General features: G+C 49.4%; 1 protein-coding gene and 1 non-coding gene across 3 annotated transcripts; both read left to right on the top strand.

Annotated features, from left to right (window-relative positions):
* Positions 1-4,776: 4,776 nt before the first annotated feature.
* Positions 4,777-54,764, top strand: LOC124514737 (vacuolar protein sorting-associated protein 13D-like). Of its 2 annotated transcripts, XM_047082974.1 has the most exons (5): positions 4,777-4,943; positions 8,172-8,367; positions 42,328-42,459; positions 52,589-52,829; positions 54,469-54,764. In XM_047082974.1, exons 1-5 carry the CDS (start codon positions 4,847-4,849, stop codon positions 54,598-54,600), a joined length of 798 nt encoding a protein of 265 aa, XP_046938930.1. In that variant the 5' UTR covers positions 4,777-4,846; the 3' UTR covers positions 54,601-54,764. The 2 variants fall into 2 exon arrangements, with proteins under 2 accessions (XP_046938930.1, XP_046938931.1); XM_047082975.1 differs by lacking the exon at positions 42,328-42,459.
* On the top strand, positions 53,034-53,174 carry LOC124516861 (small nucleolar RNA ACA59). The gene has a single exon (XR_006963247.1). It is a non-coding gene; the product is annotated as a small nucleolar RNA ACA59 (small nucleolar RNA).
* Positions 54,765-61,403: the final 6,639 nt, after the last annotated feature.

Raw genomic sequence — 61,403 nt, 5'->3', positions numbered from 1 at the left:
GCGCCTCTGAGATTTTCTTACCCCCCGGTTGAAGATAGGGCTTTCCAGAAATTAAGGACTTCCGACTGTGGCCAGAATTCACAAGCGTGGTGTATGCTAAAGCTTCCTTCGGTGAAAGAAAGGACAAAAATCCGTGTTGTTTTCGCAAGTGTAAAAGCAGGTTTTCTTTTTTTTTTTTCTTTTTTTTTTTTTAATTTTTTTTTCCAACGTTTATTTATTTTTGGGACAGAGAGAGACAGAGCATGAATGGGGGAGGGGCAGAGAGAGAGGGAGACACAGAATCGGAAACAGGCTCCAGGCTCTGAGCCATCAGCCCAGAGCCTGACGCGGGGCTCGAACTCCCGGACCGCAAGATCGTGACCTGGCTGAAGTCGGACGCCTAACCGACTGCGCCACCCAGGCGCCCCAAGAGCAGGTTTTCTGAAGGACGTTGTGTTCCTTGGAAACTTTCTAGTCTTCTGTGGACTTGAAATCGCTACAAAATGGGCTATATTGACCTACGTCTCCCCCAAAGCTCCTTCTGGTGTCCAGGTATCGTTTTTACCAAGGAGAGTTACAAATTGTCTACATATTTCCCTCTGAGTGCTAGTCCTTCCCCAGCGTGCGAGCCTGGCCCATGCTGTCTGTCCCGGGCTTTTCTGCCCCTGGGCACATAGCTTCCGCTTCTCCGGGGATGCACCTGCCAAGTCCTGCGTATACACACCATCTCGCTTAACCCTCAACAGCCCCACGGGACCTGATTATTTCCATTTTGCAGGTGAAGAAATGGAAGTTCAGATAACGCAGTACTGTTTTCATTGGATGCCTTGTATGTATCAGGTTCTGTGCTCAGTGCTTCACACATATTGTCTAATCCTTCCGGCATTCCCCGTGGGTGGATATTCTCATTCCCATTTTGAAGATGAGGACACAGGCTCCCAGAGGTGAAGTTACTTGTCCATGATCTCACGGCTGTTCAGTGCCACAGAATCCAAAGTCAGGTGTGAAGTTTTTTCCGAGGTCCTCGGAGGCAGGAGGCAGAAGCCATCTCTGATTGAGGACTCTCAAGTGCTAGCCTAGCGCACAGCATGTGTTCTGTACATGTTTGATTGCTTGGTGGGTCAGTGCATCGCTGCTTTGTGCTTGCTCATATCCTTACGGTTTTCAGCCTTTGCCCTGCTGCCTCTGAGATCAGTTTTCCCCTTATCTGAATCTCTGCTTCCGAGCTTCACCCCCCATTTTGACATCCATGAGCATGCCCAAGAGCATCTGCTCTGAAGACATTTCAAAGTGAGTTTGAGTCTCGTGGCATTTGGCTTTTCTTTTTAAAATACACAGACAGAACTGGGGGTGGGGCGGTAACGGATGTCCTGCCCAGTCACCGCCACACGGCACACCGTGGCTGTCATGGGCACCCTGGCTGTGTTTTGACGATCGTGTTCTAACTCAAGGACACGGGTGAAATAACACTTCCCAGCCTCAGAGAAGACCAGTGCCGGAGGGCACCGTACAGAGTGCTTACTGGAATCCCCGCCCTCTCCAGCCCGTGTTCCTACCCTGTCTTTGAGGGAGAAATAAGATACGGGGTATGATTTATTTTCCCACTGAGGTGGGGAATGAGAGAGGTGGAATTGAGTATGACTCAGTGCTCCCACAGTGAGAGAAGGCCACAAGCTTTTGGTGCCCTGGATTCATACTCAGAAGCCCGGTGGACTGGCCCGAGGCCCAGCCTCTTTGACCACGGCACCCGTCAACTCACTGGTTTCAGATTAGTTCTTATAAAGAGTCTCTCCCCGTAAAATCTGATTAACCTCTAATCAGTACGGGTTTGGCTAGATCATGGATTTCCACATCTTCCCATTTCCTGAGTTGTCAGTCACCGTTACAGGGATGAAGACTTTGGTAGTAGTTTCCTGCTAATAACATCTTTGTGTCCCTTACGTGGACCCACAAGTGACAAAAGACAAGTCCAGTTGGCTTGCGTGAATAATTTGTTTACCCACAGAGAAGTGGGAATTCAGACAGAAGTCCTAGGGTAAGTAAGTTGAGTAGGTGTGGGCACCTTTCCACAGCTACGAAGCACACAGAAGAATCCAGCATTTAGAGGAAAGAGTGATCTCTCAGGTCATCTTACCCCATCCCTGCTGTGGTCGATGTGGTATTTTTATACTGAGAACACCCGGGTCCAATCAGTGCTGGGGGAGTGAAGGGGCAGTAGCAGAATCACTTGGCAGTTAAGTTTTTGGCACGAGCTCACTCCCAAACCTCGAGTATTGAACTCGTGTTGTGGGTGGGGGCAGGGGTGGTGGTGGGCAGTTTGCCCAGAGGATTCTATCATATTTTCTTAGGGGGGGCGGAAAGTATTATAGGATTTTTCATTTCTTCCTAGTCAGCTGCCAGAAATCCGTAGTCAGGACCTTATCTGTTCCAAGGACAGACCTCTTTTCAAGGAAAACGAGAGTCTGAGGAAGTGGGAGAGACCCGGACAAAACCCCGGAAGGAGCGTGGGTGCCGCTGGGCACTCTTCAGGCAGAACACGCGCCTCTGGAAACATCGCGCTTCTGAGAAGGGCTCTTTCACTGGCCGCTGCCTCACCTCTTCTGTGGCATCAGGGAAAAGTGTTTTTGTCCAGACCCTGAGTGGAGAACACCAGCACACCGGCAGCCTACATGGTTCCAGAATGTAGCAGGGACTCCCTTTTTTTTTTACCCTTAAAACAAGGGTCACATTTTCCTCTTCTCCCTCGATTTGCAAGTGTTTCGGTTTGTGTTGCAGACCCTCATTGCTGTCCGTCTCACATATGGGGTTGTTACCTTCCCAGCGAGACTGTCATCCTTGAGAATAGGTCCAAGGCTGTATTTGTGTCCCCAGCAGTACATAAATCTGGGCCAGGCCCACAGTAAGTGCTTAATAAAGATGTCCTAACTTGGATCGTAGATCACACACTGTCAGAGCTGGAAAGGATTTTGGAAACCACCAAATCCAGCACTCTAATTTTAAAGATGGTACCACTCCAGAAACTCATTTTGGAGGCTGGTGTTTATCTGCTGGAAAGGGGGGGGGAGTGTTTTTGTTTATGTTAAAGCCTAGTGCAAATGACCATAATTCTAAACCTTTGAAAGGCTTTCTTCATGGTGCAGGATGTTCCCGCTGGGACTAGTAGCTGACTAATAATAACAGTAAGAATGCTGACTGGATGCCATACCCTGAGCCCCGGTCACTAATTCTTCCAGCCACATAGAGGCGTTGGTACCATCGTCACTCTGCAGATGCCACCGGGGAGGCTCGGCAGGAGGGCACCTTGCTCAGGCTCCTGTAGCTACGGGAGTGGTTGAGGCAGGACTCGAATCCGGTCTGGTCAGATGCCCAAACTCATGGCTCACAGTGGCTCTCAGATGGGATCCCTGACTAAAGCCCCATTTATTGATTCACAGTGCTGGCTTTGCAACATCCCGTGGCGTCTCCATCCTAAAGGCAGCTGGAAAATTAATTTTCATTAACTTTAGCTCTCCAGTTAGACACAGAGAGACAGGGGAGGCAAGGCCTGAAGCAAATAATGATAGGGGCTGCATCTCCAGAAAGGTCAGTAATCACTGCCCTGGATTGTAAAAGCGTTTAGGCTGAGTGAAAGGAATGTGTGTTCCCCTCTCTTGCTCCAGAAACCATTGCTTTACCTCGAGTTGCTGGTTCTTCCCCTAGTCTCTCTTCTGGGCCCAGAACTCCCCCTTTCCTGTCCCTTGTGTCACAAAGCCTCGGGCCTGGTGGCTTCCAGGACATACCTGTGTAAAAAATGTCCCTCACCAGACCAGTATGAAACAGGCCCCGAAGGCCGGGCTGCCCAGTGTACTCGGCCTTCAAGGCAGGCTGTTCGCCTTGAATCTTTGCGCTGAGCTCTATGTCTAAATAGCATTCCTGTGAGTTTTCTGAAAGGTTAGTCCTGGGTCACTGGCACTTAACCCACTTGTTTTGGTAGATCCTTCCCGAGAAGGTTAATTATATATTTGATATCCTTTCCTCTTTATGCCTGAATGATGAGGATAAGTACCCTGTGGTTTATTAACTGTCACTTTAAACCTTTTCAGATTGTCTTGTGACAAAACAGAGTTTTATGTCCTTTTTATCCAGCTTTGACGGATGAGACGGCTTCTCTGGTAAAAGAATGCCAGGATAAATAAGATCTTTCCCTGATTTGTGGGGGAGGATTTTGCACTGGAAGTCATGAGTTCAAGTCCGCCATTTCGTACGAAAGGTGACCTGGCCTGTTAGCCTTTCCATATACTTCATTTTCCCTTGTGGACAAATGGGGCTGGGCACCTCGGCACTCGGTACTTGCCGAAGAAGTGAAAGAGAAGACATCGCTTTAGGGCAGTTGATGTCTCTAAAAGGTTTGGCACCAAACCCTAAAGCAACAAGGTGCCGTGTTTCCTATTTTCCCACTGATTTCTCTGCGCAGAGAGCCTCTGTCCTTAACATTATAGAATCCCAATACTTCCCTCTCCCCTACGGGGTCATTTTGGTATACGTTTAATTTTTTTCAGTAAATTTGCAGTAGGACCGTGGGAGGTGGATGCCATTAGGGGTGGTTAGTAGACGTTCTGCGAACCTCGTGTCCACCCGTGTCCGCATCCTCCAATCTTGTGCGTCCAGTGCCTTGAGAACCAGTCTCCTGGGACACACAGTATATGTGACTCAGCAGTTAATCTCTCTCTCCACTGGTATTTACTGAATCCCAGCTAGGAGCAAGAGAAGGTATTTATGTAAAATCATTAAAATAGCAAAAACAGCGCTGAGGCTTTAAAACCCTTTTCCTTCCGTGTTTGATCCGTTCCAGTTTGCGGGGACGCTGTCGGACGGCTTAGGGAAGACGATGGACAATCGGCATCAGTCGGAGCGGGAGTACATCAGATACCACGCGGCCACGAGCGGGGAGCACCTCGTAGCCGGCATCCACGGCCTGGCTCACGGTAAGTCACGGCTGCCGGGAGAACGGCTCTCCTGCCACAGTTCCTCGGGGCCCTTTTCACCCATCTGATGGCAAGCGGACATCCAGGCCGGGGAGCTTGGTGTCCCTGAGAGCCTTCCAGGCTGTCCTATTGTACCCTCCTCGCAACTGAAATGTTACAGCCTGTGGCAAGCCTTCATTTATTTTCAACACGTTGCACACATTGCGATCCCTTCCTGTTCTTTGGCTTCTGTTCCCAAAATGTGATACGGTATCATCATTTGAACCCCTTTCTAGAATGCGGAATTGCCGCTTCGATACCCGCCTTCTGCTTACTGAGCATTCCTTCCGTGGCAAGTGAAATGTGAAACCGGCCGCCGGGTTTGTGGCCCAGATGTTTTTGAGTCTTGTGTAAATGCACACTCACCTGGATTGTAAATGCAGGCATCCAAGAGATGTAGGTGATGGCATGGATGTATTAAGCCTCTGAATTTGTATGAATTCTGCCCTTTACTGCTCTACCTCCGAGTCATTTGCCCTTTGTTGTGTTTTTTCTCCACAACTTCTGAGTGTGACATCCAAGGCCCTTGGAAATGTAAACCCAGCCAACTTGGCCAACCACTGCCCCCCAGCCATGCTGTGTTTCGGCCACCCGAAGCCCAGTGTTGTTCCCCAGACATGCCTTGCTCACTCAGTTCGTTCTGCTCCCTTCCCCTGCCTCACTTCCTTGTCAGGCAGAGTCCAACTCAACCTAGAAGTCTCCACTCAAGTGACGTTTGCTCCACTGTCCCCAGTCAGAATTAATGACGATCAGGGCACACGTGGCAGTCTAGGTCATGTCTCTAGCCAGCTGTGTGTGTGTCTTGCTTTCCTGATAGATGGGGAAGGTCAGGAGAGCAGAAAGACCATCGTGTATTCACCTTTATACTTCAGACCCTCACACGATACCTGGCATATAGTTCATGCTTATAGTCAGGATGGCTAGGAAACTGCGCTGTTGGTACCAGATTCTTAGAAATAATCTGAAGCTATCAGAAGTCATATCAAGACTGATCAAGTTCAGATTATCTGCATTTGGAAGAAGGAGGAACGTGGAGAAGAAAAAGAAAAAATAATTCTTTTCAGGCTTGGGACACAGTGTTTAGGACAGGGTTTTTGTTTATCGGTTTTCCTCACTTGTGAGGTTTGGCTCAAAATGCCTTTACTTTTCTTAAGCCTGCCCAACTGGAGAGGGAGCTGCCCCAAAGGAGACATTCAAGCCAGGAGTAAAATTTAGCTGAAATTAATGTGTTCACGGACTCAAAAAGTTGGTTGCTGGGCAGCCGTGTGGGGTGAAAGGTTTACTCATTCTTCCTAGTAAATATAATGATAGTGCATGGGAGTCGGAGGAACTGTGTTCTTAATGAATGTAAAATGCTTTACTGTGCATAATTGCCTTTACCTGTCTAGCATCCTTGGGATGTGGAGAGAAAATATAGCTGCCCTCACTTTTCATTTTTTTTTTTAATATATTTTTTTTTTCCAACGTTTATTTTTGGGACAGAGAGAGACAGAGCATGAACGGGGGAGGGACAGAGAGAGAGGGAGACACAGAATCGGAAACAGGCTCCAGGCTCCGAGCCATCAGCCCAGAGCCTGACGCGGGGCTCGAACTCACGGACTGCGAGATCGTGACCTGGCTGAAGTCGGACGCTTAACCGACTGCGCCACCCAGACGCCCCAATGCCCTCACTTTTCAGATGGACACGACAGTGTGCTGAAGAAAATGGATGATGGGTTCAAGGTTGGTTGTAAAATCCCCTCCAACCAAGGACCATTCATACAGTATGTGCAGCATCTCCAGGAACAGGTAGCCTCATCCAAGGAGTTTCCGTGAAGCTCTGGATTGTATGCGAGTGACATCCTTTTTCCTTCAGGATGAAACCATTGTTTTTTGTTTTCGTTTTGTTTTTTCATTAATTTATTTATTTGGAGAGAGCAGGGAAAGGGCAGAGAGAGAGGGAGAGAGAGAGAATCCCAAGCAGGCTCTGCGCTGTCAGTGCAGAACCCGATGTGGGGCTTGATCCCTTGAACCGCAAGATCAAGACCTGAGTCGAAATCAAGAGTCAGACACTTAACTGACCGAGCCACCCAAGTGCCCCCAGGATGAATTCTTAAATGATAACAAGAACCAGAATCCATTCAGTCTCCTTGTTTTAAAAACTGGGAGTCTTGCTCAGTTTTCTCTGCAGACCCTGCTTGTGCCAGGTTCAGTAATGTCTGTGTCTCTGTGAATGTGGTTCCAAAGGTTGGGAGAGGACCGTAGCCTCACTGGAGCAAGCGGACCCAGAATCCAAAAGAAACGCTATGGATTGTTAGTGCTGTTAGTGCGTTCTCACCCAGGGGATTTCCTTTACCGATTTGTCTCACTAGAGCTAAAGAGTCTAGAGAGCTTCCTCATGCCCCCACCGTCAAAGGGTAAACATCCTGTGAGTGTCCCTGGCACACATCCTGGAAGTGCTCCCTGGACAGGGCCCCCCTTCTTCCCTGTAGCCCCTGTGTCGTCTCCAGCCTCTGCCAACCTCTGGCCACTTTTGAGGCTCTTTAAGGTCATTGCTGTCAACTTTCAAAATGTTTGGAATGTCTCTTTGACCTAGGTTGGTCTTTGGAACAGACTCCATTGAGAGTCCTGGCTGGTTTTGGCAGCTTTGGGTTGGGCGGGGGGGGAAGGGGGGGTGCCTTTCATCAAGGCCTCATGATTTACTCATTACCTAAACCCAATTTCAGCAAAGCATGCAGTCCTTTTTACCCGTTTCAAACTTCTGGTGGTGTTGGCCAGTCACATAGTGTTCTTGGAAGACTGAGGAGCTGTATTTAGTTCTCTCTGCCTTATATTTCATGGGGTCCCAACTTTCCCCAAAGCCTGTTGGTTTAGTCCTACTGTCCGTGTCGTCTCCTGATGGCCCGTATGCTTCCCAAACTCTGAAACTGGAAAGTAGCCACTGTTAACCTCTGAGGTTTTCTGTGATTTTTTAAACTGGAACACACTTTACTTGAGACTAACGTGTGATATATACTCTCAGACTCTCAACTTGGTGGGCAAGCCTACTGGGTTTCCCAGCTAGAGTTGGCCTGCCTGTAGCCTATTAAGAAGTCGACCGAATGTCCCTAAGTTACCTTGCCGGGTGCATGGAATTGATGAGGTTCGGCTTTAAATGCTTTTGCTTTGTCCTTGGCCAGGTTACAACAGCCCTTGTTTCTTTTGCTCTAGGTATCATTGGTGGATTGACCAGTGTGATAACCTCAACAGTGGAAGGAGTGAAAACAGAAGGGGGTGTCAGCGGTTTCATATCTGGCCTTGGGAAAGGACTCGTGGGCACTGTAACTAAGCCAGTGGCAGGCGCCCTGGATTTTGCATCAGAAACAGCCCAGGCGGTGAGAGACACAGCCACTCTCAGTGGCCCCAGGTCAGTGGTCACGGAGGAAGTCGCTTTTGCAATTTCCATCCCAGATATGCTGCCTCTCCTGATCCATGCTGATGTGTTTAATCATATACTTTCCACCTTAATGATGTGATTTTTTTCAAACTTGAATCCGTGTATCTAAAATTTCTGACCTGCCTAATGTAAATATGTGAAAATAAGGTGCAAACAGCGGGCATGAATCGCTTCTCGGCCTTTTGGCTAAGATCAAGTGCAAAAATCGGGCATGAATTTTTTGAGAACTACGTCTGTATCTATCCACCTATATCTGCGTCTGTCATTTACGTGTATATAAAATATTGGTTTCTTCGTTAGAGGGGTCAGAAATGGAATTGCACCCTTACAGATCTCCCGTTCACCAAACGAACTAGATCCCCATATGCCCACTAAGAGAACTGTGGGGCTGCAGGCTGCATCTGGCTCCTGGGCTCCTGGCATGGTTTTAGGGTCCCTGTCGTGCAGTTCCCCATGTGGCTCTGCCCTTTCTCCGTTCTCCCTCCACTCGGACGTGCCAGCCAGCCCCCAGCCTCACAGAGGAATTCCGCGGGCAGGCTGGCAGCTTGGCTGTGGGATGCAATCTTGCCTTGATGCCAGCCAAGGTGGGAAACCGGGGGCAGCCCGTATGGCTCCACATCCCGCAGAAGCCAACTGCTTTAGCACAGCTCCTCGTGTCAGTCGCCTATTTGAGCCTTCCTTTTTCAGAGTGACTAATTGGGGATCTTATCAACAAAGGGTATAATGAATGTTACAGTTCCCAGCCAAGCTGGCCGCCACTTAAGCCCAGAAGGATTTTGCTGCTCCCCGGTTAATAGATATTCCCCAAGTGAATTAGCGTGCCCTTTTAGAACGCCTCGGGCCTGGGCCTTATCCGCACCCTGCCGCTCCCTCGAATAGGATTTGAAGTGAAATCGTCCCCAATTAAAGTGAGTCCATTTGTCTGTCACCAGAAAACCTTCCTGATGACACATTACTGCAGGGGAAATGCTGAAGATTGTGGACTGGGCCCATGTAATGCGTTCTGCCAGAATGTCTTCCATCTGGAAGCAGCTGCTTTTTACAAAAGGATCTGTAGCGTTTACTTTAGTTAAGTTACATTCTATTCTCAGATACAGAGCTAGAGCAATCCTGGAGTATATTTTGAAGCATTTATGAAGGTGGGGGGAGGGGCAGTAGGGAGGCTTCAAAAGTATTTCCAGTTTTTCTGCGTCTGCTGGAAACCCCAGAAGTCTACCCCCAGTATTTCATCAGGACAGTAAGACCTGATGACCACATGAGTAAAAGCAGGCAGCCCCTACGAATTCCAAAGGAACCATCCTTATTCATAAAATCCCCAGGTGGTCAAGGGATTGAGTGTTTGTTTCACAAGGGGTCTGAGGTACGTGTGTTTAATTTTTTAAATTTCGTTCTGTGCTGGGAACTTCAATGGTGTTGACCAGAAAGAAATGACTCGAATTTTCTACGGTGTGGAAGTCTTGGTAGACCACAGCAGGGTCTACTTCGTGTCACCGATGTATCCCGTCAGTCATTCGTTTCTAGTCAGTAAATACCAATGGAACATTTTCTAAGAACTCAGCGTTGGGAACGTGGCAGAGCGCAAGGCTGGCCCTGCCTTCAGAGGGCTTACAGTCCAGTGGGGAAGCAAACTTAAAACAAAAATCATACAGTCATCCTAGTAATCACAATTTGTGAAAATTCTGACAAATGGCACAGGAGATGTCCAGGGTGCTGTGAGACTGTGTCATTGGAGAAGGCGCAGGGGAGAAGGAGGTCGGCTAACCTGTGGTCCATGGGGTCAGGAAAGGCTCCTCTAGGGTAGTGCTGTTTAGAAGTCCAATGCGCTGTGCGTTGTGCCCCGGGACCGACCCCCTGGGAAGTGCTGGTCGGGATGAAGCCTGAAGTGGATGTGAGGGTTGGCCAGGTCAAGGGAAGAGAGAATCACATTCCAGGTAAAAGGGGTACAGGAAACTATATGACTTGCCTAAACACAAACAGTAGCCGGGCATTCTAATCGCAGTTTGGCCGCAAATTTCCCGGAACACCTGTCTTCGTAGCCCTTCGCTCCCAGAACAAAAGCTATGGTGGGAAGCGAGGAGCGCCTGGGGACATGGGAGCTTCAGTGAGGGGGAAAGAAGCTTCTGCATCTCCTCTCCGTTCTCAGAGGAGCCACGAGCAGGAGAACCACGGCCGAAGTCAGCAGAGGTGCGCAGGGCACGTGCTGGACCATCTAATGGGAGCCTCGGAGAGCTTTGGCCCTTTACCCTTTATTGCACTAAAAAGGCATTACAGCTTCTGCTGAGACACTTGGACCAGTTTCCCTCCATCCATTTGTCTAGGTCCCAGAGTAGGTTATTAATGAGGATCTGTGTGTTAGAGAGAAAAGAACACTTCGCCTGGAGAGCTGTAGGTCTGGGTCCCCACCCCCTGGTTAGCTTCGGGCCCTTGGTCAAGTCTCCTCACCTCCCTAAGCCTCAGTTTTTTCATCTATAAATTGGGGATAAATATACCTGTCTCTTTATTCTCTCTCTCAGAGGTCTGAAGCCCAACCAGAATTATTTTAATGTGGCTGCCATAAGGAGCTATAAACTGCTGGACGACCCTATGTTTGAAAGTCACATTAAAAGAACACAGATTCTTGCAGGTGGAGAAATGTTCCGGTGCCTTGAGGGTTTGTTCTGATGACACCGGGATCTCTCAGGAACATACTAATTCTACCACGGGATAAATCACCCCTGTTTCTTGGAAGTGAGTTATAACCATCTCCAACCATCCCAGTCGACTGAACAGGATCCAGGGGTGTTACTCAGGGTTTTTCCCCACTGTTTAGACAACAGGGACTAACAAATGATTTGAAGGGATTAGAAGTGAGATTCTGACCGAGGGCTGACCTGAGCCCAGGGACCGAGCCAGGAATAGAACCCAGGAGTCCAAGAGTTCTGCCTCTGAGTCTGCTCTTGGAACGAGCCTTTCTGCTTCCTTTGTACTATTGCGTCCAAGTGAGGGCTTAGATCTTAGCATCTATGTTTTCAATGACTCAAATTTTAAGCAGATGATAGCAAAGTAAGCCATAAGACTGCAAAAGAATACTCCTGCCAGTAATCCATCTGAAAAGTGGCCTTACAGGAAATATTGGCTCCTTTTCGTGTTTATTTGAACATGATTTTATTTATAGGGAACCTCCCCCCCCCCCACACCCCGCCTTGAGTTCTCTCAGATTAAAATACTTCCAAGTTCTTCTCCTTGGTGGAGTGTGCAGGCATTCCACAAGGACAGTCACCTAACTTTCCCCCCCAAGTTTCCATGCAATCTAATTGTTCTTGGGAAGGCAGGTGGGGGCGGGGGGAGAAGAGGGCGGAGGACCGCGCAGAGCCCTTGGCCTCCACATGAATGTTGTAGACCAATATCCCCTGCTGCATTTGTTAACTGGACAAGTATGTGTGGTTTGGAACCGAAATAAGAAGGCTTTTCCAAGGCAACGTTCTGCTGGCTCAGGTTGCGTCTTCTCGTCTACGTGTTGGGCCACATTTGTCTGTTCCCAAGTCAAGTTTATGAAAGTGGCACAGATGCAGCCACACTCGCCGTGCCACGGGAGCCATATAGAGAAGCCCAGCCCCCTTCACACATGGCCACGCATGCCCTCTTCCTGCATGTGTGGTGGTAACTGATGGGAGCCCTTGAAAAGATACTTGGGTACAAAGCCACAGAGACCCGGGAGCAGCCATTTCACAAGAGAAAGTACAAATAACGCTGAAAAGAGAGGAGTGTTGGACTCTGGGCTATGTATTTGCTTGGTTGTTTCTCTAAATACCCTCCGTTGTAGGCTTTGGGTTACAGGACATTTTAGGAATGTAGCAGATGAAGATTTATGAAGCCGGGTCCTGAGGTTTCCTCCAGAATATTTCTTCACCTTTTTAGTCAGGACCCCAAATGGGGAGAGAAGCGGGAGCTGGCAGAACTTGAAATATTTAAACGAATTTAGCAAAGCTCAGGAGTGTCAGAGCTTTATCTCCTTATTTAAGTTAGATAAGGAGGAACGGGAATTCGAAGGGTAATGATAGATTGACGTTTAAGAATATAGCCATGAGGACTCTGAAAATGCTCTGGAATCCCAGGACCCCTGTGTTGTGCACGTAGATGTAAATTCCAGTTGCTCTGAGAGCTTTTGAGTAACCTCTGGGTTGATTTCGCAGAAAAGATTGATGGTGGGCATATTTGACCTTTTCAGTAAAAACACTCTCAAGACACCACCCAAAATTTGTTCAAGACACTTTCTGCCAGCGGCCTCCCGGATATGAAATGGACGTAGATTTTCTTAAGGAAAAGTCCGTTTTTGTTACAGTGTTTGCTTCTTACCTACGACTCTCCCGGATCGAGGGGAAGACTGTCTTGGGTCAGCAGAGCCTGAGTGCAGTCAGGTTGGACAGGTTGGGAAAAAGTCCACAGAGGGAACTTGGCAAATGCTTTTACTACTTTTCCATCCCAGTTGGGAAATACTGCTTGTAATTCTCCTATCCACGCATAACACATCAAACGGAATTGGTTTGAATTGAGACTCGAGGCAACTTCCCAAGATTAAAATCTTCACGAAAATCAAAGTGGTTATTAGGATACACCAGGGCGGTCAGTTTTTCCCACCAGTGTCCACCTAAGGCAGAGGAGAGTGGACTTACGCCCCGTGTAGCTGGGGTCAGAAGCGAGCCCAGGACTGTTTGGAAAGCTTCTGTTTCATCTTAAAACTAAACGAATCATACATTTTATCGCAGGTTTGTTTTCATGACTTAATGTTTTTAGTTGCCACCTCGTAAAATCAGCCCGCCACAAAGGCGCACCAGGTCGTCCTGTAGCAACTGCCTCTCATGCTCATTGAAGAACTCCAAGAGAAGCCTTCCGGATGAGTCCTGGGGACCCTAGTAGCACTGACGCAAAGACAGGTGTATTAACACAGTGAAAAGCTAGAGCCTAGTACATACTTGACCCTGAGGCTCTGCTTCTGATCTTCAGCCGTATCTGTCTGTGAGCTTGATAGCTATCTGCTGCTTGGGGCAGCCAGGGAATCGGGTGATATGAAGTTTTATCGTGAGAAGGAATTTGATTTTAGTGAGACTGAAGAATGATTGCTGTGTCCACCCAGAGGGAAGGGGCCGTTCACACCTCTCCTCTGCTGCCCAAGGGCGGCACATGGGGCACAGGGCGTAGGGCAGCCAGTTGCTTATCTTCTGCTCACCCTTGGGTGTGTGTGAGGTGAGAGCCATCTATTCTCATTTCCCGATCTTGCCAAACCAGGCCTTTCCAGAGAATGCCCAAAGGTAGATGGACTGTTTTCTCACTCCTCCTGAGCAACCCCCACGGGAGAGACCGCTTTCAGAGCTACGTTAGGATGTAGGATACTCTCACTCGGGTCTAAAATTAAGCTGATGAAGTTACAGGATAAGATATTTTTCAGAAACACCCTAACAGTCTTTCATGCCTTATAAGTTAAAATTCCTCTCACAGGAACACAAACAGAGAGATCTTTTTTTTTTTCTTCTGAGACTAACATCTTCCCTCTTGCTGAACTGTAAATACCATACTCCCCTTTCACTCAAAGGCTCCAGATGATGCCATTCTCATTATAACATAACTTATGGAAGGCTCAGATCTGTTGCTGGGGAAAAAAAAAAAAAAAAAAAAACGGAAACCTGCACACACCTATCTGAGAAGAGACTTTTCATTTCTGAAATCCCATGACTCATTTTTATGCAAGATTATCTGTTAGGGGGGAAAAACACTTTTTTGGTCATGGTACATTATAACCGTTTCTAGAAAGGAGTGTCTATTTTTTGCCATTTTTGGCATGCAGACATGACTGACTTCCTGGAAACGGCACAATCCTGCTTCCAAAAGCAAAAATAAATTGGATTTAGGCATGTGCATCCTTAAAGTACAATCCTCATGTCTCAACCAGCAGGTCTTTGCTGAAAGAGAATAAAATGGAAAGTATAATTGCTTTCTGATTTTGGTTTCTTCCATTTAAAAATTAAAGAATCAATCTAACCATTGCACATGTGGAGTCCTTTCCTCGTTCGGGGACTTGATTTGTGCAACTCTGGAATGGCTGCATTTGAGATTTTGGGTTTGAACTTCAAGAGAAACGGAACAGTGTGTTTCTTCCTGAGAAAAATTTGTATTTTATGCATTAGAGAAGGATGAAAAGTCATATCCTGTTTATAGAATTCCTCTGTAAAGGTGCTAAGTGCACTTACTTTTAGGTTTTGATGACTACCCTGTGTCTTTAATGGTTTTCCCTTACAGAGTTGTCTCTCTTTGCCCAGCAGGAAATTGGAATCCTCCTTAAAGAGGGGATCCAGGTTTGAGTTCAGATCCCCTGCTCCCAGAAAGCTTGAGTGTGGGATAATTCTGAGGCACATAGGGGGCCAGCAGACCAGGAGGGGATTGAAGACTATAGTGTTGTGTTACAAGTAAAAGCTTGTAATCTTTGGGGGAAGAAAAGGTAGGTTTGGGGGTTATAATTAGCCCAGAGTTTCCTTGCCCCAATACCTTTATTTAGTACTCTTTTGTCCGACTGCCTTACAAAGACAGATTCTTGCCAAGTTTCTCACTTACTTGTCAAGTGGGGGAAAAATAAGATTGAACTTGCAAAGCATTTTATTTTTTTTATTTTATTTTTTTCTAATTTTTTTTTTAAATTTATTTATTTTTGAGACAGAGAGAGAGCACGAACAGGGGAGGGTCAGAGAGAGAGGGAGCACAGAATCCGAAACAGGCTCCAGGCTCCGAGCTGTCAGCACAGAGCCCGACGCGGGGCTCGAACCCACAGACCGCAAGATCATGACCTGAGCCGAAGTCGGACGCTCAGCCGACTGAGCCACCCAGGCGCCCCGTGAACTTGTAAAGCATTTTAATCACAAATCCTCTGCAAAAAAAAAGTTTTATTATATCGGGCTTATATAACTCAAATTTGGCTAACAGTGTTACTAAACTATATCCTTAGTGGATTTGCTTTGCTACATAGAGGAAACGGATTGCTCATTAGCACAAGATTTGTCCATGTGGGTCCTTTCAGAACAGAGGCTCTCAAAACATGGCTTGAGGACCCCTAGGGAGGCCCACTTTCCCAGGATCCATAAGGTCAAACTTACTTTTATATATTTATATAGGAATCCGTACGTGGGTAGTTAAATAACCCTGTGATAGTGATATTCTCTAACGAACATACAGTGGAGTTTTCCAGAAGCTACACGGTGTGTGATACTGTGCACACGGATGGAGTGTACAAGCAGATAAGAAAATGCAACTGTTTTCTATTAAGCAAGACTTAAGGAGATTTGCAGAAATGTAAAACAATGCGACTCTTCACACCTTCTGTGGCTCCATGAATATGCCACCAGCCAACAGATACCTGTGCCTGGTTAATTTCCTTGACAAGATGCTCTATGTGAAAACGTGGTGATGATCCATCATCCTGCTGGGAAATAGCGCCAATCGCCAGTGGTGGATTAATGTGGATTAAACTGCAGGAGCCCCCGTGATAGGATGCTTCACCTTGGCTTCCTGCCGACAGTTGTCAGCCCTCCTGGTTTGCTCCTGACTTTTACTGGGTTTCTTGAGGTAACAACTGGAAAGATTTTATTACATACCAGAAAGACCTCTTACAACAATTTACCTAATTTAGTCCTTCACCTTAACCTACCCTCCCAATAAATTTTAACTTCAGCAGCATGGTGAGCAAGGAGCACATTACTTCAAAGTGCAAGGCCCGTCTTGTCAAAGGCCGCTGGCTCCCGCTAGCACTGCCCTCAGCTCTTTCAGGAAATGGAGAAGGTATATCTGGGTCGCAGTTCACTTGGGCAGAACCTCAGCTTTCTCCCCTAGCGAAGCTGGTGGGGCAGGACAAACCCACAGTATTTGGGTAAGCTCCTTTGAACTCTCTGTGAAAAGCAGTTTTTATGAGGCAGTTCTGTGTTAACACCAGAGGCCGCCCCTAGTAGATTCCACCCAAACGTACTTCAAACGTAGGTGACGCCAGCGGTGACACAAGCGTCATCATAAAATCCCGGGGACTGCAGGAAACTTCAGAGGAGAGTCAGAGCCGAACTTCGCTTCTCATTATGAGGAGGATGGGCCCCAGGAGTCCTCGCTAACCCTACTAGCTTAGGACTTGTTGGATCCAGTGGAACCTCCCTGAGTTCTGCCAGGATCGACACAGGGCAGAGCTCCTCAGTTCCCTAGACTTTCCAGATCTACCCCGGCAGCACAATTAGGGTGACAGTGACTGGCACCTGCCCACCTCCTAAGGCGTGAAAGGCCAGCTTACCATGTTTTCATATCCCTCGTGAGAAGACGAGAGCCTCTAAGAGTCCGTGTCTTTGTTTGAATTGTTGAGGGGCCCCATTGATTCAGTTTAGCCAATTCTAAATGTGTGATACTCCGATCCGATTGCTTAATAAACATGCTGGTTCAAGTATAGGCAAACTGACAGTAGAAATTCATTACTTGGGGGGCGCCTGGGTGGCGCAGTCGGTTAAGCGTCCGACTTCAGCCAGGTCACGATCTCGCGGTCCGTGAGTTCGAGCCCCGCGTCGGGCTCTGGGCTGATGGCTCGGAGCCTGGAGCCTGTTTCCGATTCTGTGTCTCCCTCTCTCTCTGCCCCTCCCCCGTTCATGCTCTGTCTCTCTCTGTCCCAAAAATAAATAAACGTTGAAAAGAAATTCATTACTTGGTTAAATATTGACCTCCCACTATGTTCCAGGCCTATAATAGGTATAAGTGCCAAGAATATTTAAATACTTGAGGACAAACTGCCTTGAAGAATCTTCCAGATTCTTGAGAATCACCAAGCTGTTTGTGCATCAGTATTCTTAAATCGGTCTTGCGTGTTCAGGAGAGCAAGTTTCCTCTAGCTTTCTTAAAGTACCCCTTTATGAGGGTGACCTGATTTCCTGTTTGTTCTGGAAAACCACAAAGTTGAATTTGTGTTGCAGTGGTGTATACTGGGGAGGCTTGGTTAGTTACAGGCTGTTTTTCTGGCTTTATTAACAGGTTTATCATAGCTCTTCCAAAACTCTCGAAAGATCTCCACTCTTTCTGCCTTATATGTTCTTACCAAATATTATATAAGTTCGTGCTATGACTTTGACCCTCATTGCCTCACTATAACACATTTTTTTTTGTCTTCTCAAACTAAATTTTATTTTGTCAAAGTAAATACGTGTCCGTACTATTAAAAGTCGAAGGCTTCTACATGTCTGAAGATAAAAACCAGCAGCCTCCTGCCTCAGTTTTCCCTGCCTCTGAGACCTTGCTCCCCCAGAGGCAACCACTTACAACACTTTTGGCTGCTTCTTTGATTTGTAGGTATTTACCTCTATGTTTCTTTAAAAAAAAAAAAAAAAATGCTGTTTCTTGATTTTGTTCGACTTCTTATTACTGTACGTACATACTCCCTCCCCCTCTTTTTCAGTATAGTTATATTGGCCTTTTTGGGCAAATCGGTATTCAGTTTTTACACTGCTGGGACTATGTCAACAGTATTCCCAGTGAAGCTACCTAGGTTACTATGATTATGTTTCCTTTTTGGTTTCTTTTTTCTCCCTGGAGTTTGTAACTGCTCTGACTCTTGTTTGCTTAATTTGCTACATGCATATTCCCACTTCTCCTCAAGCTCTTACTTTCAGCTTTTTTTTTTTTTTTTACTGAAAAGTTAGTGACTCCCTAAAAAAAAATGTGGTTTTCTATCTGCCTATCGCTGATTTATCCGCAAACTCTTTCTGTATGTTTCAAAACGTATGAAGCAATTTGTCGGGTTTATGATTTTTCTGGTAGGTGCTTCCCCTGAGTGCTGCCTGCTCCCGCGTGGACCTCCTGCTGTCTAGAAACCACAGGGCTGGTGCCCTGCTGCTCCTAAGTTTCCTTCTCCCGTTGGTTTGGTCTTTCTCTTTCGTGAATAGAGACAGTTCTCAGGTGGTTGGTGATTCTCCACTCTCTGTTCTGATCCTCTTTCAAGCCGAGGCACCGACAAGCAGCCTGGGAGCCCCCTGTGGGGCCTGGGGCCTTCCTGTCTTGTGCTGAGGAGGAACAGGCTGACGGGGGTGAGAGAGGGGCCCGCAGATCTCCCTGCTGCTTCCACGGGCCGGTAGCCAGTCTTGCTGTTTGCAGCACCCTGCCACACGGGGCCTGCCTTTGGCCCCGGAGCCCCAGAGCTTTTGGTGCCCCGTCTTGCCGAAACCTGGTGGGCTTTACCGTACTAATTAATCAGCCTGCCGCTCTGTGGCTCCCACTCCCTCGGGCTTACATTTCAGCACCGCTTGTCCGTCTACTCCTGCGCTTCTGAAAGAGTGCTGACACCTTCTCTTTATCCTTTTGGAGTCGTGCCATTTGTATCCCTTTGCTTCCGCTTTCGAGGGGTCTCTCGACTCAGTCTGTCATATTTAATCAGAAGCCCTATCGCGCGGACTTTTCACTAATTCATTCATCCCTTCTTGATGTCCTTTCCCCCTCCGCATCCAGCCAGTAGCTCTGAATCCGTGTGGTTTGCCCGACATCCATATCCGTGGTTTCTGCTACGACCTTCTTTAAGTTTGGTGGCATCAGGAAATCAAACAGTAACGTGGCTGCTGACTGTTTTAGACCTTCACCACGAGCCAGGCACCGTTCTGTGTAGTTTCCACGTATTCCCTCCTTCTACAGCAACAACTTCTGAACAGCGGCCTCTTGGGCGGCCAGTGGCCCTTCCTTCCCTGGAAGCCTTGGAAGGCGCCTGGAGAGAAGGCTTTGCTACTCCCAACCCCAGCCTCAAGTCTGGGCTTGGTCTTTAATCTCTCATTCTGTGTGTCGTAAAGAAACAGGTTGTAGAAGGCTCTTGTCAGATCCCAGGAACATGAAAGAAATAGCACACCCCACGGTAGTGACATGGCCCTGTCACCACCCCTCGTGGAACCATAAAAGCTATTCAGAAGGGCCGGCAGCTGGTGAGCGACTGTGCTTAGATCCTGGGTGCTGATGGGTGTTTTGTAGTTTCCAAGGGAAGTTGCTGAAAGTTTTCTTATCTCGACACTCCAAGGGCAAGAGGTCTTTCTTCAAAGAGAAGCGGTCATTTCAGAGAGAGATGTGGAAAGAACATAAAATCACAGGTCTTCCCCAGTTCTGGAGAAGAAATGGGAAGGAGCACTGTGGCCGCCCCCGTAAAAAGGAACCAGGCGGTTACGGGAATCAGGGAGGGCTTCCCGCAGCGTGGTTTGGTCCCTACATCTGTCCAACAAGGTCAGAGGGCCCGCGGGGAGTCGGGCAGCCCCAGCTCCGAGGCCCTGCACTGCTCTCTGTCAGCTGTGGCCTGGAGCGAGTCCCTCCCTGCTTCCTGTCTCTGAGGTGAGAGTCCTGTCGCTCCCGTGGGATGGTGGCATAATGGCATCCCGTGGGATGGTGGTGCTCACGTGGAGGAGGTGGCATAATGCACGAGAGCACCTCGCCTGAAGCGGTGTGTGCGGTCGGGGCTCGAGAAACGGCGTCGGCGTCCGGGCTCTTTCTGAACACGGATGGAGCGGACGCGAGGCGGCGATGACGTCTTCACTGCTCGCACACACCGTACCCCCGAAGGCCCACTGGCCACTTGCTCTAGTCTGCGAGGCCAGGTTCACCTGCTCGGTTGGGTGTCTGTCCTTCCTGGTCTCTTTCTCCGCACAAAACAGACCGTGAAGTTCAGGCCCACAGACCTGTGCCCGTCACGCGGCCGAGGTTGCTGGGCGGAGGCCCTCAGCCTGGGCCCTCAGCCTCCGTGTAGGAGAAGCCCTTTGAAAAAGGTGTGCGGAGGCCACGAACTCACTCTGAACCCACTTGTGAAGAGCAGGTGATCCCAAACTATTGTTAGTGTCTGCTGTAAATGATATGCCTCTGGGTTCGAGCAGAGTTCAGCCAGAAGCCCCACATGACATGGAAATCTGTCCTGGAGCCAGGTTTGTCGGGTAAAAGTTATGTAGCGAATGTCTCCAAACATTGGCATCTGTTGTCTGCCGAGGCTGGGGCGACCGGGAGTGATGGAGTGCTTGTGGAGATTGGGACGGGGCGTGCGACCCCGTGACAGCTGACAGACGCTTTCGGGCCACTGTTGCTCATCCAGCTCTCTTGATAAACAGCCTTGAAAGCATTACGTGGTTTGGAAAGCATTCCTCAAAAACAGTTATACTCTCCAGACGCATGACAGGCCACCGTGAAGTTTTGTGGAAGGGTTTTGAATCGTAGAATCGGATCCCCCTTCGGCGGGGCCGTTGGAACGGGCGAGGGCTTATCTGCGCGACTCCCGCCAGGACGGCATCACAGCAATGTTATCGTGTAGGTCGGGGTCCCCTAGTCTGTTAAACAAACAAGAGAGTGCTCTCGGGGTCAGGGCTAGAGTTGAAAAGGAAGAACTCTTTTCTTTCCTCTCTGGGTAGATGCGACGGGCCCCTCGAAACCTCGCTTTCATCGTGCGCCCTTCATTTCGTGGCTTCTGCCTAAGGAAAGAGACAGGGCTTCGGGTTATTGTGCAGCTTGGAGCCTTTCAAAATGAGCTTCCTCTGGAGCATAAATGTTCGTTTTGTAATGCATTTCAGAGCACACCTTCCCAGCTGTCCTATTTCCAGAAATCTAGCTCCCGTTGCCTTTTGCTCCTCCTCGCAGGGCGAGAGGGAGGAGGGGGAGGCGGCTTGCAGTGGGTGGCGTCCGTGCCGTCGCAGTTCATTTGGGACTTAGACTCCTACAGAACTCGTGAGGCAGGCAAAGTGCTCTGGCGACCCATTTTGTCACAAAACTTTTACTGAATTCTAATACACCACAGGTTGGTTTTGGGGGTTTGTTTTGTTGTGTTGTGTTTTTTGGTTTTTTCGTTTGTTTTTTGCTTTGCTTTGTTTTGTTTTAAGTTTGGGGATGGCATTCACAGGATTTTATTCTTATTCCCAAAATGCAGTGGTGGTGCTGACAGAGTAACATGGAACTTCATTCTGATTTATCATGTTGAAGTGACAGCAGTTCACATTCTTTTAATCTGTCAGTGTAGGATCAGTTCCTCCTTGACTCGAGTCTCTGCGATCAAAATAACCTATCTGGATGTTCCCTTTGGGTATTGGAGGCAGCATGGCCTCTTGGCAAGAGGGCAGGATCATAAATCATGAGACCAGAACCCCGAGTCCAGCCCTCACATCCCTCTGCCTTGTGGCCTTGTGCCAGCAGCCTCTTGTCCCCTCCTCAGGCCAGTCTCCCCACCTCTGAGGGGGTGAGGGTCGTCCTGGCCTGGTCACATCTGCCTGGCCGAGGTGAATAGCTCCCTGAGGAATGGCGCAGAGGGGGCTGGCTCTTCTTCCCCGGCTGGCTTTGCCATCACAGAGGAAGCTGGGCATTGGGACAAAGAAGGAGCTCAGGCAGGACATACGAAAGCTTGATAATATTTTCTAAAAATAAAAAGGCAGTAGGTTAATCTGAGGCAGTGCCGTACCTAAAATATTGCTGAGCAACCCTTGGCCCTAGCCTGAACCCCAGCTGGGCTTAGCACTATTTAAGTTGGTTACATCTAATCCCCCGAAGGGTTGAATAAGTGGCCCCAGACATGGCAGGCTAGCTCACATGGGGGCAGCATGTGAGGACAGCCTACATAAAATGTAACTTCCAGGCAAACCCTTGTAAACAGACTGCTTCCCACATGCTCCGTCGCCATAGAGGTACTAGAACGTTACGCAGATTCTTTTAGCGGTTGCCCAAGGAAGTCGGTGTTCAAGAAAAGCTCTTGACGGAGGCCATTTTGCATCAAGAATGGATTGGGTGTGGTATGAAAAAGCAAATTCCAGAACATTCCTCTTTGGCTCCCAAACTAGGATAAAATTCGTCCTTTTTAGGCCCTGCGTACGACATAGAGTCAGTGGCGGGGCCCCGTAGCTTGCGAAGGCCGTCCGGAAAGCACACAGGAGAGAAGTGTGCGCGGCGGTGAGTTGGCTGCTGATGGCGGCCCTGGGCCCGTGTGGTGGCTGCTGCTGCCTCCCACTCGTGAGCAGCTTGCGTCCCTGCACTTTTGAAGTCAGGCCCCTTTGTTTCCTTACGATTCTATGTCCCCAAATACAGTTATCAAAGTGACCCGGAGACAAAGTCCCACAGGAAGTGGGGGCATCCAGGTCACTGTTTATGGAGCTCTCACAGTCTATCTTGGCCCCTAAGAAAGTCCCATTCTCGGCGGTGGGTCTGGTTTTCCAAACTTTAATATATCGGGGAATCTTGACGCATCTGGGCTCATGATGGGCCAGAGTGAGTCTTCAGAAGGCCGCCTGCTATGCACCCAGCAGCCAGTGGAGACCGGCCTCACTCGCAAGTGTTCATGTAGCCTGTGTGATAACGTGGGCGTGTGCAGGTGCTTTGTAGACTGCCCTGGGAGACGTGAGGTGTTATTAAGACTTCACTTAGCCCCGAATTCATATGTGAATAACTAGAGGCAGATTGAATGGATTTCACATTTTTCTTGAGAATTTCCTAAATTAGCCTACCTAACTTTTTCGTGCCCTTTCTCTTTCCTGACCTAAGTAGCTCTCTGCAACCTATATTTTGTACAAACCAGGACAAATATTATACAGGAAAAGAAGAAGTACCGCAGACACCGGGATTCTCAATAGCTAGAGACAGTTTTCTGTGATCCATTCATTCCATGGCACCTCCTATCTACTACCAAAAAAAAAAAAAAAAAAAAAAGAAGGTGCTTTGGGCTTTGGAATGACAAATTCATTAGCTCAGCTCGAAACATCAGCATCGTGGACAAGGAAACCTTTGAGGAAAACAAGAATGGGTATACAGTTCATTCAGAAAGACCGGGTTAGTTCCGATCAGGAGGCACGACTTGCACCTTCAGGCTGAACCCAGACTCTCGTCCAGAGCCTACCACCGGCCTCACTGGACTTCATCAGGGACACCTGCCTCTACCCAGAGGTGGAAAATACCTTTGTGCATGTTGTTGCTAGTGTGGGATTTTATTTTTAAACAAACGTGGGCCCTAGTCTAGTACTGCATAACAGTGGCCAAAACGACCAAGCTGGCAGGAAAGCACTCAAAAAGCCAGCAGTGACTCCCCTCAGAGGCTTTCCTACCTGGTCCTCTCAGCGTGGCTTTGGTTTAGTTTTGGCTTGTTTTTTTCCCTCTTCCGTTTCCTCTCTTACTCCTCCTTCCTCTGTTATGCTTAGACTTTGGTTAGAAGAGTTCCGCTGATCATCATTCCAGGCTGTCAGTAGCCTCATTTAGAGGTGGGCCCACTGAGGCACAACAGATGCTAAACCATGGTGGTTCACACGATGAACTGTGGGTTCACAGCTCATCCCCTTGGAGAGCCTGGGTTCAGCTCTGGCATGACCGCCTTTCTGGCCCTCAGACGGCAGCCTCTGGGGTGAGCCGCAAATTCCGGGAGTGCTCTCCTCTTGGGATCATCTCTAAACCGAGGTGGAGGCCTGTCCATCGAGCTGACGGTTCAGCCCTTTGAATACGAATCAGCTATTGAAGATGGAGGGCGAGAGCAGACTCAGCAGGGCTCATGCACGGGACCTTCTGTTTGATTCCATGAGACCGGATCCCCCTTGGGCGCCTCACTTCCGTGTAGGCGCGCACACACGTGCACATTCACATACCGTGCTCACGCGTGTGAGTTCACTTTTTTCTGTATTAATATTTAAACTGAGCGCAGCCACCAGGCAGTGTCTGCATTCCCGTCCCCCGTGGCACCCGGGAAGAAGGCAGTAGGGCAGCAGAACTGGGGCTCCTTTTGACGTCTCGGCTGTACGAAGGGCAAGCGAGCCCCCACGGTACCCCCGAATTCACGAGTTCGCGCGGAGGTGCGCTGCGGGAAGAGCTGGTTGCTGTGTCCCAGACGGTTCGTCAGAGATCAGACTGAAGATACTGCTTTTGTGAGAACAGAGTGCACTCATACATTCAGGAGCAGCTCCGGGCCTATATGTAGGGCCCAGGGCCTGCTGGGATGGGGTTTTACACTTGGGCTGTCCTTTTGCCCTTCCACTGAACTCTTTCATTTCAGTCATGAGCAAACAGTCAGTGCCTGAACTAACAACCCTGCCGTCTTCCAAAGCACGGCTCGCTTACAGTACCGAACAAAGGGAAGGAGGGCCGCGTGGGCCGGCCCAGGCCAAGGAATGCGGCTTCAGGGTTCTGCTCCATAAATTTAACCAGCACGACGAAAAGGAGATAATATGAGCCTTCGTGATGATCTGAAAGGGGGAGGTTCTGTGTCCCATTGATTGCGGTCTGGCCCGGTGCCAGGCCCAAGCCTGACCGACAGTTGAACCATATCGTTAAGGCGTGTAACACAGCTCGAGTCTTGTACTGCCGCCAACGAGTACATGTCCACAGGGCAAACGTTTATAAGGAGTCGAGGCGGCTGTCCTGTTTAACCCTCTCACACCGCGTGTAATAGATCCAGCTGCCACTCAGAACTTGCCCATCGGGGGTCACGCAGGAAAGCCTGCACGTTTCTGCTCTTCAGACGGAGCTTCTCGGGACCGGGGAGAGGGAAGAGACGCCGTCCAGAGAGGGTTTCCCTCCGGAGAAGCAAAGCAGTCGGTCTCCCGCCTTCCTCCAACCCCCCCCCCCCCCCCCCCGCCATCCCGGCCAGAAACGGGACACCGTAGCGCTTTATTCGAAGTAGCTCTCTGTTTGCAGTATAATGTTGCCGAAGGAAGCGGGGCTGACACCACAGGAAACCTAGCTGTCTCCGAGGAGGCCACGCTGGCGGCAGAGGCGGTTGGACGCGGACGGCAGAGCGTGCTCCTGGAGCTGCTGCGATTCGGGATGATTCTGTTTCCCTTTCCCGCTACGCAGCCTCCTCGAAGGCTGCTGATAGCCTCACCTTCTGGCTTTCCAGAGCCGCGCCCAAATGCAAAACCAGAGCAGGTGCAAGGCTGTCCCATGGGGTGGCCTGTTAGCCCCGAGTGCTGACTGTCAAGAGGCAGGCCGCCCCGGAGGGCCTCAGTCCCCTCATCGGGAGGGCGTGGGGGAACGGGCACCCCATCACATCACAGCAGGGCCTGCGGGCGCCTGGCTTGTCGCGGTAATACTGCACCGAGTAAATGGAAGACAGACAGGGCTCTGGGTGTAAGTAGTGGGAAGAAAGGCACTGTCTGTGTTCAGAGGACCCTAGGAAAACAGTGGGCTAAGGGGTAGTTTAATCCCGCCCATCCTTTGGCCAAACTGGGGACCTGCCCCTCCTTTGTCCACACCATCCAGCAAGGCAGACATTTCTGTCATTCCCAGGGAGCTTGTCTCCAGGGGACAAGGCATCGTGGGTGGATACCCATGTCCCAGCTGACGGTGCTCCAGATGCTGAATGCTTATGTGTGCCACGCACTGTTTTAAGCATTTTATTTTCATATATTACTGTCCTTACTGTTTCATTTTCACAACAACTACGTGAGGTGGATGCTTCGTTTTCCCCACTTTACAGCTAAGAAACATGAGACACAGAGAGGTTACGTGACTGGTCTAAGATCTCAAAGGTAGTGAGAGAGGGAGCCAGAATTTGAGCCCTGGCAGTCTCAATGCAGAACACACATTCCTAACTTCCGTGCTGTTTCTGGGTCATCTCTTGGTCTCTCCCACCCAAAGACCTCATGACTTAAATCTGAGGCTTCTCACCAGCATTCATGACCCACTTCTTTTTGCTTCTTGGATATGGATACGGAGAGAGGGAATAGGGTATCTGCCTCAGACCCAGAAGATATGGGAAAAGATGCCAGTGCAGGTGTTGGGGGAACGGGGTGGGCCGGGGGGTAGTTTCTATAAACTTTGGGTCCCCTGGTGTGAAGGATGCTTATCACATTCACTCCACCCCAACCAGCTTAATCCAGAGACGGTGCGAGAGGACCATGGGAGACCCTAGCCAGCCAGTGCCCATGCCTGGAGAACTTGATCACTGAGCTTTGTGTCTAGGAGCTGTGCTGTCCCAGAGCCTCCTTCCTGCGCCGCCCCCCGCCCACCAGTGATAAACGACTGCAGCCTCCCAGGTGCAGCATCTGTCACTTTCACAAACTAGCCATGATGCCACCTGGCTCCACCTTGTCTTTGCTCTGCCATCCAGCAAAAGCTGTCTTCACCAGCTGGTCACCTGAGAACTCCAGCTGCTACACAGTACAGGAAGCCTTGGAAGGAGACTGAGTAGGGTGTGCTCAACATGCGGTAACCTCCTTTCCGTGGCCAAGGAAGGCTCCTGCTTACTTTGGTGCTGTGGGGCCTGAAAAAAAAAAAAAAAATGCTTTCGGGAGTAGGAGAAGCACCTGAATGGCTGGGCAGCCCTGCGGTCATTGGATTCCATTTGATCTTGCTTCTATGGTCAAGGTGCTTTAAAAGCCTAGGTAGAACCAGCTTACGGTGTGGACTCCTGAAATGATTGCTAAACCCAAAGTTTAGCAGACCCTGGTACTGGATGTCTCCTAATGGGACACCTGTTCAGAGGTTCTCTTTGTCATGTGTTTGAATGCATTTGGCATCAAGGGGCCGTGCTGTACCTGGTCTTTTGAAATATCAGAGAGAGATGCTAAGGGTTAGCATTGTAGGAAGAAATTCTGCTTTTCTCAGTTGTTTTTGTTCTTTAACAGCGATCGAAGATGCCATGAGGTAGCCAGATGATCCACTAACTGGGATTTATAGAAATTCTTACCTGCAAAAATTTTAAGACAGAGAGAGTACTTGAAAGTTTCAGTGCTTCATGTAACATGCAGAAGGAGGTCTGGTCTGAGCGTTTGGCATCTAAATGATCTTCTGGAAAGGGAAGGATGAAAAGCAGCTGAAGAATCACCTCTTGCCTGATATGTGACTCAGCCTCCTTTGTGGCCTTCAGGGTTGTCCCAGGCCTGCCTGCTGCTCTCCATGCAAGGAGCTTGGTCTTTGGAAAACCACATGTCTTCTCTCACTAGCTGCCTCCACCTCGAGGTCCAGAGGGAGAGACCACCCTCAGCCGGCAGGAGACGCTAGAATAGACATTTCGTGTTCGCTGTTGGCAGAGTAGGGAGGGTGCTGTCGCCTCTGCTCTGGGTCAACTCCCAGATGCACCTGCTCTTCCCAGAGGTGTAGGGAGGCTCAGACAGAGGGGCTGGTGCCGACTGCTGATGGGTCTGTGCTTCTCGAGAGCCTGTGTCTCAGTGCTGGGGGACGGGGCGGCGGCGGGGGCGGGGTGGGGGGGACCATTTGCAGAAAGGCGGGTGGGCTAGACTAGATCTGAGAGGACTTTATTCTGCTGACCCCTCTGTGTGAAAGTGTCTAGTAGCTTCTTTCCCCACTGCCTCCTTGGCTCCCAGCAAGCTCTAACACATCTTGAATCCCCATTTTTTCTAGTCCTGTAGAGGCAAGCCCCAGTCCGACAGTTCCAATGGATTCGGTCTTGTTGGTTCTTGTTTCCTAGGAAGACAAGTACTCTGAGGGTTTGGTGTTGACTTGGCCCAGAGGGGGTGCGTCTGATTTTTATGAAGGCACAGAAATGCACCTGAGATGACCCCACGCCCTTTTCTTTTCATTCTCACCACCTGGACCATTAATTCTGCTCTCAAAGCGGGTGGGGGGGTGGGCGGGAAGGAGAGCATTTCAAAGCAAAGCTGATTTGGTCTGTGAACCAGCTTGTCTTCTAGGTTGTACTTCACCCTGACGAGAATCAGAAAGGACAGTCTATAAGCCCCCGAAATGCAATTTCCAATGAAACACGAACTTCACTCTAGTGGCTCTGCAGCTGGAGAGCCTCGAAACCAGTTCCAGATGTTCTCTCTCCCTGTGTTGGCTGCAGGGGAATGTCGGGCAGGCTGGGAGGCAGAGTGCGTTTGCTTTTACCCGCTCTCGGAGTGCCCCCTTTGCAGTCCCTGACTCGCCTCACAGGGCTGTGTAGGGAGAGTGCGGTGGGCACCTGGGCCTCGGCCCGGCCTGCCAGCTCCCACTCATCCGCCGGGGCACGCTGTGCCGAGCCAGCCGCTTGCTGCGGGAGAAGCCCTCGCTCTGCTCTCCAAGGTCAAAAAGCAAGATAGGGCTGGAAAAGTAAATCAGGTGGGCTGGGAAGGAGGCCTCCTGCCGAGGACCCTCAGGTCACCAGAGCAACACCGCTGGCCCTCACCCCATCCAGCATAGGGTGGGGCTGTGCCGCCCAGTGTCGGAAGAAGTAGCGTGGACAGTGACGGTCAGTTCGTTGTCCCCTTCCTCTTGAGAACTCTCCACGCGGACTGGCCCCTCAGCCACAAGAAGCCATCCCAGACAAAGCCTGGCCCTCGTGACTCCCTCTCCGGTCTGCCTCCAACCCTTGCCTGTGTACAACATACGATGATAGAAGTCTGTGCGCCCTCGTGCTCTGCTCTTTTAAGTGTGCGTTAGACATTTTGGTGTCTGTGCCTCACTGCGTCCTGAATCGTCTTCTGAAAGAATAGCTCTGTTATCTGAGTTCAAAAAGATGCACAGATGTGAACTGTTGTGAAAATCCAAACAACGCATGGGCACGCACAGTGTGTGGACGTTGTTCCAAGGCCCTCGTGCAAGTTACCGCTTTGTGGCACACCGGTGAGCTCGACACTGTTATTCCCATTTTAAAGAAGAAAAGAAGAACTCAGTTGCCCTGGCCATTGACAGTCGCCGAAAGGTAATAGTGGTGACCTTGGCAGATTTTCTGTATGCACGTATAGATGTGCGTGTGCGCACGTGCGTGCGTGTGATTTTACGTGAGTAGGAGCACCCGTGCTCACAGCTGACCTTTTTCACCCAACGGTGACTCTGGGACATCTTCCCGTTCCAGGAGTTAATCATCACTCTTAACATTTATATGATATTAAGTTGCAAATGTGCCATGGTATCTTTACCTGTCTTGAAACACATTGCACGCTGCCTTCTGGGAAGTTGAAACTCTCTGTGCTGCCACCAAGTGCTTGAGAGGACCCGTGTCTCCTCACCCCTGCCAGCTCTGGCCATTTACTCACTCAGAATCCAGCCAAAAGTTTTATGAAGGCAATGTTAGACTAAGAGCAAGGCATCGTTCCTCTTTTTGGTCCCCACCGATCTGATCCGAGAGAGCGGATTTTCCACGTCACTGAGTGCCTTTCTTTGATAATTAGGAGTGTGGAAGCATCTCTTCTTACTTCAGTTGGCTGTTTGGATTTCTTGTTTTGGGAATTATCTTTGCCTGTTCTTCACCCCAACCCTTTTCACAGCTCTTGAGATCGAAGTTTGTCTCCCTTTTTTAGTGTTTGGCTTTGTCTCCTCCCAGCCTGTCTCGGCCCAACCCTCCCAATAATTGTCATTTAATCTGTTTCTCATCCATATTAGTACAGATCTTTCCTCCAAATATTAATGAAATTGAGATTAGTCACTGTGTGAATCCCTGTGAGTTAACGTCTGCACCTTCACTTTATAAAAGGAGAGCTGTCACAGCTCCAGTCGGGTGCTTTAGCACCGAGAATGAGGCTTCAGTCAGATGGTCTAGGATACTGTGTGGTGTGGTCTGCTAGCCGGCTTTTACCCTGTGGTTCGTTTCTTCCTGTTTCTTAGTATTTGATTACCGCCAGCTCCTGTTGTAAAACGTGGCAGATTAGTACTGATGCCATACCTTGTTGTCTTAAGAAAAATCTTGCTCCGCTTGTAGGCCGGACACTGCTTGAAGCCAGACCTTCCCATCATGCCCTCTGTCTGTATGGTACCAGATGCCCTTAGCTGTCTCCTCACCGATGCAGTGTCTAGGTTTCTTCCCCACCCATTTCAGGGATGTCCATCTTACCTTCCCAACTGGACTGTAACCTTCCTGAGGTCATGCTTCTGCCTTCTTTGGTCTTCCTCTAGGATCCCCAGAATGCTCAACCCAGTGACGGGTCAGAGTATTTATTAAAGACATTTTCATCAGCACTCACAATAAGTTGACCGAGTCCAGGAGAATCAGAAAGACCCGAGATCAAGTTTGGCTTTGCCACTTGGCAGCTGGATGGCCTTAAGCAATCTTGATAATCTCTCTAAGGCATGATTTCCTCCTCCATGAAATGGAATACTAACTTCACAGCTTCCTATAAGAATGTTGTGACATGAACATGCCCCGTGTATAGTCCACACAATAAACGCAGCTGCGTGGACATACCGTGGACTGTGGCGGCCCAGCAGCCTTCACTCTGGTGTCTCTCTCACTTAAGGTCGGTGGGGAAAATACAGGTAGAAGAGAGCTGGTTGAGGCGGCGACACACTAAGTTTTTCCGTGGAAGATCCTTAGAGGCCCTTGTGCTCCTCCGTTGAAAGACTCGTTGTTGAGTCTGAATGTGGTTTTTTCCAACAGGGAGACTTATAATCACTCAGGGACTCAACACGATGCCACAAGTTTAAAACATGCCGGTGTCTCTTTTATGCTGTGCCAATTTTTCTTAAAGGGAGCATGCGTGCCTGTGCCTACGCGTGTGTGCATGTGAGAGAGAGAAAGGCTTGGAAGAAAAAAATATGGCGTCCAATTTTGCCTGGTGTAACAACTGTCATCTCTGGTAGCCTCTAAGCATTTTACCAAATGCACTTTAATTGGTTTCCTTCTGTTCTATTTTTATTTTGTAGTCATTGTAATGTATATGGAGCCAACTCCTTCAAATGAGACATTTGGTCATTAAAACATGTTATTTAGTGTAACCGCCACGGGCCCAGCTTCAGCAGCATCGAGGACGACGAAGGAGGGGTCCGAGTGGTTGTTCTCCCATGACCTCACCACAGCAGTCACCCGCCGGTCTCTACCGCGCATGTGCCAAAACGGAGGCCACCGGCAGCCCCGTGTCGCCTGCATCGCGAGCTTGGCACATGCACCTCCCAGGACCAGCTCCTGCCCCTCCCTGCCTGCCTCCGGTGGCCCTCAGCCCTGCTGTGGCATGTGGCACAAGAGCCCCGCTGGCCCACGTCACCCCTGTGTGCTGATTAGACAGGAATCCACAAATCTGTTGAGTGCATGTTTAATGTGACACAGATGTGGGACATATTGCAGATCTTTCTGCTTTACAAATTTTCAGCTTTTTGCATTTCATCAGTGTTGCTTATTATTTACAGAATGTAACTTGAGACAGCAGAACAGATTGTAATTTTTGAAAAAAGGTTTTGGGGGGTGATGGGGCCGCAGGGGATCTGGGAGAAAAAAATCCAGTAGTGTGGAATGTTGTTTGCTGTCCAGACCAAACAAACCAGTTTGCCAAGGGTTGATGGACTATGGCAATCAGTCCCATTCATGTTCGCGCTGGCAGCATTTAATTGTAAGGCAGCGTGACCTTCTTATCGCCAAATAAAGAACAGTCTTTTGTCACCAGGTTGAACACCATGGCACCAGGTAGGACGTGTACCTTTTGTGGAGGCCCCACAGGGTATCACCTGGCTGCTAGCTTGTGTTCTGCTTCCTTCCTGTCCAAAGAGGAAGGACACCACTGAACCCACTCCCCACTCAGATACATGGATGTTCCCCTTGCCTTAGTCCTCCTCTGGCTTTATACCCAGGCACTGTAGCAAGAGCCCGAACAAAGAAACACCTCTTCCATTGCCTGAAAACTCCAAGATATTCTCGAGGGCACCGGAATGGTGGGCCAGAGCCAGTTTGACACAAGTTCAAAGAGAAGGTGCCATCTCTTGTTTGTAGAGGGCAGATCTGACTAGAGGTGGTCTTGGCTTCTGAGAAAGCTCAGCCATAGGTTACATTTGATGGCAAACAATAAACAAGCACCAGCCGGTCAGCAGGAAGATGAGAAGTAGGTGATTGATTGGCTGATCCCTTTATGTTTCTAGGTCACAAGAGTCTCAAACTTGGGACTGCGCTAATGAGAGCCATACAGCAAAAATCCTTTGAAGGGGGTTCTCCTTGGAACTTGAGCTAGTGCAGAGAATCGGCCATCTCGGTCAGCGGGTTCGGAGCCGCGGAAGTGCTGAGTGTCGAGACTGGATTAGACTGGGCCCCTGAGCAACTTCCAGAATGCCAGGCCCCACTCTTTTTCTCTGCTGGAAAAGTGCAGATGGTGCACGGTCCCCCGAGGCCACCAGGCAGTTATCCAGTTGCCGCCTGGGAGAACTTGACCGAGGCAGTAACTTTGTAGCGTGCCTCCGCGAGGGAATGACCTGCATGCCTGTGCTCCGGGGGTTCCTGGGTTGTGACCAAGTCCCGGCCTTTCTCGGGCTTCGACTGCCCCTCCTCCACTCCCTTGGCTTCGGCAGCAGCAGCCCTGGCCGTTCTGCCACCGGTTCTGACAGAGTCTTGTGGCCACCGGTCCGCTCATTTCTTATGTGTGCATGAACATGCATTTCAGGTACTGTTCTAGGTGCTGGGGTACAACAGTGTGTAGAACGGACAAAAAAAATCTCTGGTTCCACGTAGCTTCTGCTCAACACCTCCCACGCCTTCCAGGCCCCCTCCCTGGAAGAGTTGGGTGGCTGAAAAGGGGGTGTGTCACAGCTGGCTCTGTGAACCCTCCCGGGGCCTAGGAGTGTCCCTCTGCCACCTCAGGTCCAACCTCGGCCCGGAGCAGAGCCTGTTTATCCCTGGGAGTGTGGAGGCTGTGCGCAAACTTTGATTCTCGCGACCGCCGTTCATCTTGCGTGTCTTATCCGTTTTTGAGGCTTCTTCTCCCATCCCCTCTGTGTCCTTTTCCACCTCACCCTCTACCACACTCTGGTTGATGGTAGAGGAATGTCTAAAACTTCCAACCTGGATGAACAGGTGGGCTAGAATAAAGCAGACAAATCACAAGCAGGCCCCTCGGTGAGCTGCGGCACCCCGTGCGCGCTCCGCCGTGGTTGTGAGGAGGGCCCTTCACACAGGAGAGCGGGAGGCCGCGGCCTGAAGGCACGTCCCCTGCCCCTCATCAGGGCAGCTCTGTTTTCAGGGATTGGACGTATTCAGGTTCTCTTACAGACTTCATTTAGAGAGAGTGTTCCGCCACTAAAAATAGCTTCTGAAAATCTCTGTTTGGATGAATTTTATTAATGGCGCCCTTCTAAAACTATCAATTCCAATTGTAAGAATTTGACAATTGGTGTAGTTTATTGAGCTGCTAGGTGGATTAGCTCTAGTCCTTTAAGGACAGTTCTTTAAGCACACAGGGGGCCTGGGGTGGCCAGGTGAGTAAACACTCAGACACTAGTTCCTTCAGCAAATACCTGTGCATTCAAACATTTGACGTACTCCTTGTGAATCATTCATACACACTCAGGAAATCATGTTTCCGTCGTGTTCTTTCAGGCTGAAATTTTAAATCTGAGTTTTAAAAGTTGTGCGTTTTGGTATTTTCCATTGACTTAGCGCCTAAGAATTCTGAATAAGGGTAGGAGAGAGGGGGACAACTTTTCTGAGTACCTACTCTGTGCCAGGCTCTTTGCTCTGTGCTTTTCGTATGTTATTTCAACGTCACCAACCACGTAAGTACCACATTCCCATTTCTTGATGAACAAACGGAGACTGCCAACTTTTTCGAGATAGCTCAGCTGATAAGTGAATGGACTGGGATTTCAGTCTGTGTTTGTCTTTTTCCAAAGCCTTACATTCCTCTCTCTAACACCATGCTCCTAAATTTCATTTCTCTTAAAAGAGATCAACTTTTGGGAGAAGGTAGATAATGTAAAGATTAAAAGAAAGAAATTGTGTCATCATTTGCCAGAAATCAGTCTGAAAATATCTGGCTTATTTGGTTTAATCAGCTTATCATTAGCATTTGCACTCAATAGCCACAAAATCAAGTTTACCAGGAATTGTGTATTTTGGCCCAGGCGAAATACTTTAGGACTGACATTTGGGGTGACAGGTTGGCAAGGAATGTGCCTGTGACTTCAGAGATGCCCGTAAGCACTACACTCTGATTCAGAGCACTATGATTAGAACACAGACGAGGCTTGTGTTGGTCAGATACCTCGTTTTTGTAAAGATGTCGAAAGGTGCAAACCACTTTTATAAGCTGTCTATTTTTTTTAAAAAAGCCAAGCAACCCCTGAATGCATGCAAAAAGGCGTTTTAGGAAATCTGAGGCTATCAGGCTGTAATCTCACTATGGCATTATCCACTGGATTGGAACTCTTAATGAGGCCAGCTGCCTTTGCCCCTCCCCTGGCCTCAGGAACAGGTAGGCTCCCCCCTGGGGCAGTTAGTTGCCTCGGGGGAAAAGACTTGGGAGTAGGGTTGTTCTTAGAGGTTAAATCTCAATAGGCCTATCTGTTGGCATGAGTCCTACCAGCTGTCACAGTTGCAATGTCATGGGGTCCCCAAAACATGTGTTGGGTTATAGGAAGCCTTGACCCCTATAAACAAGTCAGGTGTGAATCCCACTGATGGGAGAAAGTCCTGCCCAAGAAATGTTGTCCCCACTGCAGGATGTCAAATGACTAAAAATCTAACAGCTATGGTAATACAGTTCCTAACGATTTCATGCATAGCATCTTTCCCCCATTTTCACTTGCGACGATAACAGTGCGGATTTTGTGCGTTTTTACACATATGACTTCAGAACTCTAGAGACAAGGGAGTAGAATGTTAACAAGAAAGCAGAAGGAAAAGGGGAAAATTTCTGTTTGAAGCAATCTCCCCAATAAGAAAACCGAGTGAGAAAGATTGGATGTTGGATGGGGCCCCTGGGTGGCTCAGTCAGTTGAGCGTCAGTTGGACTTCTGCTCAGGTGGTGATCTCATAGTTCGTGAGTTCGAGCCTCGCATCAGGCTCACTGCTGTCAGCACGGAGCCTGCTTGACATCCTTGGATCTTTTGTCCCCCTCTCTCTGCTTGCTCCTTCCCACTCGCGCTCTCTTTTGCTCAAAAATAAACAAACATTAAAAAAAAAAAAAAAAAAAGGATTGGATGTGGGACCCTAGCCCATCCTGGCCTCAGCTGCCTAAGCTCGGTAAGGCCCCCCTCGTGTGCCCACGGCCATCTCCACGGATGCATCATCCTCATAGGTAACATTTTATTCATTGCCGCTCATGAGCACAGTATGCATTATGTACTCCTCACAGCAGCCTTGTCATCCCCATTTTACAGATGAGGAAACCAAGGCTCCAAGAGGTTACGCAACTTGCCACAGGTCACGATTTATGAGTGGTGGAACTGGAGTTCTGCCCTGCAGCCTGGCTGCAGAGCCTGGCCTCTGGGCCGTCAGGTCACACGGCCCCTCTCCTAGTGCCTCCGTGCCGCATTAGAATTGCCTGCTTTTGTTTATCTTCTACATTAGACTCCAGCAAGGTTCCTGGAAACTTGATTCATCCCTGTCTTCCCAGAGGCCTAGTGCTGGCCTGTGCATGTGATAGCTCAGGAAAAGTCATTAAATGGGGTGGGGACGGGGGGTGGGGGGGCAGAGGCAGACACAAGGCTCTAAGCAGGCTCGTTTTCCTGGCTGTCTTACTTTGGATCCTTGGTTTCATTCTGCCCAACCGATTTTTTGGTGTGTTCAAAATCCAAATCGTCGTAGCGGGTATTTGGCACAGTTTTCTAGGTTCAAGGCTTAGTGCAGCCAGAGCTCAGCAATTATTATTAACCCTATGGATTGAATGTGTCCGAGCGGGTTCTAGAAAGTAGATTTCTGTTTGTCATGGAACTCTGGGGAAGAATTTCTCCTGTCAACTGAGCCAATCTTGAGAGGCCTTCACCCTCTCACAGAATGCCCTCTGATTACGGTTTCCGCTGAAAGGAGTAAAATCCGTGGAGGAAAAATGCTTTTCCACTTAGTCCTTGAAAGTGGATAGAGATGAGAGGGCTACAGGTCGGAGAGGAGATACAGTTCATGGCGTGACAGGCTTCTAGAACAGACACTGTACTGCAGTGGGTATCAGAGGAAGTTTTAACCAATTCGTACACTCTAGTGCAAAGTATTATTTAGATAGACCGTTGAGTCCTTTTAGAGGACTGTCAAATGTTTGGTTGAACCATTCAGTCGAGAATCCTGGTATCTCGTAGCTGTCACCTGTTCACAGTATTCGAAGATAGTCTGGGTTGCCCTTCTGTTCTCAGCCTAATTGTTTGTGCTCAGTCGAGCACAGTATATATCTGTAAGATATTTAATTAAAACAAAAGTCTTGAACACACACACAAAGTAAATGCAGGCACAATCCATCACTTTGTTGGGGTCAGTACACACAGCCCCTAAGGAGGATCCAGTCTATTGTACTAGGAAGTCACATGTTTGACACATACACTTTCTCCTCATTCACTGATTGTTTTTGAACCTCACTTGGTTGATAGACATTGGCCATGACAAATTTCTCAACCGACTAATAGCCTAACATAAGCTGTACAGGGGTATGCGTATGTGTGTGCAACATCTGTCTTCAACTAATAGGGCTGTGACACAGTTACTCATCATATAAGCAAAGAACAAATCGCGGTTGGCCAACTGTTGACCCTCAGGCTGAAAGGCAAGATCAACCGAGTGGAATTGGTTAGCTCTCCTTGTGTCACCTTGTTTGGATTTATAGTTGCTAAAGGAAAATGACGTGGAGTGTTTTCATGATCCTCGTCTTTGGTTTTGGGCCTCCAGTGTATGTCAGATAGCACTGGCCAGACACAGACCTGGCCTGTATTGATCGCCGTCCCTGGGTGGATATCTGCCGTGTATCAGCCACTGTATCAGCAGCCCCTTCCCTGGGGGAAGAGTCGTCCCTGCCGTACCGCCGACTCTCTGACATTTTCATGGAGTTCAAAGCTCAAGTTCATTTGGTGCTGACATTTTGGATTAGCTGGTTGACTGGAAGGCCTGCTTCTTTCTATACACTGTGAAATTTATAAACCGCAGCAGCTGAGAGCTTAAAATGGCCGACAAGCCCCCAGCTGGCAGCAATTAAATCCACCACAGACCTTTGGCTAAACAAAGGTTTGTGGAGGCAGGGTTGCTGCCTGTGCACTAAACAGACTCATGTTTTAAACCATCTTTTATGTCAAGCGGTGGTAAGAGACGCCGTCAACTAACGAGAGGTGAGCGGGCAGAGTTTTGCCACCTCTTGTGTAATGGACGATCCATTATCCCCAGGATTGCCAGGACCCTGCCCAAGACGCAGCACGTCTTGACAGTGAAGGTGATCTCGAGAAAGGGAGCGAGGCAGCCGGGGGAGGCCAGAGGCTGGTCCGGCAGTGGTGGGCCAGAGTGCCTTGGACCTCGACCCTCGGCTCCAGCATCTAGCCTCCTCCTTCTCTTTTAACAGCCACCATCATCCTTTAGGTTTTGAGAAGAGAAGGCAGGAACGAGGAGAAGGCCACAGGATGCCATTTTGTACCCATTCAAGGAGCAGAAACGTGAGGATCTAGACCCGTACTGTTTAACGCGCAGTTTAAATTTAAATCACTTTAAAGTTTTAACATTCGGTTCCTCAGACCCACTGGCCACATTCTAGTTGCTTGGTAGCCACTCGTGATCAGTGGCTGTGTTACTGGACAGTGCTCTCTTCTAGACAGGACCAAGTGTTGAAAGGATGTAGATTGCAGGGCTCTCTCAAATGCACCGTTGGTGGGAGTGTAAATTGTTTCAGCCACTTTGGAAACAGTTTGAATTGTCTTGGTAGGCGAACACTGATGCCTGGTGATCCAGCAAACACCTCCTAAATCTGTATGTATCCATTCCCCAGGAGACGTGTACGGGAATGTTCATAGCAGCAAACCCTGGAAATAACCCTTGTACCACCAACAGGAAAATGGATGGATGATAGTATATCCGTGCAATGGGATGATGATAATAAGTAGGTACGATAGATGGATTCTAGGTGCACACAGAAGGATGGCTGACTCTTAGCAGGTATGTCTTGAGGGAGAAGTAAGTCCCAAGACATAAAAAGGCAATGACAGCCTTTTTGAAAAGCCTAAAACAACTAAAAGCAAAGACTATAATGAAGATTCAGAATAGTAGCTGTCTGAAGGTGGAGGAGGGGTGGGGGGGGGGCACAGCAGAGGACCACACAGAGAGATACAGGCTATGGCCAGTGATGGCATTTTTGCGCTGGGGATGGTGGTTTCACAGATTTTACTCTACCATGTAAAACAAAGAAAAAGGCCAGTGATGACAGTAGGATACTTGAACTGAGGATACTGATGAGCATAGTTCTAAAGCCCAGTTTAAAGAACCAGGGAATTAGAGTCCTTTCCCTCCAGGTGCTCGCAGGCTCACAGGGAACATGAATACATAAAAGTTACTTAAGAATTGTAAATCTAAAGTAGACACATGGTACTACCCAATCACAGAGCGTGAACAGACAAGATCACTGTTTGCCTACGGCCATACTGCTTTCAAAGGGTAACCTGAATTTCCAGTGCCATCATCAATAGATGGAGAGGACAGTTCCATCACAAAGTGGCCTGCCCTGGAGAATAGCACTTTAAACTTCTTGCTGGCTTACAAGGTTTGAAACACCAGCTTACTGGTTTTTGTTCATAATTATTTGATTAAGTTTGGTGCCATATGTGTGGACACACATTGACTTTAAGTACACACACACACACACACACACACACCTGCAGCCTCCCACTAGGACCTCAGAGGTTAAAAATTTAGGCGAATTTTGGAGAAGAAAGAATAGTTTTTCAGGTACCAACAGTGATGAAGCAGTAGGGGATTCTGGGAAGAATTCCTTTAATGCCTTTGTGCTCCTAGTAAGAGCATCTCTAACCCACCCCTTCTGATAGCCCCTGGAGTTATGGCTGTTTCCTCCTATGGCAGAGCTGAGCTCTTTTTTCTTCTGTGTCCATGGCCCTTGAAGCCACAGTGAGCTCCTCCTATCAGCAGTGTCTGAGCACTACACCCAGCCTCCCCTGGATGGTTGGTGGGTCACAGAATGAGGACCTTGGAAATGGGAAGACAGTGTGCAACCTGTTGGAAAGACAGATAAGAAACCTAACAGAGGCAGCGTGTACCCACAAGGGAGCTACACTTCCTTCCTGTTCTCCAGCGTTTGGGTGGGCTTATAGTTAGCAAGTTCAAAGATGTGCTGGGAGTGGAGGTGAGTTGGGTCAGTGAATTTTGGGGAGGATCCTGAGGGATGCCATGGAGTCAAGAAATAACTGTACGCCCCAGCCAACTATTTGCTAATGTGATAACACGGGGTACACTTACTTACATTTTCAACTATTCCATGGTTGTTACAAGATGTGATTTCCAGGAGCTCAGGTCCAGAAACAAGCCTCCTTTCTTTGACTTCCCTGGCTCCTTTGGATCCCACCGGAGGAATTTAGGACTCTTAGTAAGTTTTCTCCTCATCGGTATAGCATGTCGTTCCCACTCTTGGTACTAATGAAAAGATTGTTTCTTTTAAGGAAATTACATGTGTTAGCAAAGACATTAATTTCATGACCATGCCTTCACGTCCCTTCCTTGGTTTTGATCAGCGGACTATATAAACACAAATCCTTGACCTTTCTGTCAGGAAGATATGATTCTAGATATGATTCAGGAAGATATGATTCCCTTAACTTTGTTGACCTTCAAGGCTCAGAATCTCTGGTCTTCAAACTCTCCACCAAAGTTAGTACGCCACCTTTACTTTTGAGTTCCATGGTTAAAATGGCCCTTATGCTGACCCCCTACCCACCCACAAATGCATTCGTTCAGTTACTCAACTAACATTTACTGCTTTTCTACCGTGAACCAGGTACTGTTCTAGATCCCAGGATAGCAGTGAATGAAACAAAATTCTTGTCATGGAGCTTATGTTCCAGATGGGGCACCAAGCAATAAGTAAATATTTTATCTAAGTGGGATGTGAAGCAAATGTGTGCTGACACATGGCTGACTTAACCTAACTTGTAGTTTGGAAGTATCATTCTCGTTGCCATGAGGAGAACGGACAAGGGTGGAAATAGAATAAATTACAAGACTGTTGTAATAATCCATTAGAAATCCAGAGATTGTTTGTTAGTCATGACAGAGATGGAGCGGTAGTTGGATTGGGAGTACATACGGATGTTGAGCCTGTGGACCTCCCAGTGGATTGGGAAGATGTGGGGAGAGGCATCAGGATGAAACCTTATACTGAAAAGCTGTCGGGGGCGGGGGCCACCTGGCTGGCTCAGTCGGTTAAGCGTCCGACTTCGGCTCAGGTCACGGTCTCGCGGTTCACGAGTTCCAGCCCCACGTCGGGCTCCGTGCTGCCAGCTCGGAGCCCGGAGCCTGCTTCCGATTCTGTGTCTCCCTCTCTCTCTGCCCCTCCCCTGCCTGTGCGCGCGCTCGCTCGCTCTCTCAAAAATATAAACAAACAAACAAATATAAACAAACAAAATCGTGTCTTGTTCCTCTTGGAAGGGCTTCTGGGGCTTCTGTCACGATAGCCAGAAGCTCTTCCAGGCGACAGAACAGGAGGACTGCCTTGGGAAAAGGACCCTTGATGAGCCTGCCCTTGGCAGGCTTGGACTGACAGTAGCTGTCTCAGGGGCCAGGCAGACAGAGCAGGGCTTTGCTGCCTGGGCAAGTGTGCCATGCTCCCTGCCCTGGTTTGCCAGCACCCTTACGGGAGCAGGTGTCCGACCTCGCCCCTGGGGACCCCACGGCGGCCGGCTCCTTACACTTCCCTTCCTCCCCTCAGCCGGTAGTTAGCATGTAAACAGCCAACTAAATCTTGAGACCAACATTTACAAGGCCGAAACCTTCAAGCAGAAACGGAGACTGTGTGTAGTGGGAATATGTGAGTACATGACATAAATTAAAGTTGTTTCACCCCTTCCCTCAGTACAGATCACCGAAACCTCTTTACAGGCTTCTTACACCACCCCTGACGAGCTCATGTATGGTATCTCGGGCATCCTTAGTGCTGAACTTCTAAAAATGTACCACTGGACTTGTGGCTCTCTGGCACATAGCAAACATCAACCAGGTATGGATGGGGCTTCAGACACCACGGCCCGGTGAGCGGAGTGTTGACCTGGGTCCAGGAGTGCTTTGCGGTGTCCCAGTGTCGCGTAGCCTGTGCTGAGTTTTTAGACTGTTCCCGTCCGTATTAGTACTCCTGTTTGCCCAGTAGGGCACTTTTCGCCTTTGCAGTAAATTTCTACACTACTGTGAGTACATGGTTCTGAAGCTGTGAGTCAGTGCGCGAGCCTTCCTGCTTGCCGCTAGCTGTGTCTAGAGAGGGTTGTTTTGCTTCAGTGGAATCCAGGAACAAATAATGAAAAGTACAGCGAGTACAAGGCCGAGGACAGACCCGGCGCACTCTTATCAGTCATCTGAAATATGCACAGCCTTTCCAAGACAAATATGGACTCCTGTTTCTAGGAAAACACCGAAAAGTACTTATCAATTACCCTGTATATGGTTTGTGGAAAAAGACAACATCAGCCTACCCCGAAAGCCATGGCAAAGCAGATTCCTTTGGGCAACCGACAGCCGGATGGCATGAGTGAGAGTCGCTGCAGAGTCCCAGACTGTGGCCTGGGACCAGTCCATGGAGCGTTTCTGCTCCCTCATAGGATTCCTGTGTCCCTCGCCCTGGGCCCAGACAGCTGAGCTCATCTTGAAGAAGCCCAGAAGCCTGGTGTCTGCTTCCTAGATGCCCCGGTGCCCTCACCGTTCTTGTCCCTTGCGAGTCCAGAGGCGCCTCTCCCGAAGATTCCTAGAAAAGTGGGGTTTTCCCAAGGAGAGGGCTTAGGAACAACAACAGGAGTCGTCACCAGTAGATAGCCCACGTCCTGTGGGGCGCAGGCGCGGCCGGCACGATTTTATTTGATCCTCACTGCAGTCCTGTGAGGTAGGCGTCCTCATCCCGTTTTACAGAGAGAACTGGAACCCGGGGTGCAAGAAGCCCACTCACTTGTCCGTGATCACACGGAAAATGGCAGAGACAAGGCTCTGGTCAAAACTGGAGTCCTGAGCAGCACTGTCTTCATAGCGAGTGCGTTCATAGGTGATGCCATCGCTCAGTTCCGGTCGTTAAAGTTAGACTCTGCCTCTGCCACGTGGTGCTTTGTATTTCAGATGAAGGGAAATCATGTCAACCGTTATGCTTGACCTCCTTGCTTTCTGTCCCTTGACCCGTCCAGGACTCAAGCCCAGAGGGTTCGCAAACCGCGCTGCTGCACCGGGCCCCAGGGGCTGCTGCCCCGCTATTCTGAGAGCCAGGCAGAAGGGCAGGAGCAGCTCTTCAAACTGACAGACAACATTCAGGACGAATTGTAAGTGGAGCCTCGGGAAACCACCGAGTTATCTTTTCTATCTCTGAGTCTAAGTAGTTGCTATTGTTCCAAGCACCCTCGTGACTCTTAGGCGTTGGAGTGGAACTTGTCGAAGATTCCTTGACCCAAACCTTTTACAGGTTTAGGTATCACTACTCCTGCAAAGCCTTTGACTTCAAGTGGAGGTTCTCAAACTGGGTTCCACAGTGGGACTTCTGGGTTTTGTTTCTAGAAGATGGTGGTGCCTCTCTAGTTTGTTCAAAGAGAGGAGATCGTGAATAGGACGTACTCAGTTTTAAGGCCTTTTTCTCTGTAAAATGTCCTTAAACTTTGGTGTTCTACTGTTTGCTGCAGAACAGTAATGAAAAAAAAACAGAAACAAAGGGCAACTAGTGTCTGAAAATTTTAGAGAAGCAATTTTTAAGACTTTTTTTTTTTTTTTTTAATTGAAAGAGAGTGAGCGAGAGCGTGCACAAACAGGGGAAAAGGGCTGGGGAAAGAATCCCAAGCAGGCTCCACAGTCAGCACGAGCCCAATGCAGGGCTCGATCCCACGACCCTGGGATTTTGACCTGAGCCAAAATCAAGAGTCAGACGCTCAACCAACTGAGCCACCCAGGTCCCCCAAGAAAAGCAATTTTTAAAAAAGTGTTTTGTTACTCTTTGAAAAGGAGGCCTTATATACCTAGGGTCTTGGAGTATTTTTGGTTAGTGAAAAATTATTCCAAATTGACACGATAGGATTCAGTATATCCCTATTTTAGGATATTCTGCAGAGACCTGTTAGCACACAAAAAAAAAGCTCATTAACTTAAATTGGTGTTAGACCCTCCATTCCAGAGAAGGCAGTTGGTTGTGCCTGGCGAGTAGCAAAATGCTTGTTTAATTTCTTTTAATGCTCGTTTCTCTCCTTTAAGCTAAAGCAAGAGGGGGAGGGCTCTGAGGGCCATGAATATTTTTTGTCTGATGGAGGAGTGTCTGAAGCAGAGGTTAATTCAGGATAGGCTTCACTGTCATCATTAGAGACAGCGTTAAGCTGACCTCATCTCATATTTTTATAGCAGTATTTGAATGGAGACATCAAAAACCAAGTCCAGAATTCATCTGTTGCTTGCTGGGTAGGATGGCATCTTCCCGGATGCGTTTTGGGTAACTCAGGCCCCCTGCAGTGTTACTGGAAGGTCTCTTGATGAGACATGATACTGTTTCAGCTCAGGCTGCCATAAAAAGTACCATAGTTAGGGTGACTGAAAAAACAGAAATTTATTTTCTCACAGTTCTGGAGGTGCCAGTTTGGTTCCTGGTGGAAGCTCTCTTCCGGCCTTGCAGATGGACGCTTTCTGTCTGAGAGAGAACATGCAAGGGCAAGAACTCTGGTGTCTCTTATAAGGACCCTGGTCCTGTAGGATCAGGGCCCTGCCCTTAAGACGTCATTTAACCTTAATCACTTCCATTACTTCCTTCCTCCAAACAGGGCCTTGGCATAAGGCTAATGCAGGGACACCGTTCCGTCCACAGCATGCTTCTTGAATATGTTTTGCGCTTTTAGTCTAGCCCTGGCTCTGGTCACCATTGCAATACCCAGAATCCCCAGGCAGCTTCCCTCCAGGGGGGGGACTTTCTATTCCTGCTTCCTCGGGGGAGGATTTGGTGCCACAGCTGCCCTTTATACACCTTTGCTGTGGGAACTCTTGGATCAGAGGCCCAGAGAGTCATTCCTCAGGTCTGGCAGGGCGTGGTTCAGAGGCGGCTAGAAGGGCAGCCCCAGGAGCCCTGGGATTTTCGTTTTAATAGGCACTCAATAAATATTTGTCGAATGAATGATAGCTGGATAGCTGCAGTATGGCATTATATTAATACACGTTCACTTTTCCATCTTTTGGAGGTTTTCTGGTCAAAGGTTGAGATTATAAATTATTGTACGTTGTGCTTTTCATTTCCTCCCCCACTCGCCGCTATTCAATTCAAACCATCTCGGTCCTTGTAAAGTTCATTTTCAGTAGAATGGCATGTGCCAAAAACACAAGGGAGAAATGGTGTAGGACAGCTAACGTAGGATCGTTCCCAGTGAGATACACGCACATTGAAAACAGAGCCACGTAAAGCTGGAAACTGGAATCAAACTGAAGTCAGTAAAATAGATTTCGTGAAACCCTTGAAATTTATACGAGCTGGGAAAAGATATTGGCATGAATGAATTTTGACTCTAAAGATGAAAACCATGTGTCGCTACCCAAGTTTGTGGGTTAAATCTCGCCAGTGAATGTTGAAGAAAGCACGTGACCATGGCCTTCCTCGGCATACAAGGAAGAAGCCATCGGGGAACCCGGCAAATATTTCTCTGAAGTATTCTCGGTTGTCAGGCTGGGTCTTCATGGTGACGTGAACATTAGAATCATCGCTTTGCAAGAAAGGAGTTTTCAAGAAACGCACACAACTGCCAAATTATACCTCTGACTTTTATCCTAGACTTGTAATTAAAAACATATTTAAAGACCTAATTATTTGCATATTTTCCTTCAGAGTTAACCCCTTAAAAGGGTCTTTAATACCTTGCTCTACTGTTCTAACTAAATGTTTCCACATTTTTTTCCAGTTAGACTCACTGTTTCACTTCTGGAAAATGTTGTGTAATTACTTCCTGATGTAGTGAAAACCCCACAAAGTCCCCAGTGCCATGGGCACTTCAACTGTGTTCTCCCAGATCAAGTTTCATTTAATTTTTTTTATTTTATTTCATTAATTAGTATTAAAAAGATAGTTACTGACATACGATTTAAGGTCTGGCCAGCTAAAAAGGCTTCAGCTTTTGGAAGAATCAACTGCTTCTCTGGTATGCTACAGGATTATCATTGCTTCCCATCCTTTGCAGTTTGGGTTTTGAAACAGGATCCTGGGTTAAGATGATGTTAAAGTAAAATTTGTCCAATCTGATTAAATTATTTTTTCCTTGTAACTAGTGTCTCATCTGTAGCCAGGGATCTCATTTTCATTTAAGAAAGAAGAAGAGAAAGAAAGGAAAACAAGTCCCTATTTTATTTCCACAACTTTATCACAAAGTGACCCACCAGCATTGTAAGCCTTAGGGTGGCTCTTACCTTTTAAGAAAAGGTTCCCATGAGCAACCCGCATGACCTAAGAAACTGCTCTGATCTACCGTTTCCTGGAGTTTGACCACTGGATTGTATTTTTTATTTTATTATTTTTAAAAAAACTTTTTTAACATTTATTCATTTTTTGAGAGACAGAGAGCCAGCACAAGCAGGGGAGGGGCAGAGAGAGGGGGAGACACAGAATCCAAAGCAGGCAACCGGAGGCAACGAACCGTGAGATCATGACCTGAGCCAAAGTCGGACGCTTAACCAACGGAGCCACCCAGGTGCCCCATGGATTGTATTTTTTAAATGTTGTTTCAGACAATAACATTTATGAGATTTTTATTTTAGTACAGAGAAGTATAAAAAAAAGAAAAGAAAAATAGCCTATTAACCCAGCAGCCAAATAAGCTCTTTCTCTGTTTGATGAAAGGAATTCGTGCACATGGTCAGCACATTCAAGTACAAAAAGAAATAAAAACAAAAATAAAATTTTCCTTTCTTGCCCTCCATGTAAACATACTTGTGTATGGCATTTTGGATCTTGTCTTTCTTGACAAATTGCAGATGAGACAGAAATCAGAATTTATTTTTTTTAGAGCACAGATTATGGTGTTGATTCTAACAGCATAGAATCACAAATATAAGCCTTATAGTAACATATATAGTCTCAAAACAAAAACAAAAGACGAGTCCTTTTGAGGAACGGGCTAAAGCTCATTAGCTTTCATTTTCTAAACCTGGAAATACTCTGCCAATAACCATAGACACTTAGGGAATTGGACATTCTTGGATATGCCCCTGAATTAAAACTCATTTGACAGATTAGCCAGCTGTGCCGATAAAAGTGAATGGCTTGACTAAATCTTTAGTAAATTAGATCAAGAGTTCTAAGAGAGTTTTTTTAACTTGACTGCTGGGTAAAATATATCCAACATACAAAGTTGCCTGTGCTCTAACAAACTCCTGAGGACCTTACAATGTGAATTCTCTGTCAGTTTCTAAGACTACCTAAGACATAAATGTATCGAATGCTAGTATGTGCCAGGAAGAGTAAGAAATGTGCTTTTTCCTTGCAGAGTTCGCAGTCTTGCAGGGGAAGCAGACAGGATTACCAACTATCTGTAACATATGATTGCTTTTAAAATAGAAGCGTGAGCCATGTGTTATGAGGCCTCAAGGGGAAGTGATTAATTTATTCTCAGAGAGCCGGGGAAGGCTGTGGACAGTTGGCCTGGTCCTGCAGGATGAGGAGAACGTGCCCAGGGGAGAAGAGAGAAGGGCCCGTATACAGAGAAGGGTGCCGGGCACAGGCACAGACGGTGGCTGAGCTACTGGCATTCTGGAGGTTTGGGGCTCACCAGGTGTGGTGGCAGCACCCATGTGGGAAGGTGGCTCACAGCCCAGAGCCTAAGAGCCACACCGAGTTCACCTGTCCTATAGGCGGTGGTGAGGTTTTGAAGACGATCCCACTCAGAATTACATATTAAGGACGGAACCTTGCCGGCAGCAGAGAAATGGATCAGAGTCAGATGAGACAGGAGGGCAGGGCAGTGGCGGGGGCGAGGGGTGGGGGGCGGCCAGCGGCGCCCTGGACGTAAGTGGCCCGGTGAACGGTGGAGGCACCTCTCGCTCCGGTAGCAGTGAAAAGGATTGGGGAGGACGGAGTCGAGGGTATCTGGGGAGAAGGCGTCAGCGTAATTCACAGTCCTGCTGGCTAAATACAGATTCGGAGTGAGGAGGGGGTGAAAGTGACCCCCAAGCCTCTTGCCCATTTGGCTGTACCAAGATACGGACCAGTGAGCGTGACAGGAGGGGGCAGGGAGGGGGGTGGAGGAGAAGGAGCAGCCTGGCAGAGCACATCCTGAGTGTGAGGATGTGTGGGATGCATTTGTGTGGAAAACCAGGCTCAGACACAGATTTGGGGGTCACGGATGGACTCAGAGGGGTGACACTTTTGGGGGGGTGGTATTCTAGGAGCACTTTTGCAGTAAGATGACTCAGAACTTTTCCATTTTGAAATGACTCCAAAATTGAGTAGAATATGGATATACAAATAGAGTTAATAAGGCAAAAAACAAAAAGTGGGAGGAAAACAAAGAAATCAACTTGAAGAGGGGGGGTGAAGCGGTTACTTGGCAGATTGCTCTCTCCCCAAGGACCAGTTAGTTGGTCCTGAACCTGTTTTCCATGTGGCTGCTGAGAAGGGCACTCATTTCTCCAACCCGCTGATGTGAGGGTCTGGGGACTTGTAAGGCCCTCCCCCTCCGTCAGGGTCACTTAGCATCTGTCTCAACGGAAGAAGGAAATTGCGGTGGCCGCCATCAGCGGAGCACCTCTTCCGTGCAGAGGCGACGGGCAAGGCCGGCTGGTCGCATGTCAGCTGCGCGACTTGGAGAGGGCGTTGCTACCTACCACCGAGCGAGAGACCGCAGCTAACGTTGGTGATGCCGTTGGTGGCCGAGAGTGCCCCTGTGGTGTTCGTGGTTGGGGGATGTTGTTAGCAAGAGTGGGTTTTCCTTCTGTGGCATCGGACCTTGCCAGAGTGACCCACTGTCAGCACCTGTCACCTCGGAGAATGATGTAAGCCATGTGCCCCAGCCTTTCTGAAGAAACTTCTGACCTTGATCCCAAGGTCGAAGTCCCCTCTTTCTCCCCTTAATTTTTTTTTTTAACATGTATACATTTTTGAGAGAGACAGAGACAGAGAGACAGAGCATGAATGGGGGAGGAGCAGAGAGAGAGCAAGTACAGAATCCGAAGTGGGCTCCAGGCTCCGAGCTGTCGGCACAGAGCCTGACGTGGGGCTCGAACTCACGGACCACGAGATCATGACCTGAGCCGAAGTCGGACGCTTAACCGACTGAGCCACCCAGGCGCCCCGCCCCCCTTTCTCCCCTTAAAGGATGATGAAAAGTAAAACTTTTACCTAAAGTCTAAAAATCTTATTTTCTATAGAAGCAGTTGTAGTGTCTGCACCAACCTAAAATGTATCACCAGGGCGCTGGGTGACTTCCCTAGTTCCCTCCATATTTGAAGCGTAGAGCTTATCCAGATGCTTTGTGTTTCAGGCCACAATTTTTTTCATTCTCCCTCCCTCCCTGTGGGTTCTTACTAGGTCAAAGGCTGGAAGGATGTGCTCACGATCAGCCTGAGACCACACTGGCTTTCTTCCTGTGTCATCCCCTGAGGTTTCACAATCGTCCCTCATTTATGGGTCAGAAGCAGCCCCGTGTGAAACACAGTTGTTCCAGAAAGACAAGTGGGAAGCCAGGGGTCTGGACTGGGCTCCAGGGCAACAGTAGCTGCTGCCGCTCTGTGAGCAAAACCCCGAGCCTCTCAAGTGGAGCCCACGAAAGCCTGTGGAGAGAAGCTTCTGCAGGAGGATGGCCAGGAGGGGAGGGAAGCGCCATGGCTCTGTAGAAGAACGGGACAGAGGAAAGCGCCTTTAGCAGAAGGAAAGCTGCCTCGGCCAACTGCTCCGATCACCCTGAGCTGTGGGTCCCCTCACAGATGAAATGCTTGGGATCTGTCTCCACAACAGGAGACCCCTAGTCTAGAGCCCAGTTTTAATTATTCTTTGGTGTGATTTCCAGATTTTGTAACAAAGAGAAAGATGACCGACAGGAAACCCCGAGTCTTGGTGGTTGGTTGTAGGAGCACTAGGGAAGCGTCAGGGGGGAAACGGGGGGCAGAGCTTTGCAAAGTCAGTCTCTGGGTTCTTGTTCCAACCGTCGTTGGGGACCTGGCACCCCAGCCGTGGCTTCACTGTCTCCCTTCCTCCTGCTCTCCATTGTACCATTGACTCTGATCTGCTTTTGATTTGAAAAGACTTTAGAAGAGTTCATGGAGGGACGCCTGGGTGGCTCAGTCAGTTAAGTGTCTGACTCCTGATTTTGGCCCAGGTCATGATGGGATCGAGCCCCACATCGGGCTCCTCCCTGAGCATGGGACCTGCTTGGGATTCTCTCTCCCCATCTCTCTGCCCCTCCCCCCCCCGGCAAATAAATAAAGAAGAAGAAGAAAAAGAAGTTCACATAAATGTCCAGAAAGTGTTTCTAATGCGTGGTGGCTTCAGGGCACGAAGGGAGCCCCTGGTCACAGAACAGAGGTCTATGCACGTTCACAAAGCTGTCGCTCTCCCCTCACATTTCTGTGTGGCCGTGAATTCTTTAGACGTTCCTGGCAGGTAGTATCCCCTCGTATCCCCATCGTTAGATGAAGGCACTGACCCAGAAGGACAGCAGCTGGGCTGCTCAGGGTCGCCAGGTCTGGCAGCGTCTCCCTGCCCTCGCGGCCTGTGTTTCCGCCTCTGTGCGAAGATGCCTCAGGAGAGCACCCGAGCTCAGGGCCTCGCTTCCTCCCAAAGCAGTCCTGGCCTGACTGAGGACTTGTGCCATCTGTGGCATCTTGGAAAGAAGTCTATTTTAAAGCCAATAAAAGTGTTCCAGTATGGAAAGTGCACTAATAATTCAGCCACCCTGGCCCTGGTGTGAGAGCAGCTGCCCGGATGGAAAGGCCTTGGCTCTTTCTAGAGGCTGTGCCTAAATGTCAGCTACAGCAGGTGCCAAACGAGTGAGAGTGGGGGCAAGGACCAGAGGAAAGGAAATAAACTCAGTTGAAATATATATATATATTTTAACGTTTGTTTAGTTTTGAAAGACAGCATGAACAGGGAAGGGGCAGGGAGAGAGGGAGAATCCGAAGCAGCTCCAGGCTCTGAGCCGTCAGGACAGAGCCCAGTGCAGGGCTCAGACCCACGAACCTCAAGATCATGACCTGAGCTGAAGTCCAACACTCAACCAACTGTGCCACCCAGGCGCCCTATCAGTTGAATTTTTAATGCACATTCCTGCTCTCATCCCAACTGAGGTGGCCAACGTTGGGGTCTCTTGAGAGCCCATTGCCTGCCCAGCCCACCCGTGCTCAGAAACCATAAGCTGATCTGGGTTTTCACGCTAGTTGCGCAGCAAGTTCTGGCCCTGTGGTGCTTCCTCTCTGTCAGGATGCTTTTTTCATTTCTCTCTCTGTCTGTCTCTCTCTGTTTCCTCTTTTCTTTCCCCAGATGACCTATTTTATTTTTTTATTTTTGAGAGAGAGAGAGAGAGAGTGCACACGCAAGTTGGAGAGGGGCGGAGAGAGAGGGGGACAGAGGATCCGAAGCTGGCTCTGCGCTGACAGCAGCGAGCCCAGCACGGGGCTCAAACTCACGAACCTCGAGATTATGGCCCGAGCCGAAGTCAGACTCCACCGACCGAGTCACCCAGGCGCCCCGGGACAAGCTATTTTAGATTCTGTTTAGTTCGATGAAGTGATAATGCTGTCCCCCTAAGACTGTCAGAACCTGGAATGTGGGAAATTCTGTGCTAAGTGGCCTGGACACCAAAAGCTGCTGGGTACTTCTAATTTTGGCATCGAGACTTTACAAGTCTGCATTCTTGGATTGCCACCCAGTTAGAATAGAACAATAAACCCCAATTTTTGTCATGCAAGGCTGTAATTAAAGCGGCAACTGAAACAGGCAGATACTGAGCGTGTAGGGGGTGGCTCTCTCGGTGGGGGCGGGCTCCTGGGGAGACGTGGGGGCGTAGGATGCAGACCCCACTCTTACCTCTGCGTAGAGAGCCGAGGGTTTGGCAGTGCTTCTGAAGGTAAGCAGCTAGGCATTCAGAAGCAGGGGCAGGACTGGAGGATTCCAGGCAAGCTTCATGGAGGAGTTGGAACTGGGAAATCGTCAGGTGGGGAGACTTTCAATAGGTTGTGCTCTGGAAGGGTGGGGGGGGGGGGTCTCTAAGCCTGCAGGCGAGCGGGTGCCCAGCACATGCTTGGGTCTGAAAGGAGATGGGCCCGTGCCCCAGCGGCCCATGCCCGGGCCTCCGTCCCCTCAGTGTTCTGTGACCGCAGAGAAACAAAGCCATCCTGGGACCCCAGTCCCCAGGCAGCCCCGGGGAGAGCCTCCCTCGGCCCAGCGACCGCAGTTTGGAAATTCCTCTCAGGACATCAAGTCCCAGGGGGCCAGAGCTTGACAGCCAGCCTGTCGTCAGCTCTTAGTATTCTTGCCGTCATCTGGTCTCTTTTGCTGTCCCTCGACGTCGCCGCCCCATTGTGGAAGGCTGTCACAAGATGCCACAGAGGCAGCCAGGCCCCGGAGAGCTGCCGCGGCGGTTTCCAAGGGTCACTGCCCTTCATTCAGGAGCTGAGCTGAAAGGTTTGACGTGCATAAATTTCCACTTTAAATCTGTGAGCTCCATGGAGGAAGGGGAATGAGATTCCCCGCCCCGCCCCCCCCCCCCAAGTGGCCCTACAGCCCCTGCAAGTAAGGACTGGAAGTTAGTCAAATCGGGATTATAGCTTCCCTTCAGAAAGCACTTTCCAATTTATTAGAGTTTTCTGAACACGCGGTGGTATTCTCCCGGGTTCCCCGTCACCGAAGCGTGGAGTGGAGACCGGGCTGGGCCACCTCGTTGGAACCGTGACGAGGAAGGACCGGGGTGCACGTGTGCGAATGCTGGAGGTGTCGTGCCGCCTTCTCGCAGCAGCCTGCCTGGGAAACCTCGTTAATTCTGCGTTCCCCCTGCGTCCCCACCACCCCGCCCGTGTGAACGTTGTCAGCGGCTACTTCAGTGGGTATCGAACGGCATTATATTTTCTCCCTCTGTTCTGCCCAGCAAAGCCCGGTTCCATTTCCTCTGGGCCTCAAACTCCCTAAAAACTCTCACTGAAAAAGAAACCCCGCACAGTGCAATTCCAGGGTATAAAATTGTACTGTTGGTCATCGTCCCGAGCTACTTGGATCCAGCACCCCGTGTACGGGGCCATGTGCCGTACGGGCCCGGGAGGTCACTGACACCCTTAGTCCAGATTTACAGATGAGGGAACTGAGGCTCAAGGGGTGGTAAACGTGAGGGAGCCTGGTCAGGAGCCCACACACCAGGCCGCCTCCCCTTCCTTCGGCTCAGTGACTGGGAGTGGCCCGGCGCCGTGGGTCGAGGCCACGCTCGGTGTGCCCTTCTGACCTTTCCCCTTCTCTCACAGCTTCATAGCCGTGGAGAACATCGACAGCTACTGTGTGCTCATCTCCTCCAAAGCCGTTTACTTCCTGAAAAGTGGGGACTATGTGGATCGAGAGGCCATCTTCCTGGAAGTCAAATACGATGATCTCTACCACTGCCTCGTCTCCAAGGACCACGGGAAGGTGTATGTGCAGGTGACCAAGAAGGCTGTGAACTCAAGCAGTGGAGTGTCCATCCCTGGCCCTTCCCACCAGAAGCCCATGGTGAGTACCCACCTGGCCTGTCTTCTTCGTGCTGCCCCCCCTCCCTCCCGAATTGGCGTATTCCGCGGCTGAGAGATAGAAAGGGCCCCCAGATCGCCTCTGCCCTGCTTACGCGTTTCAACAGGGATTCACTTTAGGTTTACACTGGGCGGTCACTAATCCCCAGGGGTACTGCTTCTCAGTCCTGCATACAGAAGGAGCTCAGTGTGTGCGTTAACTGGGGTGACGCTGCCCTCCCAGCTCTACCAGTAACGACCCCACCAGTTCCTCGGCACTTGTGCCTCCACTGCCCGTCAGTACAGCACAGACAGCCATGCCAGCTCTAGTTAGTGGGGGGGACCTAACGACGTGATACGTGGGCGGGGGGGGGTTATCCCTAAAATGCAACTCTTCGGTGCACTGAACCTGAGGTCTTACAGCACATACTGGCTTCTCTGTCGTTTCTCCTCTATAACAATTGCAAACTTTCCTCTTCTGCACAAAGAAGCAGTATCTAGCATAGCGAAGGCCCTTCCGCAGAATAAACTCAAAATAAGTATTTGTGAATAAAATGGATACATTGCCTCCAAAGGGTACAAGGTACTGTCACGGCAGGACTTGCATTTGAAAGCTATTAGTATTTAATAACGTTCCTATTAATAACCAGCATCCATTAAGGATGTGCCCTGGGCCAGGCTGGATACTAAGTACTTCCTGAGGGTCACGTGCTGTTGTGCTGCCGTCTTTCCCACTTGACTGGTCAGGAGGCTTGGTGAGGGCAAGTGCCTTGCGCGAGGTTATATGGCCAGCGCTGGAAGGAACTGGGGCTTCAACCCCAGGTAGTACGACTCCAGAGCTGGCAGTCTAGACCACTTTGTTTGCCGCTTCCGCTCGGAGAGACCTGTTGGCTCAGCAGAAGCGCGTGTGAGGAGACCCGCCGTCTCCATAATCTGACTTGGTGGCTTTTCGTGAAACCCAGGTGTTCGTCATGCTCACTTTTCACCCGGCATGCCGCGATTTTCAAAGCTGCTCTTGAGAACGATGTGCCATTCAAAATGGCCCTGCTTCTTCTCCCCGGCTCTCTCTACAGATCAGAAACCACAACCAACCTCGCTGGGCCTCTCTCCTCAGAAACCCCTTGACCTTCCCCTGCTCAGGAATGCACTTGGGTTTGGCTTGGCTTGCGCAGGCTCCCCTGGGGTCGTCGGCTTAAGCCAGGGCTGGTAGATTCACAGAGTTAACACCCAGAAGTTGAGTATTTCCACAAGTTCCTTTTTGTGATGGGGAGCCTTGCCCAGCTACACTTCTCTCCTTTCAAAGCAGCTGAGCAACTCAGCATTCCTGATAGGAAAGGCCTCGAGACGTTAGTTTGAGGATTCTTCTTCCCTCTTTGACTGGCACCAGACATTAGAGGTGAACCCCCTCGGTGCAGCCCTTTCTTCTTGCTCTCGGTCTTGCCTCAGCAGACCCCCGTCTCCTCAGAGCTGAGGCTCACTGGCTCTCGGTTAGAGGGTGTCCCAAATGTCAGATAATTGTGGCTTGGCTACCCCGTCACCTGGGACGTATGTCAAAGACGCGGATTCCAGGAATCTGCCCGCGTCCTGTGATTCGTTTGGCCTCCACCTCGGGGGCAGGTCACTCATTCTGTTCTGCTCTCCAGGTCCACGTGAAATCGGAGGGCCTTGCCGTCAAGTTGTCACAAGAGATAAACTATGCAAAGAGCCTTTACTATGAGCAGCAACTTATGTTAAGACTCACTGAAAATCAAGAGCGGTTGGAGCTGGACTCCTGAAAAATCCCAGCTGCCAGAGAGACGCTCGCAGACACAAGCCCCAAGTCAATCGGGAGGAAAGGCCCAAAGGCTTGGCCTAAATCAGAGGCAAAACCGGAAAAAGGTTGGAGGGGGGGCTGTCAAGGAACGAGGGGACGATACGAACGGAAACCGTATTAATTTGTGGGTGGGTTGGGGGGGTTCCTTTAGATTGTGGGGAAGTAATTTTTAAAAGGTATTGGCTGAATAACGTTAAAAAAAAATGTACTGAGATGAATCTAATTTTTAGATTGCCCTGTATTTTGTTAACATGTATATATGTACAACTGTGTGTTTGTAAATATGCAGGAGCGTTTCTGAGCAGGGCCTGTGACATGTGTAAAGGTTTGTTAGCTGTAAAGTAATATAAAGTTATATTGGATCTTCTATTGCACTAATTCTGCATGTGTAATTCAGGGTACTCGCTACAAAAAAGGCATTCTTGAAAGGTGAAGAATGTTCCATGTTAGCTTTGGAAACCAGAGTATTTGCAGGAAGAGGACGGAGGGGAGGTGGGCGGCCTCGAGGCTGGAGCGGGAGGGCAGCCCCCAAAGGAGGTGGCTCAGAAACCAACCCGTCTTTTATTTATTTCCCACCCCACCCACCCACCCCCCCCTTTTAAGAGTAGTTCCTAGATTATCACAGATTCTTTTCCCTCCATCTGTCTGTTTGGCTTTGTCCTGACTAGTCTTGCACACACACACACACACACCAGCATTGTAAGTCTGTCTTGGGATGTTGTCAGAGAGGATCAGTTTGAAACACCGGTAGGCTCTGTTGATTTCGAAGGGGAGAAAAAAAAAAATCTCACACAACTGTTTGTTTTAACAAATCAGAAATCCACAGATCTATCAGAAGCCCACAGTTAAGAATGCCCTCCTTTCCTTTCAGAACAACAACAAGGAGAAAGTCCTAGAACTCTTTTCTCTTTTGATAAAGCCACAGGCAAGCACCACAGCCGCCCAGCCCTGGGCTCAGTGATGGCAACACTGGGACGAGAAGGGAGAGGGAGAGAGCCTCAGAAAAGGGAATGAAATCCGAGTATTAAAAAGCCGTTTTGCAAGTTTTTCATGGAACCGAGATTTGGCTAAAACATCTCTTGTCCTCAGTGTTAAATTCCAGCCAGTAGCAAGGCCTGGTATGAGTGCCCTCTTCTGCCTGGGTCTTGTTCTTGTTGTTGGAATAAACAGGTTGGGAGCGGGAGCTCACTCTAGAATGAATGACTAGCCTTGTGATTTGAACATTTTCATTTTGATAGAACTAATCGGTTTCAACAACCTCGTCCCATGTGGCGGAGATCGAAAATGACTCAGTGGATCAGCAGATGTGTGCAAGGTTTGGGTGTTTGTAACTCTTGACCCAAACCCTTCCAAGACTCACATGAAGCTGATCTGTCCACCTCACCATCCCTCCCCTCTGCGCACATGCGCGTGTGCGTGCGTGTTTTTAAAGAAGCAGGAAGGGAGCTTTAGCACAAGTGCTCGAGAGCTCTAGCTCAGTGGGGTTTTCGAGGACCGCCTTGAACCCCAAGGTCTGTGTGGTCTTCGCCGACTCTAAGTTGGTGGGTTGCCGCGTTGAAGCTTAGCTCGCGAAGGGTTGGGGTGGGTTTGGGTTTGTCGTTTGTTGGCGTGTTTTGGGTTTTTTTTTTGCTGGGTGCCAGTCGTGACTGCGTCCCCTCACGCACAAGATCCCCAGCAGGGTGACCTGTGTCTTCCTCACCAGCCTCCTCCTCTGCGCCCCACAAGTCTGCCTTGTGATTTTTGTCATCAGTGACCCACTGCCAGAGATCACCGCCCCTTAAAGGTGAAACTCTCAGAAGGGTTGATTGCTTGCCTCAGTGAGCCTTCTGTCGCTTTCTGGAATGAAGTCGGTGGAATTTCGTAAGACTGCCGAGGGCGGCCTTGGGTCCCGTCCCCCCAAACCCCCCCCCCCCCCCGCCCCGTGGCAGCTGTGACGCAGCAAGCCGGTGGGGGGGGCGCAACGCTGCTTCCTGAGGGACCCAGGGAGGTGTTCAGATGCCCTCCTCTGGGCTCCTTTCTAACATTAGCTCTAGAAACAGTCGCGCATCTCGGTGGGTCATGCGAGCCCTCGCTGCCGAAGGGGCCTGAGAAGAGGCTCCCGCTAGAGCTCCCTCACGCCAGCCACGGTGGGAAGGCTTCGGTGGGGCTCTGGACTTGGTTTCCTGCTTGGCCAGGAAAAAATTCAAAGCTCTGAAGGAAGCAGGCCCTGCCCCTGGCTCCTTGAATGCCCCATTTCTTTTTCAATTGGTGTTTAGCCCTTGATGTCTGAGACTTTGTTATGATAATTTCTACCGATTTTCATGCTGTCCCAAATACCCAGTTTCTCTCTGAGGAAAGTAAAATAAATTGAATAAGGAGAAATTGGATAAGGAGAAATCAAAAGCCATCCTAATTCCCTGACCAGGCATGGTTGGCAGACCCAGCAGGGCCCTGCGGCCAGTGCTGCTGCTCTGCCCCCGGGGAGGGCTCCCCCGAGGGGCTCAGGCCGATCCCCTGCGCCCACCGACCGACCAGAGGGCAGGAAAGCAGACCTCTCAGCAGCCCCAGCTTGGTGGGTACTCACCTGGGTGTTCAGAAGGTTCTAGGGCCACTGTGTTTTTAAGCATCATCTGTGCCTCAAAATACCATAGTAGCTGCTTGATAAAATCCTGGTTCTCCACTGTGTAAACATGATTCTATACAATCACCCATCTGTTAAGACTCTTTCGTCTGTGTCTCATATCAGAGTCGTTATTTTTCTTCCTGTGGAATAAAATGCTTTATCAACTTCCCAGACAGGTCGTTCTCTTCTGGTTTCTTGGTGTTGCGCAGATTCTAGAACCGGTGCCAGTGATCGATGCCAGACACATCCTGACGTCCACAGGAACACAAAACCTGTCCCCTCGCTCCAGGGAAGCATGATCCTGGGGCAGATCCTCACCTTGAACATTATTTCACTTTCCAAGAGTAAGCCGCCCGTTCCGTGGTCCAAGCCCGGCTTTGTGCGGCCAGCCTCTCACCCCACCACTCAGGCGAGCAGCCTGGGCCCCGGCAGGGAGGAACTTCTCATATTTGCTGAGAAGGGGAGACCCCAGGAGGAAGAGCTTTGGAGCTCACTTTGGACGTGTTAAGTTCAAGGTGCCTGCTTGATGCAGAAGGCAGTGGGGCCCACGAGTCTGGAGCTCAAAGAGGTGAGTCCAGGCCAGAGGCGCCCGATTGGGAATCATCAGCACACATATGACAAGCGGAGCCTGGATGAAATCCCCAAGGGAGTTGAGGGGGAGTAGCGAAGAAAAGAGGCCCCGGATCTGAGCCCTGGGGCTCCCCAAAGTCTAGAATTGAGACAGACGGAGGGGAAGAGCACAGGAGATGGCAGGGCCATCCACAGACACAGACGTGAAGCCAGGAGGGCGCGGGTCCTGGAAGCCGAGTCCAGAAAGGTTTCAGAAGGAGGGAGGCTACTAAATGCTGCTGATAAATCAGGTGGGTTGAGGACCGGCAACACTAGGTTTCCAGCATCGAGGTCACCAGAGCCTTCTAGAGCAGTCTGAGTAGCGCGGAGAGGGTAAGAGCCAGATTGCGTTGGAGTCAACAGGAAAATGGGAGGGGGGGAAGTTGGAGACAGCGCACGTTGACAGCTCTGTGGAGTAAGCTGGCCGTGAACAGAAGGAGAGAAGTGGCTGGTACTTACTTCGAGAAAGGGTGGGGGGCAATAATCAAGGAAGACAGTGAAAGGGGACAAGGGAGACTGGCCAGGAAGAGGGGTGGATGTGGTAGAAACTTCCGAAGATTCTCGTTTCCTCATTTCCGTTGCTTCTCTTTGGTCACATTAGCAGAGAGGTGGGGGGGGTGGGGGGTGACGGAGACCTGGAGGAGGAGGGGAATACAAAACAGTCACTGAAGATCATGGGCAAGGGAGCAGACAGGGAAGTATGTGCAGTGGGTCAGCCAGGAAACATGGAGGGCCCGTTTGAGGTTGGGGATCATGAATTTAAGGGGAGACCAGGCAGCCTGGCTCTGGTTTCCTCCAGCCACACTCAGCTGCACGATTCAGCGTGGAACGGGCAAAGAGTTGGATTAATTGAGAAGTGTCCCGTCCTGCCCATTCAGATGCCCCAGTCCCCGTTGCCCACAGGAGCTCATTAAGAGTGAGCCTGCCAGAAGCCAACGTCAGACAGAAATCCGAGAACGCAAAAGAAGGGAGGGGCTGCACTCTCCAAACCAAAGCACACACCCAAAGAAGGCGCCCTTCCAAGTGGGAGAGCTTCTGGGAGGTGTGGCTCGTGTCCCCAAATGCAGGACCGCACAACCTGAATCCTGCAGGGGCTCCGGGACAGGAGGACCGTGTTCGAAGACACGCCGTCCGGGCCCTCTAGGCCTTGGAGACACTTGGCACAAGAAGGGGGTGCGTGGGACATCGACCTTTCTCAATGGTGGCATGCCGCCAGCTCACTGAGACCAGGTCCTAAGCAGTGGTTACTGATCCAAGCTGCTTTTCCCTGGCCGGGGGATGGTTCGAGCAATCGGAGACACGAAGAGAGAGCTCCTCGCTGCTGGATAGTTCTGCTGGAACTTTTCCAATTAGTTTAGATTCTCTCCATACAAATGCAAGCCAAAAATTCGAGTCCACGTATTATTTGTCCCTTTCTGCCCCTGCGTATCCCCCGCGGATACCGCGTGCACTGCCCATATTCTCCCTGCGTGTGTGCACGGCTGTGTGCACACGGGGAGACGTACTCACACGTGGTTTCCCGGCATTGTTTGCAACTTCTCAGCGTTCTCTCCAATGCTGCCGTTCTGTAATTGACTCAACTACTTCCGTAGTGACGGTCTCTCGCTTCGCTTTCCGTCCACCGCACCGTGCCTCCCCCCCCCCCCCCCACCCCAGAGCAAGGCTCCGGTGAACATCCCCGTTTTTGTGCGTTTGCACCACATTTCCACACGGTAGACCCCTTGGGGCCGGTTGCAGCAGGGGGTTTACACAAGGTCGTTTTCAAAAAATGCTGCCGGGGTCCTCCCATAGCATCTACAGGATTGACCCGGCTGATGGGTACAGAGTGCGGTCCTGTCTTCAGTTTGCATTTCCCTAGCAGCGAATTAGGCCATCTTCTCATCTGTACCGACTTGTTAGGAATGGCTGCTGAGTTACAGCAGTTGCCCTTTCAGCATCTAGCCTTAGCACCGTATTGTTTTTTCTCCTCACCTCGTTCATGATGTTGCTAGATTTCCTGGTAGGTACCACCCTTACTCCCTAGAATAAGCCCCATTTGCTTAGAATGTGTTAATTTGTTATTCTTTTGATACATTTCCTGGCTCTGTTTGCTAATATTTTTGAGTCTTTGCATCTTTAAAGTGAGGGCTCCATAATTTTCTCCCTATCTGCAGCAGATTTTATCATTTAAATTTTGCCGCAGGGATGCCTGGGTAGATCAGTCAGTTGGGCATCTGACTCCTTATTTCGATTCAGGTCAGGATCCCAGGGTTGTAGGATCGAGCCCCACATTGAACATGGAGTCTGCTTAAGATTCTCTCTCAAGGGGCGCCCAGGTGACTCAGTCGGTTAAGTAGCCGACTTCAGCTCAGCTAGTGGGTTCGAACCCTACATCAGGCTCTGTGCTGACGGCTGGGAGCCTGGAGCCTGCTTCAGATTCTGTGTCTCCCTCTCTCTGCCCCTTCCCCACTTGCACGCACGCACTCTCTCAAAAAAAAATTAACATTGAAATAAAATTCTAAGATTCTTTCACTCTGCCCCTCTCCCCTGCTCATGTGCTCTCTCTAAAATAAAAAATAAATAAATAAATAATTATCCTGCCTTCATAAAATGGGTTAGAGAGATGGCCACCATTTTCTATGGCTTGTGATACTTAAATTACATGACAATTTCCTGTTCTAACGTTTTGAAGTTACATGGCAGGTTCTAGACTCTTCTCCAATGGCTCCCCTTCATCATCACACCCCCGTGCCTTCTGCTGATTGGAACGTTCAATGTCCATTTCTCCATGTGTCCATTCTGGTGGCAGGTTTGGTTTTTAAAATCCTCCGGTTCGTGTAGGGTTTTTAGTGTGTTGCCATAGAATTGCGTGTGTACCTCCTGAGCCTCTTTCCTATTCTTGATCTTGAATATTTGTTATTTACTGTTCTTTTCAAAGAACTGGTTTGGGGTTTCTCTTTGCTGTTTTGTTGATTATGTCTCTAATCTTATTTCCCCTACCTAGCTTGTTTTGATTTATTTTACTACTCTTTTTTTGCTTTATTTTATTAAAAAAAAATTTTTTTTTAAATTTTTTTTTTTCAACGTTTATTTTTTTGGGGGACAGAGAGAGACAAAGCATGAACAGGGGAGGGGCAGAGAGAGAGGGAGACACAGAATCGGAAACAGGCTCCAGGCTCTGAGCCATCAGCCCAGAGCCTGATGCGGGGCTCGAACTCCCGGACCGCGAGATCATGACCTGGCTGAAGTCAGACGCTTAACCAACTGCGCCACCCAGGCGCCCCAAAAAAAAAAATTTTTTTTAACGTTTGTTTATTTTCGAGGCAGAGCATGAACGGGGAGGGGCAGAGAGGAGCATGAACGGGGGAGGGGGAGACCCAGAATCCGAAGCAGGCTCCAGGCTCCAAGCTATCAGCACAGAGCCCAACGTGGGGCTTGAACCCACAGACTGTGAGATCATGACCTGAGCCAAGGTCGGAAGCTCAACCAACTGAGCCATCCGGGCGCCCCTCCTTTTTTGCTTTGTAAGATAAATAAATTTTTTGTTTTGTTTTGTGTCAACCTTTCTTTTTAAA

The sequence above is a fragment of the Lynx rufus genome, unplaced genomic scaffold (genome assembly GCF_022079265.1).
Source record: "Lynx rufus isolate CCGP_SWC_20201006 ecotype Redwood Valley unplaced genomic scaffold, mLynRuf1.p SCAF_2, whole genome shotgun sequence".
Lineage (NCBI taxonomy): Eukaryota > Metazoa > Chordata > Mammalia > Carnivora > Felidae > Lynx > Lynx rufus.
Note: the sequence above shows the minus strand (reverse complement) of the source record. Positions and strands in the feature narration are given on the sequence as shown.

Coding starts and splice junctions, on each gene's coding strand:
- LOC124514737 (XM_047082974.1), top strand. CDS start 4,847: ATGGACAATCGGCATCAGTCGGAGCGGGAGTACATCAGATACCACGCG. Junction 8,368..42,327: donor GCCACTCTCAGTGGCCCCAG/GTCAGTGGTCAC, acceptor TGACCCGTCCAG/GACTCAAGCCCAGAGGGTTC. Junction 42,460..52,588: donor GACAACATTCAGGACGAATT/GTAAGTGGAGCC, acceptor CTTCTCTCACAG/CTTCATAGCCGTGGAGAACA.